Source organism: Gopherus evgoodei, chromosome 9, assembly GCF_007399415.2.
Source record: "Gopherus evgoodei ecotype Sinaloan lineage chromosome 9, rGopEvg1_v1.p, whole genome shotgun sequence".
Lineage (NCBI taxonomy): Eukaryota > Metazoa > Chordata > Testudines > Testudinidae > Gopherus > Gopherus evgoodei.
Window position 1 is genome coordinate 7,620,328 of NC_044330.1, and position 70,165 is coordinate 7,690,492.

At 50.6% G+C, this 70,165-nt stretch overlaps 3 protein-coding genes across 4 annotated transcripts in view; all 3 read right to left on the reverse strand.

Annotated features, from left to right (window-relative positions):
- Window positions 1–610: 610 nt before the first annotated feature.
- EIF4E2 (eukaryotic translation initiation factor 4E family member 2) lies at window positions 611–24,746 on the reverse strand. Of its 2 annotated transcripts, XM_030574868.1 has the most exons (8): window positions 24,639–24,746; window positions 22,994–23,108; window positions 22,106–22,240; window positions 19,435–19,539; window positions 17,015–17,167; window positions 16,701–16,837; window positions 3,900–3,978; window positions 611–1,084 (listed from the first exon to the last, which is right to left on the reverse strand). In XM_030574868.1, the coding sequence occupies exons 1-7, from the start codon at window positions 24,656–24,658 to the stop codon at window positions 3,933–3,935; spliced, it is 711 nt and encodes a 236-aa protein (XP_030430728.1). In that variant the 5' UTR covers window positions 24,659–24,746; the 3' UTR covers window positions 611–1,084; window positions 3,900–3,932. The 2 variants fall into 2 exon arrangements, with proteins under 2 accessions (XP_030430728.1, XP_030430729.1); XM_030574869.1 differs by lacking the exon at window positions 3,900–3,978 and having other exon boundaries at window positions 24,639–24,745.
- Window positions 24,747–27,993: 3,247 nt separating this feature from the next.
- LOC115657903 (cytochrome P450 2J2-like) lies at window positions 27,994–52,706 on the reverse strand. The gene is made up of 9 exons (XM_030576250.1): window positions 52,313–52,706; window positions 51,025–51,187; window positions 50,000–50,149; window positions 47,308–47,468; window positions 44,065–44,241; window positions 43,401–43,542; window positions 37,236–37,423; window positions 36,458–36,599; window positions 27,994–28,241 (listed from the first exon to the last, which is right to left on the reverse strand). Exons 1-9 carry the CDS (start codon window positions 52,481–52,483, stop codon window positions 28,063–28,065), a joined length of 1,473 nt encoding a protein of 490 aa, XP_030432110.1. The 5' UTR covers window positions 52,484–52,706; the 3' UTR covers window positions 27,994–28,062.
- Window positions 52,707–61,654: 8,948 nt separating this feature from the next.
- Window positions 61,655–70,165, reverse strand: part of LOC115657334 (cytochrome P450 2J6-like) — a 13,932-nt gene continuing 5,421 nt past the window's right edge. The window contains exons 5-9 of the mRNA XM_030575038.1: window positions 69,846–70,022; window positions 67,476–67,617; window positions 64,109–64,296; window positions 62,606–62,747; window positions 61,655–61,833 (exon numbers count right to left, since the gene is read on the reverse strand). Of these exons, the coding sequence (XP_030430898.1) occupies window positions 61,655–61,833; window positions 62,606–62,747; window positions 64,109–64,296; window positions 67,476–67,617; window positions 69,846–70,022 (828 nt within the window). The remainder of the gene's footprint in view (window positions 61,834–62,605; window positions 62,748–64,108; window positions 64,297–67,475; window positions 67,618–69,845; window positions 70,023–70,165) is intronic.

Below are 70,165 nucleotides of genomic sequence, written 5' to 3' on the forward strand. Positions count from 1 at the left end.
AGCCACCGGCTAACGCTGGAAGGCAGCTCCAGGCTGGGCTGCCCTCAGCGCCAGGGCAGGAACTCAGCTGCTGCTCCTCCAGCCCATCCTCACTGGCTGCGAGATGGCGCTCTTCCCCAATCTCATCCCTACGGTAACCATCACCACATTTGATCTTTCCACCTCGGATGTCCTGCAGACAACCGGAGTCAAGGCCGTTAAGGCCTCAGAAGCTCCTCCTTCCCCTCACTTAAGGGACAGCTAATGGACATGGCTGATGCTGGCACAGGCAGCAGCGCTTGCAGGAGCCTGACTGGGTGGCAGGAGCCTAGACCCATCCCAGGCATTTTTATAACTCACCAATCTAGGGTACAGAGCCTGTGTTTTTACAGGCAAACGCCTCAGGCTGCAGTGAGTGCAATGAATACTGTGAGGTTACGCAGGGCTGCACTCCACACTCCAGAGGAGCAGACGGCAAAGCGGGCCCTTTGTTGGGACAGTTCCTGTGTGGTTGATGGGGACGGGGAAGGAGGCAGGCTGGCCACCTCTCTGGGGTGAAAGGGCAGAGGAGGAGATGCCAAGCTAGACAATCGCCACCCCAGCTATTCTGAAACAAACCAAGCCAGAGAGATTGAAAGAAACAGAGACCCAATAATTTATTGGCAGAGCTGAAAGGGGGCATTTGCAAACCAATGGGTCATCTCTCCTGGCCACAGAGACTCATTAATACTGGTACCCCTCAGCACAACAGCATGGGAATCAAATATCCTCTACACAGGGTATGGAAAGAGCAAAAAAAGTGCTGAAGGAGGCCCTGGGAGGGCACCCTGCTAACTGAAAAGTCGGCCTCCTATCCTGCCCTTGAAAAGAGTTTTGTGTCACGAGGTCAGCCTCTCATTAGTCACCGACGCAGAAGGGCTTTGAATGACATCCTTCCTCCGGGGTTGAGTGCAAAAGGGTGGTGCAGTCAATCCAGCCTGCGCGGCCCTCCAGAAATGGCAGGGCACGGATGGAGACCTCTCAGGGGGTTCACATCAAGAGAGGAATTTACCGCCAGCTTTGTTCTCACAATGTGATTTTGGTGTTTCGAAAGCTTGAATTATCCCTGGAAGAGAGGCGGAGGGAACGAGAAGTTAATACATTGGTAAGTACACAGCCCCAGGTACAGACACAGAGCCTGACCAGTCCCACCACACTCAAGGCAACAAGCAACAACCCACATGATTCAAGTTCACCTCCCAAATCCCCCTAGTTAACTGCTAAACATCCACACTTCACCCAAACAGCATCTCTGCTTTATCCCAAGCTGCTACCGATCGCTAGCCTACTTAGATTGAAAATGAGAAGATCCTGGTTTCATCCTTATCCATTCAGAAACAGACAGGATATTACTGCGAGTAACGGGTGCCTATGATCTGGCACAACCTGCCTGGCAGATTTCAGGACTGGACTAAGCTGGCTCATTGCAGGGTCTCTTTCCCATACATCTATTCTGCTCTCAAACGAGGGACAAGTCATTTTGTTTGGCATCTGTGCTCTTAGCTCTCCTGCCTTTAGCCCCTCACCCAGGGGTCCCTCTGTAAAGGGACTGGCAAGAAGGTTAGGCACCAAACGTGCCCACCGTAAAAATCCCATACGCTGGAAGGGAAGTTCTCAGAGTTCAAACACAAAGGGGTCAATCTCACAGCCCTTACTTGTGGGACTAGTATCACTCCCGTTGCTGTTGCTGCAGGATCAGCTCGTCTGTGTATGCTCAGGGCACATGATCTGGTCACTGATAACGTGAACCGTTAGCCTCTGCGTTGGTGCTTTCTGATAGCCTTCCAGCAGCGGCAACACAAGAGCCTACTAAAGGGGGGCTGACGGTGATGAACACATCATAATTTCAGGTTTCCAGAGGGTCTTTTCAGACAGGAGTGAAGTTCGATGGAAGGGAGGGACACCTGTTGAGAAGGTGGGTTCTGTAACCGCATGGCAATGGCCAGAGTTCCCACAACAGTAGCAGGGCACAGGGGCATTGAGAACAGACCTTTGGGGCATCTGAAATAGCTGGCACCAAAGCTGTGCACTGAGACACCCTAGCATGCATCATAGCAGGCCAGCAGAGCTCCCAGGAAACCCTGCTGGGGAATGCAGGCAGCCCAAAGGTGTGGAGGTATACTGTAGAACTGTGAAATGTTTCTTCAATCTCTGAGCTGCCAAGGAGCCATGTGGTGGCTGTGACACAGAACATGCTGGGATAGCCCAGTGGGGCAGGCTGGTGCGTCTATGGGCAACCTGAAAGTAGTGAACATAAAGGTGATTGCATGCTGAATGCCCTCCTGCTATTTGGGGCATTAAGTACGTTTTCTGGCTATTACTTAGAGACATGCTGGGAGGTCACTGTCAGAGGAAGAGTGGCAACCATTCTACTCCTGAGTGCACCAATGGCAAAATCGGGCTGCATGGCTATTTGGGAAAGCGGATCTAGATCCTTCTTGAATCCAGAGTTAATTTACCACTGTGCAATTTCCCAGGCTGCAGCGTAGCCCATGGCAAAGCATCTAACTCAAAAGCAGGTTTCGGTGGGACTCTTCGTGCTGGGTTTGCTCTTGTTCAGTGGGGGTTCTGGTGGAGTATTGCTGTTTCACTTTCTTTCCTCATCCCCCGGTATTATATGGTCCCTAATATGTTTCTCTGTGGGCTACGCTATCTTTGTTCTTGCCACTACTCTCCTCTGGCCTCCTCAGGCAACTCAATGCAATTAAGAAAGTTAAATCAACATTCCCCACGTAGTCAAATGCACTTGGCACATTCACCATCTTCTCAGGCTGGTACTTCACAACCTGTGCTGGCAGCTTTTTATTCTGGAAGGTCGTTTGAATGTCTTCTAATAATAAAACGTTACTACGTGCTGATGCAGCACTTCACAAGCATCATCTCATTAACTCTCCCCAACAGTCAATCCTGCGAGGTAGTTAGAAAGAGCGCTCTTCATTTGTGCCCAAGGCCACAGAGTTTATCCCAGCAATGATTGTCCAAGGCCACAGAATGAGATGGTGATAGCATGGGGATTACCAACGAACTCCGGAAGCCAGTCTGAGTTGCAGCTGTCACATATGCGGCTTTGTGGGATTTAGGAGCTTGCAATGCATCCCCTTTGGGGAGGTTAGTCAGCACCCCATTGGGATATGCTGCAAGAGGAGGGACTGCTCGACAGCAATCCAGCTTGTCTATAGCATCATGACAATGGAAGATGCCTCTAGTCACTAGGCAGCACTCTTCCCCCTTAACAGTAAGGCACCCGCAATCCCGTAAGTGGACCAGGGTGTGAAAATGATCTTGGCCATAAAATGGACAACTGTACCTAGCTATTTTTTCTGCGCAGGGTTGCCATTAACAGAGGGGCCATGGGCAGTCTCATCTAGTTAGCCACAGCGTGTACTATTTTTAAATATATTATCTACTGCACATCCTTCATGGACAAGCCTTTATTGACAGCCTAGCTATTCTGCCCAGGAGCAAGGACTTGCCTGCCAAGCTGGAGGCGCCATTATCAATGTGCATTACATGTACGCTCTTAGTGTCTGACTATAACTCCACTTCCTAACAGCCAACTCTAGACAATACAAACAAGCCGAAGCCATACCTCTCAGCCTACTCGGCAACGGGACACAGCTACCCTGCAAACAGGGGATGCGTTAGCTAAATGGCTGGCAGCATCCCGGCTGCAAACGTCAAGCAAGCAGTTTGTCCCAGGGTGAGATTATTAGTGCCTTTTGATTCAGAGGTTAGTTTGGACTTTAGCAAGTCAGCCAATTGCGATGGGACTGATTCCAGGCGCGAGGTATTCAGGTCTGCTGAGCGCTGTCCCCACGTGAAGGTGGGCACGGCTGAGAGGTATGCCATAAAGTCATGTAAGAAGAAAGATGAGGCCCTACCCTGGGTGTGACAGAGAGAGGGGGAGCGTTCGATCAGCGACCACTGCTGTTCACCAGGCCATGAAACTCCTCCCAGGCCCTGGTAAGCCAGAGGGGAAATAAAAAAAAAGAAAAGAAAAAAAAAAAGCACTTCAGATCAAAGGGTTCTTAACTTTTAAGGAGTGCAGAGACATTGAGTGGCGTTTGAAAGGCCATTCTGAGAGCAAGGCAACATTCTCGCCAGGGCCTAGAGGACAGATGCATCCTTAAAACACAGCCAGACATCTGACAGCAGGAGGTAGCTTTAAAGTTCTGCGCAGACATGAAGCTTTCTGATTGGCTGCCGGTGACATCATAGTACGTTAATACCCACCAGATACAAGGTGGGACCCTCGACCTGTTTTTAAACTAGAATTACCATTTTCGAGTCCAAATAAAATAACCCAGGATTGTGTATTTCGGGAGGATCATCATGTTCCTCGACTGGTTACATTCGCCCAGTCTGTGGCCTCTCTCCAACACATACCGGGCTCGCTGTAATCCCCCAGAAATACTCTGCTTTTCATGCCGTACGACTTAGATATTACACCAGGCTGCAGATTCCTATTGTTCTTAGAGAGACAGCCTCATTTCCTATCATCAGCCTGCACTGTTAATGACGCCCACGCTAAAAAACGACAGCTATTTGCAATGAAAATGTTTTCAGATAAGTTACAGGGATCGGTTTCTCATTCCATTCCCTGGCGGAGGGTCTGTTATGGACAAAGTTAGCAGACTGAAAAATTACTGTCTGTTTTACAGAGACAGCATACTGAAGGGTCTCCCAGGGAAAAGATGCTGAGGTGAACAGGAGCATAACTGTTCTCCGAGATCAGACACATCAAGGAGCTCTGTTTCTCAGTGCCCCGAATACTGAGCTGATTGCTACAATACCTGCCATTTCACTCAATGCAAGGGGGCATAGGGAGATTAAAGACAACCTGTTTCACTTGTAAAATCCGATTCCGTTCCATGATTCTGCCTCTAGTGCTGATTTTCAGACAAAGCCACACATGTACCAGCAACCTAAGAGTTCACTTATTCTGCAGTGAGTTTATGACAGTTCAATCCTTCCTCCCCCACAAGAGTTGTGATAACAGAGTGTTCTGTGTTATCACCAGACCCTGGGAGTCTCCCAATGCATTTATATGATCGGTGCCTAAACGCCAGGCTGTAAGCTCCTGGGGGCATTAACTGCCTTAACAGTGTGGTCTAGTGCTAGGCACCCATCAGCTCTTCAGCAATAAAATCTTCAGGCTGCATTTTCAACTGCTCTTGCCTGGTGAAAGTACTGCCCAAAGCCCTGGCCAGGACTCACCAGGAAGGGTTCATCCCAGATATTCTTCTGGCTGTGTTTGATGGCTGCACACTCTGCCATGAGATTTCCCCCTCTCCCCCCATTTCTAGTAACTTTCTCTTGGGGAACTGGCCCAATACAAACAATTTTCCCCCACACCCCTTACCTCTTGGAGTTTGAGACATTGATAGCTCCTAAAAAGAAAAAAGCATTCCCCCTTCCTGAAAGTTACACAGCTCTATCCGTCCTCTGACAACAACCACAGCAGTGGTGAAAGGTTAACAGTCCTTGAGGCTAATGTCCTCGCATGGCAGGAGTAGCAAGGTCTCCCCCATCAATGAGCCTCAGGCCTGGCACGCAGTGACCACGCTTCTGGGAAAAAGGGGAACTCAGCCTCCGTGGCCCATTCGGCCAGTGCCCTCTTTGGAGACTGCTGACGGTGCCCGTTTCGGTACGTCTACACTGCAGTAATGAACCAGCAGCACCAGGCCAGCTGGCTTGGCTGTGGGGCTAAAAGCAGCAGTGCAGGCGTTCAGGCTCAGGCTGGAGCCTGGGTACTGGGACCCTTCCACCTCAAGGGGTCTCAGAGCCCGGGCTCCAGCCCAAGAATCTACACTGCAAATTTATAGGCCCGCTGCCTGAGCTCTGCGAGCCTGGATCTGCTGACCTGGGCCAGCCACGGGTTTTTCATTGCAGCGTGGACATGCCCTTAGCTCTAGCTGTGACAGGAGTTAATTAAGGAGGCCGTTGTCTAGCGCTGACTTGTTTTCTAGCCGTTCTCTTCTCTCCTCCCGACTGTCTCCCAGAACTCCCTTTGTTCGGCTGGGTGGGTGAGTGACTGACGTGGTTCCCTGGGATGACAATGCTGGAGAGAAAGACTCCACTGCCTGATGTTAAATGAGCACAACTGGAGTCCAACCTTTGATCCGAAGGCTCACAAACAAAGGCAACGCGAGGGTCAGCGCTGCCGAACGTATCGCAGCGAGCACCGTCTGGACGAGGCAGCACGTTAACCGTTTCTGCTGACACCTGGCGGGGGGGGGGGGGGGTGCAGACGCTACTTTCAGTCCAAAACCAAAAGCAAACGGGGTCTCTCCCTGTGGCCATTTCCACACAGATTCACAGCTCCATTTGGACAGGCATGGCAGCTGCTGCTCAGGAGGCCCCTGTGCTAAGGGCTTATCACAGGCAAGGCAACAGCATGAAAAGGAGACATGTAAATTACCACAGAGGAAAAAAGCCTACTCCCACCTCTGAGGGGACCACGTGCCATGGATGGGCCCCTCCCAAGAATCTCCTTGGCCCCTGAAATCTTCCCTCCTCACATACACCCAGGGAGCACCTTCCTTCAGGACTGTGCGGCCTGGGGATCTTTCAGAGCCGGGACCACAGAGAACACTGCCTGGGCTGAGCATGGCACCAGGATCTGCAGAACCCACACGTTAATCTGAATTCAGACGTAGTTATCAAAAAGGTGACAAAAATGGGCCCTTCTGACACAGCATAGCAGCTTCGTGGGCCTCCCTGGCTCCCACCTGAAAACTGCCCACAACCCACGTCTACCCGTAAGCCTTCCTTTGCACCTCCCAGCCTGGATATTTCCACCCCACAAGCTCTCTCCCGACTGCCCCCTTCTCCTGACATTACTCCAACATGCTTGGGAACACGTTCCTTACCCAGTGAACCGCTGTCTCCTTCAAATGAGCAAATTCTAAGACACCTTGACAACAGCATCCATGCCACACTGTTACCTCCCGAGTCCCGCTCACAGCTTTACAGGCCAAGGATTTGAAGTGATAAAATGCTACGCATATTATAGCGCTATTAGCATTGAAGAGATCTGCTGCCTTTACTGATAATCCCATCTCTCTAGTTTTGTTCGCCCTGACACACCCCTGCAGCCGGGGCAGAGGGAGCTGCCATCTAGTTTGTGTCATGCATCGTCAAGGTTGCCCATTAAATTCTGTTTGCAGAATCTTTATGGCCTGTGGCAGGGCCAGAGGCAGACAGTGCAACGGTGTAGGGATATTTTTATTTATAGGCATTTTTATGCCTCTCACCATGGTATCTGAGCAGCACACAAACATTACATGAATGTATCCTTAACAGTTGGGATTACCACCATTTTACAGGTGGCAAAATGGAAGCACTTGAAATTAAGTGACATGCCCAATATCACCCAATAAGTTTGTAGCAGAGATGGGGACAGAGCCCACATCTTCTAAGATGGCTTCTTGCTCTAGTTAGACCAGTATTTGATTTTTCAGGTCTCAGGTGACATTTGCAGCCCTGGCAACCAGGGACGAAGCAATCTTTTGAAATGAACATCTCTGAGCTGGGCTCACAGAAAAGAAATTTGGAAAAGCTCCATTTTAGTCACTTTTCTGATGACAACGACAACCCACCGACAGAAGGGAACCTTTCAGAATTCCCCACACCCCTGACGTGCACTGTGATGCTAAAGAACGGACCCTAGAGGCATTCCCGCCATTTCAAAACCCAGCGTTAAGAAAGTGATCTTTAAACTTGCAGAATCTACTGGCTGCAATTGGAGGATGGAGGGATAACTGCCCTGAGCCATTGCTGCAGAGACTCAAGAGAACAGGAAGCAATCTGCAGACCTGGACTGTCGCTGCTCCCACTGTTCTATTCCTAGGCCTGATGAGAATAAGCGCAGAGCAATGCATACATTGGACATGTGACCAGACTAAGGCATGTGTCAGTCAAGTGAGGATTTCTATGGGTTCCCTTCCACAGACCCTCCGCAAAAGCTTTTGCATAATGGTAGGAACAGGGCTAGAAATTAGAGGCCCTGGGGGCAGGTCACATTCAGGGCAGTGTAAGGAGACAATCGTTGGAGTGGCTGCAGCGTTCAGCAATTTCATTTCCCAGCGTGCTCTCGAGAAATTGTGAGCAGATGGAAATGGGCATCCCAGTGGGTCAAATGAGCTGTAGAATTAGCTGTACTCTGATGTGGTAGCAAAGGAGACACCCCCCCCAAACACTAAGCCCACGGACTTGCTGTTTCACTTTCCCTTAGAATCAGTTACCGCTAGGATTTCCTGGCCAAACAGGGCTAAACTCTGTGGGGATTTCACTTTCCAGCAGTCTCCAGTGGATCCGAGATCTCATTCCCTATGTGCGTGTCCTGGCGAGCTCTACGTAGCCGCTTAATTCATCTCCCTACACCGCAGAACCCTCCGTCTGTTCCCTTCTGTATCTGCTCATCATCTAGCTAACCTCAGACCTTTTCTTTTCTCCAAGTGTCTGCCGTGAACCAGACCTGATGCCAGCACTAATGAGATCAGCCCTTCTTCCAATTTACTCGTAGTCCCATTATTGATCAGTGCTGGCCCTGAAGGGAAGGCAGAGTTTTATACCCTGCTCAGCAACCACTGCAACAGCAGCCATCTACAAACAACAGAAAAGCCACCCTGCTTTTGTTTTCAGAAAAGCCGCCCTGCTTAAAGCTCTGACAGGACACTCCAGAGTCACTTTAACTAAACTATTTCCAGCCCAGCTGGCTCCGTAGAAGTCTGCCGTGCTGCCACTCAGGGAATATGTTCCTCTCTCTTGGGAAGCTGACTGCGTGGGGTTGGTGGGAGCAGCCACCCAAACACACAACAGGAGTTGGAAAGAAGGATGGGGGGAAAACCACATGGGTCAGTGAAGGAATCCCGCTAAAGCCACACACGAATGTCCCCCAACTACAGCAGCCAGTTCTCCCCAAATGCACCACTGGCCCCAACAAGCGCCAGGTTCACCCGCTCCCAGTGGCAATATCTGCAGAGGTTTACGCCAGATGCTATTGTGCCGGTGGCCAGTCCCTCCCTTGCAAAATGGCACAGCCTCCGTTCCAACAGGTAACGGGAAGGGTGCAACGTTCATAGCAAGGAAGTACCAAGTGAAGGGCATCACTGTCAAGAATCCACTTTTATTCCCAAGCTGTGCCAGGCACAGGGTTAATGGGCTGGGGTGGTGTCAAGTCCTGGGGTGACAGGAGCAGGTAACGGAATTTCCCTAGACTCTCCCAGCATTAGAAGTGGGGTTCTGAAGAACAGCTAAAGGAAGAGCTCTTGGGGAACAATAAATGACCCTCTCACCAACCATTGAAACACAACAGCTAATGCAATGCCTCACGCATTTTGAAAGAGGCCAGCACTGATGTCTGTGGTACCGCAGGTCCCCTGGACGTACGCAATATTGCAAGCGACTGGATTAGCTCTTGTAATGATATAGAAGTGAATGGACCCTGCTACTTGCTGGGATTTAGGACGTTTGTCAAAATCATACGCATGAGAACAAAGGGACACAGGAAAATGACTCCGAAAGCTCCACTTATCTAGCTAAAGACACGCCCAGAGCCCGGGAAGAATGGCCTGCAGAACAGCCTCTCTGAATAACTGGGGACAACAGATACTTTTCTAACCCAGCTTGGCAGCATCAGCACTTTCAGCAGCAAAGGGGCTCATCCCCTCTGAGCACCTGGAAGAATTGGCCTGTATAAAATAAATTTAACGTGTACATTTCATGTCACACAAGTAATACGTAAATCCTGCACCACAGGGCCCAGAAACCACAGTGAGGGACACGCTGGAGATTTCTAGAGATGTTCGTTGGCAATGTGTCAAAAGCTAATAGAAGGCAATGCCCTACGCGCACACACACAAAAATCAAGACTTTCTTTTATTTATTTTTGTGAGGACTGACTGTCTTCTCCCTACGCGCCCCCCAGCTGAGATGCCAATCAAACTGTGCACATGAGCGGAGCTCCGGTGGAGAGATGCACTCCATACAAACAGAACCATGAGAAACCACTTGGAAAGGAGGCCCTGACACAATCTCCAGCAGGGCAGGTCCATTAGGGCCTTTCATAAAACACAGCCACAGCGTGTGAGATTAGAGTGCTGGCTAGAAAGCCCCCCATGAGCCATAAATCAGATGGTACATCTGCAGCACAAGCCGAGTGTAGCCATGTACTTGGACAGGGCTTGACAGACAGGGAAGGTAACGAGGGTGAGATTTTCTGGAAGATGACAGCAGGTTTGCAAGCGATTTTTTTATTAGCAAAAGGACTCTGCTAATGCAAAATCAGCTCAGCCAAATACAGTCTGACTGCAGCCAGCGCTGTGAGACACTAACAGAGTTGTTAATCTGTCAAAGACTGCGCCCAACCGAGAGTTTAACTGCAGCAGTTAAAGTGGTTGTTAGCAGCAACTACACACTAATGCAAGCGGCATGAAAGCAAGACACAACAGGCCAGATTCTGCTCTCAGTTACGCAGGTGTAACCAAAGTAACTTCAGTGAGGAATAGTTTGGATTTACACCGTGGAAATGAGATCAGAATCTGGCCAGTGAAACAATCCTATTAAAGGACGAGCTGGGACCATTTTGGAAACACACTGCAGCAGACTTGAACTAGCTAACAGCAATCAGTTCTTGTTCTCCCTTGGATAAGTCAATGAATAGCCTGGCTCTGCTTCAGAGAGGCTGCAAGCACGCTTCCTGCCTTCTTAAGTGCACCAGAATGAGCAGGAGACAAGCCAATTTAGCCCCTTTTAAGAATCATTCCCAGCTGTAATGTGAGCTAGTCAACATCACGCCCTGTTTAAGTGAATCTGTTCCTCAAACACCTGTTATTCCCAGACACTGGCATCCTGGATGGATGTCAGCAGAACAAATGCAACAAATGACATCCAGAGAGAAGGGGCCATGAGCAAAGGGGCGGAGCCCGACGGCCTCCAGGCAATGCAATGCATTCCCATTTCCGAGGGCAGCAAAGGGTAGGAATGCTGAGGAAGGAGCACACTGAGTCTCCAGGGAAAAGCCGGGACAGCTACACTGGAAGCACCCCTTGGTAAACCCGCTCTCCCTCACCAAGGCAGCCAAGCTGCCTCCAGCCACAATAGCCAGATTGCTGGCTCAGAGCAGGGGCTTTCTGTACAGAGCCATGGAGGAAGGTAGGGGGAAGAGGAGGGAAAGCAACTGAGCAATTTCGACAGTCCCCTCGCCCACAGCGGGGCCCGCAACCTTAGCTTGAAGGCTATGCCGTCTCTGAACAAAGATCAGACGCAACACAGCCAAATGCGGGTCTGCAGAAGCCCTCTGAGATCTCCTCATGAAACAGGCATGACAGAAATTTTGCTCTCCACAAGCATGTAACAGAAGCATGTGCAGGAGAAGTTGTGCTTCACAGCGAGACGGCTCACAGAGCCCAATGAAAGATTCAGTCAATAAAACAAGCCAGATCTTTTAGAAACAGATTTATGTTAATAAGAAACACCTCCCCCCCGACCCACTTCCCCAATACACCAGTAGTCACCTAAGGAAGAGAGGTTCTCTGGCAAAGAAACGTTTTGACAAAACATTTGACATGAATACAATTTGAGTAGCTGACCCACAGTCTAATTATGCAGCAACTGTGGCTTCCATGATGTAGACGCTTGTCCCACTAAGAACTAGGCTGACCTCACCAGCCATTGTGACTACTGCTCTGTGGTGTTTAAATTGGACAGATGGCTTGCCAAGACCTGGGAAGTTTTAGACATGAAAACAGGGTTAGACTGGGCGGGGGGAAAATCACAACTACTTGGGCCCTTGGTTACAAGCTGGACTAGGAAACCCTCTACTCCATGGAATTTTTCTCTTTATTAATTTCTTTGTGCATATGTAAACTCTGAAACATTCGTAGTTTAACCCATGCGACCTAATTAATGTCTGGTTTATAATAAACTTCAATGAAAAAAGTTTAATGTTATTTACTTATGACTAGTACCCAAATATGCAGCAACTCTTTGACACTTTGAGAAATAAAAGTCATGCCGAATGGCCTAGCATGGCAAATTATAATGAGCTCGTGTGACGAACTGGGAAAGTTCTTAATGTTTTCTCTGAGAACTGTGTTGGTGCCTCAGTGTCCCCATGGCAATTCTTAAGTATCTGGCAGAGCAAAGGGCCAGTGCACCTAAATGCCTGACACTGTGTCTTCTAGCAACTGATGCCCTGGGCCCCTCCTCTGCAAAGGTGCCAGCTGAAGGTGTTGGAGACAAAGGGATCAGGTGACCTCCTGGCCCGGGAAAGGGGCTGAGGAGAGAGGAGGGGCTGGGAGGGGTTGTTAGTCTGGAGCTGGCTGGGGTCAAGGGTGGAGGGCAGACCTGGGGGTCTGGCTCACTGCCCCCCAGAATGGACCCAGCCGAGGGGTCCAGTTCTCTGTATCTACAAGCTCTGTTTTAGACCTTGTTCCTGTCATCGAATAAACCTCTGTTTTACTGGCTGGCTAAGAGTCACGTCTGACTGCAAAGTGGGGGTGCAGGACCCTGTGGCTCCCCCAGGACCCTGCTGGGGTGGACTCGCTGTGGGAAGCGCACGGAGGGGCAGAGGATGCTGAATGCTCCAAGGAGAGACCCAGGAGGAGAAGACGTGTGAGCTTCTTGCCCTGAACAAGTCTGCTCCAAGGGAGAGGAGGCTCCCCAAAGTCCTGACTGGCTTGGTGGGGAGCAGTTCCAGAGCATCGCCCAGTGACTCCGTGACAACTGGTGGTAGCGGTGGGATGTACTGCACCCCGTGAATGGCGCTGCTTGCAGTAAGTGACTGGGGAGCAGTAAAACAAAGGAGGGATAATGAGGACCAGGCGTGCTGAAGGCTCAGAGAGGGACGGTTTCAGGGGGCAGTTAACCTCTGGGAGTGTGTGACCAGCGAGAAGGACTGTTGAAGTAACAGGGTCCCCCTGAGGACTGCAGTGAGCAGTCTCAGGGGCGGAGGAGCTTGCCGCTCGACCCTGGGAGAGAGAAGGATTTTGCAGTAGCAGGGTTCCCCTGGGGATTGCAGGAGCAGTCCCAGGGGCGGAGGAGTCTGCAGCTCGACTCTGGCAAAGAGGTGGTGACCACAAGAAGGGCTGGCACACCAGGGGTTCTTCCTGGAAACCATGGGGGAGCCAAGAGCACACAGGCCTGTGAGTCCAGAGCCACTTGGGAACGGTGAAGTGATGGCCTATCACCATCTCCTTGAGAAGGACATTGTGATCCTGTGCACAAAGAGAGGGTTACGCATGAGGAAATTCACCAAGGCACAGTTAATCGTGCAGTTGAAGGAGAAGCACCGCTCTGAGGAGCAGATTCCTGGCCCAGATGGGGCTACAAGAGGATCTGAGAGCAGCTGGAGCATCAGCCAGGCATCCCCGGGAGTCTGGTCCCCAATCAGACGAGGGTCTTCACGATTGGGTTCCCCATCAGGAGATTGGAGACGGATGGGATGGGAGCAGAGCCCGAGAGAGCGAGAGGACCGTGAGAGAAAGCAAGAGGCTGAGGAAAAGCTGCAGGAGAAGCAGCAGCAGCGTGGACTGGTGATGGTGGAGCAGAGAGACATAGGGGGCTGCCCAGGGGTCAGTGGGGAAACACGCCTGCAGGGGCGAGACCCTGGGACAGAGAGAACTGTGGTGGTGCAGCCCCAGATGATGAGGGACTGTGGGACCTGGGTAAAGGTCCCTGGGGTGAAGCCCCTCACCCTGCCTATGGCCCAGATCCCTGTGCAGACCCAGAAGGGGTCGGGCTGGCTGGTGGTTGGGGTTCTCCAGGATATCGGCTGGGAGGCCCTGTTGGGGGGTGACTGTCTCCCCATGGGACAGGATCCAGGCCCCGCTCCTATAACGGCCGAGGGTTTGAATTCAAATCCAGGGAACCAATTGGCTAGGATTGAAATGGTCAGTGAAAATGCAAATAACCTGGCTGGCAGGGGGGGAGGGGCTGCTGGGCTCAGGATACCTGCCTACCTGTAACCAGCCCCCTGGGGCTGAGTGGGAGGGAGAGATGCTCCCCGCCCCCCTGCACACCAGAGAAGGGGCTCACGCTGGCTCTGATGCTGTGACCAGAGCAGAGAGCTCGCTGCCTGCCCCCACTGGGACAGCAAGGGCAGCGCTGAGCACGGGGGGAGCTGAGACCCCAGCTGAGTGGGGGGACACCCGGGCAGGGCAGGTCAGCTGCCAAACAGGTTTGCCTGGTCCAGACATGCTGCTGGGAAGTGATTACACAGCAGGGAGGGAGCTACCAGGGACAGGGCTCAGGGGGGCTGTGACCCCAGGCCCAGCCAGCGAGAGGGAGCAGGTCCCACTCCCTGCCCCAGCTGCTGAATCCCAGACTGAGCTGCAGAGGGATCCCTCCTTGGAGAAGCTGAGGGAACTTGCTGGCCACAGCGCTGCAAACCCCCTTGGGGAAGACTGCAGGGACAGAGTCCTGCAGGAGGAGGGATTCCTGTACCGGAAATGGGCTCCCCAAGGGGAAGTAGAACTGGGGGGAATCGGGAGGCAGCTGGTGGTGCCCCAGGAATCCACAAGGTTCTTCCCATTTGAGCTGCTGGATGGGAGGAGAGTGAGGGGACCCCTGGACCTGAAGGGGGAGGATTGGATGGAGAAGGGGGAAGACCTCCTGGGGGATCTCTTCCCTGAGGTGGGAGACAATCTCCCCATCAGGTGTTCGCCATTCAGTGTCACTGGGAAAGCAGCCCAGAACCTGGAGAGAGAGGTCAGGGACATGCTGGCTTTAAATGGGATCCAGCCATTTTACAGACCATGGGCCTCACCCGTGGGGCTGATCCCCAAGCAAGACAGGATGATCTGGTTTTATGGGGGCTATCAGAAGCTTAAAGCCATCACAGTGTCCGATGTCGACCCCATGCCTAGGCCTGGGGAGATTCTAGACAAGCTGAGAGGGATGGAGAACTTGGCCCTGGCAGACACTGATAACATGTGCATCTTTAGCCAGACCTGGGAGGAACAGGTGTCCCAGGTGAAGAGGGGGCTGGGCTGCCTCAAGGAGGTGGGACTGACGGTAAAAGCTGGAAAGTGCAAGGGGGGACGGCAGAGGTGTTGTGTCTGGGCCACAAAGTGGGAAGCGGCTGCCCACGCCCAGAGCTAGCAAAGGCCAAGATGGGGGCTCTTAACCAAGGGAGCCCAAATCACAGACCAGAGGGCTGGGAAAAAACCCAATCCCAGCTTGAACCCCAGGGGTATTGGGGTGGCAAAGGGTGTGGGCTGCATAAACCTTCCCACATGCAGCCTGCAAGTGCCATCAAGCACACCCGACCTAAGGGAGGGCGTAAGACTGGACTGTCCTGGTGTAACTCACACCGAGGAATGGGAGAGATGCTGGGGCATCCATAGGAACGTTGGTGGGTTCGAACTTCCCCAGGTCACTGGCTGGAGTGACCTCGCTCAGTTCGGTCTCGAAGGGGGGAGAGATGTGACGAACTGGGAATGTTCTTAATGTTTTCTCTGAGAACTGTGTTGGTGCCTCAGTGTCCCCATGGCAATTCTTAAGTATCTGGCAGAGCAAAGGGCCAGTGCACCTAAATGCCTGACACTCTGACAGCAACTGATGGCCTGGGCCCCTCCTCTGCAAGGTGCCAGCTGAAGGTGTTGGAGACAAAGGGATCAGGTGACCTCCTGGCCCGGGAAAGGGGCTGAGGAGAGAGGAGGGGCTGTTAGTCTGGAGCTGGCTGGGGTCAAGGGTGGAGGGCAGACCTGGGGGTCTGGCTCACTGCCCCCCAGAATGGACCCAGCCGAGGGGACCAGTTCTCTGTATCTACAAGCTCTGTTTTAGACCTTGTTCCTGTCATCGAATAAACCTCTGTTTTACTGGCTGGCTAAGAGTCACGTCTGACTGCAAAGTGGGGGTGCAGGACCCTGTGGCTCCCCCAGGACCCTGCTGGGGTGGACTCGCTGTGGGAAGCGCACGGAGGGGCAGAGGATGCTGAATGCTCCAAGGAGAGACCGAGGAGGTGAAGCCGTGTGAGCTTCTTGCCCTGAACAAGTCTGCTCCAAGGGAGAGGAGGCTCCCCAAAGTCCTGACTGGCTTGGTGGGGAGCAGTTCCAGAGCATCGCCCGGTGACTCCGTGACAGCTCGGTTACAATACAACTGTCCTCTCTACGTACCATGATCCTCTAGTCTTGTTACAAAGCCTCGGTTACCAAGGGTTGGGCCGATTTACTATAAGGATTTATGATGATTAGAAATCAGTTGTACAGCACTGTAAATGTACACAGTGCTTTCCCAAGAACATTTACTAACTCAGTGATTCTACAAATCCCAGTTCGCTTTGGTATTTTATTCTCCAGAATTCCTACTCATTCAAAGGATCTGTTCCCCACCGCAATCTTGTTCCTTAATTGAAAAAGCCCCTTCCTATGATGGGTAGCTCATTCCCGGATGAAGACGAGGACGGGTCCCTAAGAAAGAGCCCAGAATTGCAGGCTACAGGCAAATCAAGGGATTTACTATTAAGATCATAGATCCCCAATAACAGTATGGCAGTGACAGACTTTTGGCTTTCAGAGGCCACTAATGCAACAGTTGCTGTTTACAGTATTGTTAACAGATAACCTCCCCAATGCATTAGCACGTGTAACCACTTTTCTCTGCACCTGGGTCCTACAGAAAACTGCTCCGACACACATGCAACAGGCAGTGCTCCCTCCCCCTGCCCCTGCACGTACTTGATGCTGTCAGTGTGCGTTTTGTATTCCATGATGGTGTTCGGAGGTAGGTTAAGCACTCGGCGTAACGTGTCGCGTATCCGAGCTGTTGTGGCCTGGTCACTAGCAGTCTTGTTCCATATGGAGATAATATCCTCCTACAGAACAACAACAACAAGGGAGTGTAAACAGATGGGAGTTTGTGCGCTCCAGCCAGAACCCGTGCCTGACAGTCCGCAGGGCAGTTTACATCGAACTGGACAGAGACGACCGCCCCGCAGATTCCACCCCCCAAGTCAGCACACATGCCCAACGTAGGCCCAATAGCAGCTTACCTGGAACCGGACAGAGACAACTGCCCCACAGATCTCTTCCCCCACCATAAACTGTTCTCCCAACATCGCCAGAATGAGATTCTCCCAGCAGCGGGATGCTAAGCCCTTGCGCAGACGGATAATCCATTTGCCACCATTTTTGTTGGCATCGTCCTGGGAAGAAGGGTGAGACACTGATTCATTTTCTCCCAGCTATTTCGCTGCTAAAACAACAAGCTCACAAATGAACAAATATCAATCACATGGGATCAAGAGGGACAGAATGAAGGAATGTTCAAACTAAAGCACTGTCAAGTTTAGCGACGAAGCAGGCGTGACAAGGGTATTCTGAATGCCAGGCAACATTTGAGACAATGACTCTCCCCAGAGATTCTGCAGATCTTCCCTCTATTCACTACTTGGGCTCTGGTTGACTCTAAACGAGGACAAATTGATACATCATATAACCATGATCCAGTGGTCTGCACATGGAACTAGGGGATAGGAATGCCTGACTTCTACTCCTATCTCTAACACTGATTCCCCCGCTAGAATTAGGCAAGTCACCCCAATCTGTGATTCAGCTTTCCCAGCTGTAAAATGAGAATAGTACTTAATTACGTCACAGGGATGTTAAGGGAACTTATGTTTGTAAACTCCTACTTATAGGCAGAGGAAGAACTGCAGACAATAGGTTATTTCTGCAAGTTACTAGAGAGACCTGTTAAAAATACAGGTTCCCTCACTCAGACTATCCAGTACTGGAAGGAGCCTCAGTAAGATGGGAGACGTTACAGTCCTAGTCCTGATAACTGATGGTGCTATCACAGACACAGGCTGAAGATTTCAGTGCAGAAGGTGGCAAGAACAGCTACATGTAAGGAGGAAAAACAAAATCAACACAAATCCCAGGAATGTGGCAAATTACCGACAGGAGGCAAATTGCCTTTAGAGCAAATGTTCAGGACTGGGAGAACAGAACATCCCTTTCAGAAATGAACTGTCTGGGATTCAGTTCTTAGCAGGGAGTTTAGTTTAACCCCGTGAAGACCTTTCCACACTGACTAAGCAAAAAGGAGCAGATGTGATTGCTGAAATAATCAGAAGAATTTAGGAGGTTTTCAGGGCCAGCATGAACAGTGGCTGGAGTGGAGGGACTAGGCCTTGTAGTTGAAAGTTAGAGTCAGTTTTCTTTCAGGTCGAGTGCACCTCAGTTCAGTGAGCTGTTTAATTTCCCTTTGTCAGCTGAGCAGCTCAATCTCCCAGCACAGTAAATAACCACGAACATTACGATTGAGGCTTCTGATATCCAGGAAGATGGCAGAGTAGGGTCAGGTAATGGATTAGCATCGCACGGAGAGGGGGCAGGGAGTGGCATTTTATATATGACCATGCAAGAACAGGGGATTAGGATTAATATAGGAAGGAGAAAAAGCACAAGGAAACTAGTGGAGGAGAGAAGGGTCATAGTGAGCTCCAAGTTATTCCCCTCTCAATACATGAACCAAGTGAGTACCCGAAATTAAAAGAACCATTTTAAGATGGATCAGAAGAGATGCTTTTAAAAAGTTTAAATACTGACACGTGGAAACTTCTACTGCAGGATCTTATCAAAGCATCTAGGTTACAGGGTCCAAAAAGGATAGACATTTATATTAGAATAGTATTTGGAGCAACATGGGCTATAAACCCCCATGCTTCAGGGTGTATACTAATTGCCATTTGGGGTCAGAAATCATTTCTTCAGAGCAGAGTAGCACAGTGAGGTGCTTCATAGCAAGGCATAAAATTCTCAGACTGCAGCCTCCTACTGGGCATTGTTAGGGGCAGGTGAGCAAACTAGTTGGTCTGGTGTGGAAACTTCCGTGCAGAGCTACTGTCTGACTACTGCACAGAAACAAGCTGAACTCCAAGAGAAAGACGACAACAGGAAATCAGATCCAAGCTTCCCAACCCATCCCCAGATTCTATATCACGATTCTGTTTATTCTCAGTGCCTGAGCTTTCGCACACTTACACACGAGGAGAGAAGTTGGTCTCCTACATTCAGGCTGCAGAACAAGGAGCAGTTGTCATAAAAACAGCACACAGTAACTTAGCCAAGTTCCCTTGGGCCACAGGTTCTGGAGTCTCTCTGGAATCTGCCATCTTGGACTGGAGACAGCTGATCACCAGAGGCAATTTTTCTTAGTCTCAGGGAGAGCACCAGCTCTCATTGCTCCTGAATGCCCCTCCTCTGCAGACAGGGCAAGGGCCTCATTAGCTGTGTCAGTAGCTGCTATGTGAGAGGAGACAGGGCTCTGCAGGAGGACAAACGTAACTGTAGCCGGAATGGCAGGCCTGGCTTGCCATTTAATGCTAGGAGACCAGTCACTGCAGAAAACGCTCTGCCAGAAAAGACCCGTTAACAATCCAAGGCAGACACCCGAGCGCCAACTCACCTCCCACATGGGTTTGATTCCCTCTTTGAAGAGATGGAAGTCGCTATGGCCTGTCAGATCCCCAGGACGTACCATGTGACTGTAAAACCTCCAGAACTGCTCCACCTGTAACACCACATGCACGAAACAGTCAGAGACAAGTCATCCAATCAGCCTTCCAACACTTTAGAAGCGGGGCTTCACAATGTCAGGACTCAGGCCTTCGGGAGCAGATGTACAACCTTCACGTCTGGCTTGAGCCTCTCTCTCTCCAGCGAGGCAGCTCTGTGCTGCTTCCCTGTCAGACTGCATACGAGGACAGTAGCCTTCAGGACATTCAGAAACAGAGCAGTGGCACTGACAGGGCTTGTGCAGGTGTTTCCAGGAGTGGTTATGGCTGTGTGACTGGCACACAGTCCAATTATTAGCATCTGATCTATTGTGAGCGCAGATCAGCAGTTACAACAAATAATTCAGGAAAGCGTCTGAGTAAAGAGAACCCGAAGGGGATGAAGGCTGCTCTGGAGGACAACGACAACCAAGGAACGGTTTGGGTTTTACCGTAGGTGTTTGCAGGACAATGCACATGCTGGTGCTGGTTTAGGATTTTAAACCATCTTTTAAACTGCTTAATCATACTTTCCTAAATGCTTTATTCTGGTTCTTTGAGCGGTTTTGGATGACAGAGGGTTTTCTCCTTAAATAAAGCATGTTGCAGGATCTGGTCCTACCACTGAATTCAATAGTAAAGCTCCCCAACTTGGCTCAATGGTGCAGGATAAGGCTCAGCTAGAAGATAAGGATGGATTTGTTTTCATACAAAAAGCCATCATTTGCATTTTAAAGGATTCTGTCCAATAATGAGCTAATTAAAAGTTCTCGTAGGGCTGCCAAAAGAGTTGAAAACAGCAATGCCACAAAGACTAGGAGAAAACCTGATAGTATGGCCACCAAGTTAAGCCCAGGAATTATACTCAAAACTTCTGTACTTATCTTTCAGGGGAAAAAATCCCTTTCAAGAGCTGAACTCATTGTGGTTCCAAGAAATGAGGGGGAAAAAAATCTTGTTGAATATAGTCTGTCATTAAAATACAGTGTGTAGACAAAACTGTATGATATGCCCTCTAGTGGCTAATTTTGTATTTGCAAACGCCTAGTTGTTTTTAGCCAAAACTACACAGTAGGCTTATGCTCAAAATGATTCTTTTCCCTAAACCCATTCTCTCTCCCCCTTGAAACCTAGCACAGAAAACTGTTACCCACCTGTCAACAAATCTTTTTCTTAAGCTAGTATAACCTATCCCACATGAAAGTGGGGCATTTCCAGTCTACAGTGGTGAATCAATAAGTTTCTCCTTGCTCTTTATTGTAGCTAAAGCGAAAGATTCACAGGTTCTTAGTTCCTTTAATAAAAAAAAAAAGTCAGTGTGAGGGGAAAGTGTTTTGTTTTTTAAACTAAAGTGGTCTGACAGCTACAGTCAATCTCACCACGTGCAGAACAGTCATGCTAGTTTCTCACTCTTTGGACCTGTTTCCTTTCTCCACAGCTGGGATAGCAGATAAGCGAATTTCACTGATGAGTCTCGGGGTCAACCCATGACCAACCTTCTCCCCATTCCTGCCCCCAACGCATGGAATGATATGAGCCAGATGTCTGGACAGGCACACGTGACACCTCAGTGCGTTAAACACGTATAGACTAATTGACTTATTTCAACAACCTGCCTTCAAAGCTGTGTGACAGGGATAGAATATTTTAACAATTCAAATGGTCCAGTAGAGAGTTCAGAAGTGGACTGGATTAACACACTGAAAGGGACCCTGGGAAAATTCATGGAGCAACAAGGTTACTTATCTTGTTCCCTCTGCAGTCCTGATCATCCTGAAGAGTGTTTCTGAAACTATTCAGAAGTGAAGACAGTGACTAGGTCTGAATTTAGGGTTACTTGCCTGGATGGTGACATTGTATTTCTGTTTCTGCAAGATTTGGCAGTGATTTCTATAGGTGCTTCCCATGTCTCCTGGCTTTATAATAGTATTTCAGAGGGCCAGTGCCACCCAGCTTTGCTTTTCAGTCCTCAACTCCGTGGACAGACAAGGAACCACCCCGTCAACAGATACAGGCCCAGCAGCTATTTACATGTGGAAAACAGACAAACGTCTGCTCCATGTATATTATTCATGAAGGGGATGCATGTAGATGGGAATCTACAACATTATTGCCAGAAGCAGCAGACAGAAAAGCTTTTGGTTTATGCTTCATACGTCAGTTACAGCCATTCAATACTTCTAAATATAGGAAAAATCACTTCCTCCCTTATTCACCTGCCAAGTTCTGAGCCTGACTTGCTGTGTATCTACTGCCATACATAAAGGAGAATGGAAATGCTTCTTACTTGCCATTACTTACAAGCTCAGGGAGTTCTGTTTCCACTGCTACTATTAGCAAAGGCACCAATCCCTAGAACAGGACAGGCAGTGCCGCCTCCTGGTCTCTTTTAGGGCTGTCGTCTGTTGTGAGTGAGCCAGAATCTGAGACTCAGATTATGGCAGATGATCCGCTCTCCTTTACGTCTGGTGGTAGGTATATAAACGTGGTACACACATGCAGACACGTAGCCACAGAGGAAAGCTACGTGGAGAAGCTGCATCGGGTTTAGTCAATAAAGTGCAACAATGGGAATGTACTCACTGAGGCGAAGGTGCCAATCTGTTTGATGTTCTGTTCATAGCTCTGAGAGCTGGTGGGTCTCCCAGGTGTTCGTCTGGAGTACCAGAAAGTATAATTATACTGCAGGGGGTGCTCGGCCGGCCCTGGGACAACAGCCTGGGGAACAGAGAAGCTCATTTATTTTCCCATATTTCTCTCAAGAGGAAATTGAACAAGCTACATTCACAGCATTAGCTGCCCACACATTGCTGCCATCAATGTAAGATGAACAGGTTAACCTCATTTTCCTAGAAAAATCTCATCTTACTTTAATAGCTTGACACAGACCATTAGTCTGGCAGCAATTGACTATAATTCAGATAGGATATTAGAAATCCACAGCGCATTTGTTCCCCAAGCTGGTAGGCCTGGGTGTGCTAAAGAGGCTGCAGCTCAGTCCCAGGAGGAACATCTCTCAATAGGAACCCCTCCTGCCAATTTAGGAGCAACATTAAACTCTGCATAAATTCCCTTTAGTCCTTGGCAGCAAAGAAATGCAAACTGCTTAAAAAGCATAAAGCTGATCGGGTAAAGTGACGGGTAATTCCCCTCCACCCCAAGGTTTCCAAAAATCCGTTGGGGGAAACAGTCCAGCTTTGCTCTCGTCTCCATATGGAGCACAAATTGCTAGGCAAAGATCGCTGGCTGCACTAGCAGAGGATATTCAAGCATGGCTCACGTACCTATAACCCAAAGTCTATTTACCCAACAGCTTACAAGGTTCCCCACCACAGTGCTAACCCAGCACTAAGCCAGGACAGTGTTCCTAGATTTACTCCTTACACTGGGACAGACTGACCTCATGCAGATGCCAGTATTTCACACTCAATATTAGCTCTTGGTGATGGCAGTGGGGCATCAAGAACTCACCTTCCTCTTGGTGCTACTCTGGGGTTTGTCACGATCATTTTTTTCCTTCTCACCATCTTTCTGTGTGCTGTTCTCTTCGTTCTGGTCATGGTCCCCGCTGTCATCATCTTTCAAACTGGCAAAGGCAAGGGGAAAAGAATGAGCTTTGCATCTCATGGCTGAGGTGCCATCCTACAAAAATGAGACTTGTATGACTTGACCTCTCCCCTGAGACACAAACTGCTGGCACAACAGAGCCTACACTAGATGTCTACTGACAACAGATTCTTACAGGGAGAACCACATGAGAGCGCTCACGTGCCCTACCCCTGTCACGGACCACTTGGCCAACAGGAACCCCAAGCTCAAGCACATCGACTCTTAAAAACCAGATTAATTTTTAGGCCAAATACAGGTTTTCTTCATAGATTGAGATCTGCTTGAAATATCATTAAATAGGGAACTACCATCAAAGATATTTATAGCACACCTACCACTACAGGACCTATGCACCAACTAATACTGACAACCATCAGCTAGGGAAGGGAAAAGAGGCTGAGTCCCTCAAGGTACATCTACACCACAAGTGACACATGGCACAGCCGCAGCTACGCTGCTGTAGCACAGATACTTACTTCAGCAACGGAAGATGCTTTTCCAATTGCTGTAGTGAATCCACTCAAGAGACAGTAGCAAGGTCAACAGAAGAATTATTCTGTCAAGCTAGCAACGTCTACACTGGAGGTCAGGTCGGCTTAACTACATCTCCCAGTGAGGTGAATTACTTACACACACACACACACCCCCCAAGCATCACAGCGAGGTTGTCCTATGCTTTAGGTATAGGCCAGGCCTAAGGGGAGTTAGTGAGTTGAACCCCAGTGAGAATCTTGCACCAAACAGGTCTCCCAGGGCCAGAGGAGCGGATGCTGTGGATGCTCTGGGGCTGGAGCACTCACAGGAAATAGAACAGCGGGTGCTCAGCACCCACCAGCAGCCCCACCGATCAGCTCGTCTCCCTCCCGCCCACTCTTCAGTGTAATTCAGGAGGCGCTGTGGAGGGCAAAGCGAGGGGGGGGGCCTCTGGGGAAAGGCAGAGCGGGGTGCGTGTGGGACCCTGGGGGGAAGGGTGGCGTGGGGGCAGGGCCTGGCGCAGAGCGGGGGTCGAGCACCCCCCGGGGACACGCCCAAGTCGGTGCCTGAGCTCCGCGCTCTCCGTTCACCGCGACAGGCCTGAGGTAACGCTGGGAAAACAGGACCGGGCCAATGACCGGACCTCACACGGCCCCCGCCCGGAGCTGGCTACTGGCCCCGGCTGACAGGCCCCTGAGGCCCGAGGGCGGCTACCCCGCCAGCCATTGAAGGCTCGCGTGGGCCGAGTCCATGTGCGGGCCTGGCCCCAGCGCCGGCTGGGGGCTCCCCGCGGGGGGGGGAGGGGCTGGGAACGGGGCCAGGCCGCCAGCCCCGGCCCTGCGCGGGCGGGATGTGTCACTCGGAGCCCCCGAGCCGGCCGGGAAGTGAGCGGGGCAAAGGGGAGGGAGCCCGGCCCGTTCCGGTGACTCATCGCGACTCGCCGCTGGCCAGGCCGGGCCCAGGGCTCCCCGACAGCGGGGGGGGGGGCTGCAGCGCCGGGCCGGCGGGGGGGGGGAGGGCGCCTCAGACTCACGCGTCAAATTTGTTGTTCATCCTCGCTCGCCGCCTCCGCCCGTCTCTCGGCAACTTCCGCTCCGTCCCGTCACCCTTCCGCCACTTCCGGGAGCGGCGGAACTCCACGGCGCGGGCGCAGGTTTCCGCCCGGCGCAATGAAAAAGCGCGCGCCGGCCTCGCGAGACCAGGGCGAGCGCCACAGCCAGGGGGCGGGGGTAGCCAAGTCTCCATCTTGAGTGTGGCGGAAGTCAGCGGGCGGGGCCGGCCCTGTAAAGGCTCCTGCCGCGGGCGTTGGGACCGAGCCCAGGCACAGGGGGTCAGAGCGCTGATCCGCCCCTCCCGGGACCCCTCCGTCTGTGGCCAGCACCAACCCCCCCCACCTTGGGCCTCTGTCCCCCCGGCCAGCACCTGCCCCCACCCACCTCCGCGCCCCTCGGTCCGGCCCCAGCAGGGCGTTTCCCGCTGCAGCGGGCGCGGGGCCCTGCTGGGACGGTAGCTCCGGGGGTGGCCGGGCCCCCCTCGTGTGACCGGGAGCCCGGGCGTGGTTCTCCGTCGCCGAGGGTGACCAGACAGCAAATGTGAAAAGTCGGGGGGGGGGGGTAATAGGAGCCTGTATAAGAAAACGGCCCAAACATCGTGACTGTCCCTATAAACTCGGGTTCTTGTCACCCTCCCATCACCCCAACCCCTGCCCGTTGTGCGGCGCCAGGGAGACCCTGCTACACGTAGGCCAGGAGTGCGCCGCGGTGTAGCCCGGCTCCTGGCTCCTCCTGCGGCGGCTGTGACCGCACTTCCCCCCCCACCTCTTCGTCTACGCACACCCCGGCTGCGGTGCTGCAAAGCTGAGATCTCCCTGTCGGCCTCCTCCTGGAGTCGGCTCGGGTGGCCGTTTTCCAGTCAAGGAGCGGGAGGCTCTTCGTGACTGAGGAGATGCTGCTGTTCCTTACTCATGTGCGGCTGGTGTCCACTGACTCCTTCACGGGGCAGTGGCTGCTGTCCAGGGGTCTCTGCTCAGGGTCCCTGATTATGACATTTTGAACCTTTCATCCTCACTCCTGGCTTCTCCCCCTGGAACTGTTGCCTTCTGGGCCCTGTGGCCCATTGGCAGCAGGTATCATAGGCCGGGGGAGGCTGTGCCTCCCAAATCAGCCTGGCATGGCCCTCTCCATGCTCCACCCCCAGACCCCTCCTGCAGTTCCTCCTTGGCCCAGGCTGGCTGAGGCTCGGCGCGCTGGCCCTGCTGCCAGGACTCAGGGTGGCTGGCGCTGGAGCCAGGGCTGCCCTGCCTACCGTGTGCTTAGAGCGCTGGAACCCTGCCAGCTGGCTCCGCAGTGCTCCAGGCCTAGAGACACTCGAGCTGGGGGTGCTGGGACCTCACCGCCCACCTGGTGCTTCGGGGCTGGAGGCACTCAGGCGGCCTGGGACCATGGTGGGGGTGCTCTGGGCTCCTGCTGGGGGCTAGCCTTCCCCCAATGGCCGGTTCACAAGCCGCCCGTACTGTGGCCCCTCCTGAGATTGAGAGGTTGGGTCATTTATTCTAGCTGTGTACTTAGGCCCACTGTCCCAAGATGCAAATAGACCTGTTACCTGGCCGCAGTAATGGCCCCAGGCCGTTGAACTGGTGCGGCTGCACCTGGGTCAGATGCTGTGTACCCTTCCTGCCCCTGAGGGCTGGCATTGAAACAGCCAGACTCAAGTGCTCAGAAACCAGAACCTGCCCCTACAGAACCAGGCAGCAATCAGACCATGTGGTTGCAATCTCTCTTCACCTCTCAGCCATGGGAGCCCTTCATGGGAGTTGAGTTCAACACCACAAAATATCAGGCCACTTATTTAGGTGCTTAAATTTCTACTCCTAGGAAGCAAATGCTTGTTGCATCAAGGTTTATGCTGACCCCATGTCAGGAGGCTGAAAGTCGGGTTTGCAAGCCTGAGGTTTGCATTTTTGTTTCCATAAAAACTAAATGCAACTCCCCTGTTTGGTTTCTCTGTTGTAGGTTAACAACTGCTAATTGGATGAGTTCATAAAAACGTACAGCAGATCGGCTTTGCTGATGGAAGTTGGAGTAGTAGTGACCGACGCTAACTTTTACTGCTTGATAATGGAGATTGTGCCAGTCAAGGCTTGGGCACATGCCCTGTTCTCCTCACCCCATTACAGTGGTAGGGGAAGGGCAGCTGACGAAGACTGTGCCTGCCAGTATCATGCCTATGGAGATTCCCTCTCAGCAGGGGGAATTCTCCAGCCAACCCCTTGCATGGCACTTAGGGCCTAGATAACTCAGCCTGGATAACAAGGGTCATATGTTCCTCTTTTCCCTTCCGGTTCTTGCCTCCTGTCCTCTCCACTTCTGCCCTTCTCTCCAACTTCAGGTCAGCTGTCACCTGGCAGCTGCGAGGGATCGAACTCCCTGTCTTTAACGCCTCCTGTCCTCAGAGCTTCTCCTTGCCAGGGTTCTCACCCGAGTGCCCCCGGGAGGCCATCTGCCTTCGCATCACCTCCAAGCTCTGTTTCCAGGCTCTCTCTGGGCTGGCTCCCCAGCTCCAGTACTGGCCTTCCCGAGGCATCTGTTCTGCAGACTGTGGCTCAGGGCCCCTTCACAGACATCTCTCTGTCATTCCTCCCATCAGACTGAGCTCTTGCCCCTTTTATGGGGCCCAGGTATCAGGGCGGCTCCAGGCACCAGCACGCCAAGCGCGTGCCTGGGGCGGCAAGCCACTGGGGCGCTCTGCCGGTCGCCACGAGGGCGGCAGGCAGATTGCCTTTGGCGGCATGCCTGCGGAGGATCTGCTGGTCCCATGGCTTTGGCGGACGTCCCGCAGGCGTGATGCTGAATCCACGGGACCGGGGACCTCCTGCGGGCAAGCCGCTGAAGGCAGCCTGCCTGCCATGCTTGGGGCGGCAAAATACCTAGAGCCGCCCCTGCCAGGTATCCACTAAGTTATCACCTGATGCCTTTCCCAGCACCTCTCACTGAGAAGCAGCTAATTAATCAGGGTGCAGGTGTAATCAATGTGACTAACTACCTTTTAACCTTTTCCAGCCCATGATGGGGTTTCACCCCCCACACACCCGCTACTCTAATCTCATAATTAGGAGATTTTTAAAAACTCTACCATCCTTGCATTACAATAGACCAGGGGTCCCCTATGTGCTGCCCACGTCCTGGCCAGCGGTCGAGCATCCGCCAAAATGCTGCCGAAATTCGAAATGCTCGACCGCCGCCATAGTCCTTCGTCTGGTGCCCGCTAGACGAAAAGGTTGAGGACCACTGCAATAGACTAACCCTCTCTCAATCCTCCTTCCCAGAAGTCAGATTCCTGGTCAGCCAGAAATAATGCCAGGTGCCATAATTCTGTGATTTATAGTTTATTTATGGAAATTCACCATGAGAAGCACCCCTGCCTATTGGGTTTCCTGGTGGTCTGTGACGTGCTGCTTCCTAGCGAGGAACAGCACAGATCTTATAGTGATGAGGTTGCAACAGGCCCCCGAAAATACGCTGAGTGTTAATTTCAGTCACTCCCTCTGGCAGCCTGAAGGTGAACGCCCTCAGCAGGTTGGTGAAGAAGATGAAGAGCTCAGTCCTTGCCAGGTGCTCCCCCAAACACACACGGTGCCCTAACGGGGGACAGGTGACAAGCAGTTAGTGCGTTAAGAAAAAAACCAATGTTTCCTTTATATTGCTTGTGAAACTCAAAAAATGACTGCATGAGAAATTTTAGACTTGGCAGGATTCTAGTCCTCAGTTTACAAGCAAAATCATGTTGTACCTGTGAAGTCAAAGGTCTGAGGCTAGGTCTGCATATGTGCATCAGAGAATTTGCTTTTCTCGGGTAACTAGCATTAGGAATAATTTTTCACATAACTATTCCCAAAGGGATGGAGGGGGTCATTTGCACAGTCCACAAATTTCTTAGAACAGTAGAACTTGGCTAATTTGCACTAATGACTGAGAGATCCATTGTTTATTAATGAATTTCGCAAATTGATAAGCAAGCAAACACTTAAAATCTATCACAAAATTGATTTAGGCAACTTCAATTCAATTTTCATGTCTATACAAAATGCAACAAACCCAGCTGGATTCAAGACTGAGCTTGATAAGTTTATGGAGAGGATGGTATGACAGGACCGCCTACAATGGCCTGGGACCCATCAATGACTGCCTGTAGCAAAAATCTCCAACAGCTGGAGATGGGACACTAGAGTGGGAGGACACAGAGAATTCTTTCCCAGGTGTCTGGCTGGTGGGTCTTGCCCACTTGCTTAGAGTCTAACTGGTCACCAGATTTGGGATCTGGAAGAAATTTCCCTCCAGATCAAATTGGCAGAGATACTGGGGGGTTTCACCCTCCTCTGCAGAATGGAGCATTGTTCACCTCCAGGTTTAAACTGGAGCACATGTGAATTTTCTATAACTTGACGACTTCAAACCAAGATTTGAGGATGTTAGTAACTCAGCCAAAGGTTAGGGGTCTGTGACGAAGTTGGACTGTTCTTAATGTTTCCCCTAATCCTATGTGGGTGCCTCAGTTTCCCCCTATGCATTTCTTAAGTTTCTAGGTGGGGGGATAAAGGCCAGTGTGCATAAATCACTGACCCTCTGTCTCCTAGCAAAAAATGGCCAGGCCCTCCCCCCTGCAGGGGGATGCTAAAGGTGTGGGAGAAAAGACGGTTACTCACCTTTGTAACTGTTGTTCTTCGAGATGTGTTGCTCATATCCATTCCAGTTAGGTGTACGCGCCGCGCGTGCACATTCGTCGGAAAACTTTTACCCTAGCAACTCAGTGGGCCGGCAGGTCGCCCCCTAGAGTGGCGCCACCATGGCGCTCCATATATACTCCTGCCGGCCCACCCGCTCCTCAGTTCCTTCTTGCCGGCTACTCCGACAGTGGGGAAGGAGGGCGGGTGTGGAATGGATATGAGCAACACATCTCGAAGAACAACAGTTACAAAGGTGAGTAACCGTCTTTTCTTCTTCGAGTGATTGCTCATATCCATTCCAGTTAGGTGAATCCCAAGCCTTACAAAGGCGGTGGGGTCGGAGTGAAATGTGGCAGAATAAAACTGCCGAGCCAGAGGCTACAGCCTCTCTTGAACCAGGGCATACTGCGAAGCAAAGGTAAGGACCGAGGACCAATGGAGCTTCGCGACAGGTCTCGTGGGTAGAAACACGAGCCAGCAAGGCGGCAGATGAAGCCTGAGCCCTGGTAGAATGCACGGTGATGTGGCTTGGGGAAATATGAGCCAAATCATAACAAGTGGGGATGTCCGCCATCACCCAAGATGAGATCCTCTGAGAGGAAAACAAGCAAGCCCTCCCTTTGGCCCGCTACCGGGGCAGAGCTGGGGCACCTTAGGAAATGATTCTGTCAGCACAACTAATGCGAGCACTCCACAGATGTCCAAGGAGTGCAACGGTTATGCCCATTGCGTTGAGCTGTGGGTAACATAAAAGGCCAAAACACCTTAGGGAGGAAAGCCGGGTGCGGTCATAACTGCACCTTGTCTTTGTGGAACCTTCGTAAGAGCTCTGATCTCAGAGACCCGTCTGGCCAAGACTAGGTTGAGGCCCCAGGGCGGGGCTGGGCGGCGCACCCGAGGGTGCAAGCGCTCCAAGCCCTTGAGGGACCTCGAACCCATAGTGGGACACTGAACGTCCATCTTAGCCTGCTGGAAGGTAGGGATGGCTGCTGAGAGTATCCTCAGCGATGATACCGCCAGATCCTGCCGCTGAAGGCCAGAGGCAGGCCAAATAGAGGGGATCGAGACCTCAGCAGGAGCAAGATCGAGCGTACTGCAGCTGTAAAGGAAACGCTTCCACCTGGCTCGGTACGTTGACCAGGCGGAAGGCTGCCTGTCACCCCGACTCAGGTACGTGAGGCGAAGAGGCTGCAGGTCCAAGTGACGAAGCCTGTCATTGCCCTGAGTGATGAGGTCTGGGCTGACAGGCCGAGCAACGTGGTATGTCAGTGCTGCCTGGACCACTCTGGAGTGATCATGATGATGATGCACGCTCCGCCCCTGCGGAATTTGAGCAGGACGTAACGAACCAGTGGGAACAGCGGGAAGGCATAATGCAGTTGGCCGTTCCACGGCATCAGGAATGCGACCAAGGTCGATTCCGAGGAGAGACCTTGGAAGGAGCAGAACATCTGGCATTTCCTGCACTCGCGGTGAGCGAACAGGTCTGTGCGAGGAACCATTTCCACTTCCGGAAAGCGGGACGCCTCACATGGGGCAGAGTGATGACTCGTAAGACAGGAAAGACCTGCTGAGTCAAAGAGATAAGACGTTCCGAACGCCTGGGAGAAAGGACGTCGCCAGCTCCATCGAGTGGGCCATGCAAAAGACCCGGAAATGGATGGCCTCCTGACAAAAAAGGGGGGAGGACTATGTCCCCCCTGAATGCTTATGAAGCACCTGGCCATTGTGTTGGCTGTAAACACCGAGATACAACGGCCTCGCAGCTGCCGATGGAACCCCTGGCATGCCAGGCGGACTACTCTCATTCTTGGGGCATTAATGAGGAATGCCAGCTCCCTAGAAGACCGAAGGCCTTAAGCTCGGAGGTGACCATGAGCACTCGAGCAGAGAGATGATGCGTCCGCCGTCAGGGGCAGTGAGGGCTGGGGCGGATGAAACCGCATCCTGTCCACACCAAGGAGGGAGTTAGCCACCACTCTAGGGAGCCTAAGGCGTTCGAGGGAACGGTGACTACCATGACCATTGGCTCCCTGTCCAAGCGGTACGCCGAGGTGGGCCGGACTTGGAGAGGACGGAGGCGGAGCTTGGCGCGTTTGGTTACAAACTTGCGGGCAACCATGGACCCAGGAGACTGAGACAAGAACGAGCTGAGGTCGTTGGGAAAGCCTTCAGACCTCAGATGATTGATGCCATCGCCTAAAACCGCAGTTGCGATAAGCAGGCTCCGGCTAGGTAGGAGACCAAGATAGCCCCTAGGAAGCCCAACCTCTGCGTGGGAACCAGAGCGGATTGCTCTATTAGTAATCATCAGGCCTTGATCTGTGAATAAGACCGTGACGATGCCCACGGGCTGAGTGGTTTGTGTGTCAGAGTCTCCTCGGATAAGCGAATCGTCCCAATACGGAAAAACGCATATCCGACATAGCTACGGTAGGCGGCGACTATGGCCGTAAACCGGGAGTATTCACCGCTGGCTATAAAGCGGAGGCATCTCCCATGCGGAGGGAAGATGGCATTGCAAAAGTACGCGTCCTTCCTATCCAGGGCGGCATAGTAGCCCCCCGGAGGCAAGGATGGAATAATGGTTCCCAGGGATACCATGCAGAACTTCAACCTTATCCCAAACCGGTTGAGTCCATGCAGGACCAGGAAGGTCTGACCTGTGGTCGAGTGGGGGACTAGGGCATAACGGGAGTAAAACCCCTAGCCCCTTTCGTCCGCTGAAGGGGGACAGGGCTGGAGCAATTTTAAGGTGGTACCTATGCTCCATCGTGCGCAGGACCCAGCGACCTAAAAGTAACTGGGGCCATGCCAGGAGAAAGCGGGATCAGGATCCCGTCCTGCGACTGGTACACCGCCCTCCGGTGAACCTTGGAAGGTCCGTCTTTGGTCCCAGTGGTAATTGCGAGGGACCTCGACTTTGGCTTTTTAGGGGGCCTGACGTTTGTCTGCGACCACCTTGGCCTTGCCGTTTTCCAGAGTTCTGCCTCTGGCTAGGCACAGAGTATGGCGGCTGGGGCCATAAAGGCCTGCGTTTGGTCGCAGGCGTATACATGCTGAGACGCATTAGGACCCTATTGTCCAGCAGGCTTCGCAGTCTGGGGCTGTCTCTGCCGCGAAGATGCCTTTACCAACAAAGGGTAAATTCTTTCCCCCGTCCTCCAAGACGGCAGCGAACTCTAGGTGGGAGGTTCGAGGGAGAAACTCCTCCACCCAGGTGCTATAATTATCGCAGCTAAGCAAGGCTTGTTGCTTTGCTACCCAGAGGTGCAGGGCCCCTGCAGAGTACACCTTGCATTCGCCAAGGCTCTTTCCGCTTCGGGGCTGGCGCCCGCTGGCCATGATATCAGGATCGTGGTCCTGAGCATAAAATCCGCGCATATGGGGTGACACGGATGCGTGTCCGGACGGCCATGGAGGTACTAAAAGAGGGCACGGGCCGAGTCCCTGACTCACTCGGACCTTGCCCAACTCGGCACCGGGGACCGGCATCGGGAGGCGTATCGGTACCTGGAACGAGATCCAGACCCGCAACCAGAACGGTGTCGGGAGGTCGACCGAGATCTCGAGGCTCGGAGAAGAGCTACAGGAGTCAAGGTACCTGCCCCGGTGCCAGATGTCGGAACGGTGCCGATAGCGGGTCGGCGAACGGGATACCGACCGGTGCAGTGAGTGTGACCAGTACCGAGGAAAACAGTACCGGGACTGCCAGTGGTGTCCGGCGTGCCGACAGGACTTGGAGCGTCTGCGGGACCGTGATCATAGACGGTGCCGCTCTGCTGTACTGACAGGGGACAGTCCCTTGAAGAGACTGTATTACCCGTACCGGCGGTGCCCGGGTCAGGCAGCACTGACTCCGTCATGGCACTGAGAGCCCTCGCCGTTGGTAACATCTCCGGCGCGCAGGGAACAGCAGGCTCAACCACAGTGCGTACTGGGGAGCTGTCAGGCACCGGATTCGACGGCCCTCGTGGGGCCGGGATCCATGGTACCGAGGTCATCAGAGCTTCGGTAGGTGCCGGTGCCGGGAGAACTGAGTTAGATAAGCCGTCTGGCTGGGGTGCCGTCAGCACTGAAGCAGCGGGAGTAATACGCTCAACCACGGCGCGTGCCGGGGAGCCGTCGGGCACCGGATTCTACGGCCCTTGCGGGACCGGGATCGACGGTGCCGAAGCAGGTGTCGGTGCCGGGCGATCCGACTTAGACTAGCCCTCTGGCCGCGGTGCCGTGGGCACGGAAGCAGCCGGAGAAGTAGCTCGACCACGGCGCGTGCCGGGGAGCCGTCAGGCACCGGATACTATGGCCCTTGCGGGACCGGGATCGACGGTGCCGACGTCATCGGTGCCGCAGCAGGTGTCGGTGCCGGGCGATCCGACGTAGACGAGCTCTCTGGCTGCGGTGCCATTGGCACGGAAGCAGCCGGAGCAATACGCTCAACCACGGCACGTGCCGGGGAGCCGTCAGGCACCGGATTCTACGGCCCGTGTGGGACCGGGATCGACGGTGCCGACGCCATCGGTGCCGCAGCAGGTGTCGGTGCCGGGCGATCCGACGTAGACGAGCCCTCAGGCTGCGGTGCCGTTGGCACGGAAGCAGCCGGAGCAAAACGCTCAACCACGGCGCGTGCCGGGGAGCCGTCAGGCACCGGATTCTACGGCCCGTGTGGGACCGGGATCGACGGTGCCGACGCCATCGGTGCCGCAGTAGGTGTCGGTGCCGGGCGATCCGACGTAGACGAGCCCTCTGGCTGCGGTGCCGCTGGCACGGAAGCAGCAGGAGCAATACGCTCAACCACGGCGCGTGCCGGGGAGCCGTCAGGCACCGGATTCCACGGCCCTTGTGGGACCGGGATCGACGGTGACGACGTCATCGGTGCCGTAGCAGGCGTCGGCGCCGGGCGATCCGACTAGACGAGCTCTCTGGCTGCGGTGCCGCTGGCACGGAAGCAGCAGGAGCAATACGCTCAACCACGGCGCGTGCCGGGGAGCCGTCAGGCACCGGATTCTACGGCCCTTATGGGACCGGGATCGACGGTGACGACGTCATCGGTGCCGTAGTAGGTGTCAGCGCCGGGCGATCCGACTAGACGAGCTCTCTGGCTGCGGTGCCGCTGGCACGGAAGCAGCAGGAGCAATACGCTCAACCACGGCGCGTGCCGGGGAGCCGTCAGGCACCGGATTCTACGGCCCTCGTGGGACCGGGATCGACGGTGCCGACGTCGTCGGCGCCGGGCGAGCCATCTTAGACGAGCTGTCTAGCTGTGGTGCAGCTGGCACAGAAGCAGCAGGAGCAGTAAGCTCTACCACGGCGCGAGCCGGGGAGCTGCCAGGCACCGGATTCCCTGGTCCTGGGGGACTGGAATCGACGGAGCCGAAGTCATCGGTGCCTCTGCAGGCCGGATAACGCAACTGAGGCGAGCTCTCTGGCTGCGATGCAGGTGGCACGGAAGTAGCGGGAGCAGGAGGCTCAACCACGGCGCGTGCCGGGGAGCCGCCAGGCACCAGCAGGAATCGTAGACTCTCTCGACCTCGGAAGAAGGGAACGGTGCCGAGTCGACATCGGTGCCGGCGACGGTCGGTGCCGGAAGGCCTTGGTGGTACCGGCGGGGTCCGGTGCCGAGGAGGCGCTTCTGCCCGCCGCTTGAACATCGCTCCGCGCCCAAGGTGGAGGGGCAAGTGAAAGTCCCGCACCTTTTTGTTCTCGGCTTAAAAGCCTTGCAAATGGGGCACTTATCTGTCAAGTGTGATTCTTCAAACAGGAGTCATGTAGATCTCTCTTCGGCCGCGGCTTCTGGTAAGCCGGGCCCCTTTTGAAAATCCGGTGAGCCATGCATGGCTCCGGCACTGGGCTCATGGAAGGGGCTACTTCCTGAACCCCGCTAACTAAACTAACCATGTTAGCAAGGAAAACACGTATAACCATACAAATATATATATATAAAAGTGTTATAACTGCATAATTATATACGAGAAAACGAGTAGCTAGGGAAGTGGAGGTCAGCTAAGCCGCGCTCCACTGTTCCAACGACCGACACAGGCGGTAAGAAGGAACTGAGGAGCGGGTGGGCCGGCAGGAGTATATATGGAGCGCCATGGTGGCGCCACTCTAGGGGGCGACCTGCCGGCCCACTGAGTTGCTAGGGTAAAAGTTTTCCGACGAATGTGCACGCGCGGCGCGTACACCTAACTGGAATGGATATGAGCAATCACTCGAAGAAGAACAAAGAGATCAAGTGACCTCCTGGCCCAGGAAAGAGACAAAGCCAGAGGAGGAGGGGCTGGAGGGGGTTTGGGCAGTTTAGGGCTGGGTGGGGATGAGGAATGAGGGCAGAATATGGGGGTCTGCCTCACTGGGCCCCAGAATGGACCCGGCTGTAGGTTCTCTGTACCTACAAGCTCTGTTTTAGACCCTGTTCCTGTCATCGAATAAATCTCTGTTTTACTGGCTGGCTGAGAGTCACGTCTGACTGCGAAGTGGGGGTGCAGGACCCTGTTGCTTCCCCAGGACCCCGATGGGGGGGGGCTCACTGTGGGAAGCGCACGGAGGGGCAGAGGATGCTGAATGCTCCAAGGTCAGACCCAGGAAGGTGAAGCGTGTGAGCTTCTTGCTCTGCAGACAGTCTGCTCCAAGGGAGAGGAGGCTCCCCAAAGTCCTGCCTGGCTTGGTGGGGAGCAGTTCCAGGGCATCGCCCGGGGACTCCGTGACAGGGTCTATTACAGCAGTGGGTGGGTGAAGTTCTATGGCCTGTGATGTGCAAGTCAGACTAGATGATCGAGATAGTCCCTTCTGGCCTTCAAGTCTATGAATGGCACTTGCCATTAAAAGTCAACATTTGAATTTTGAAGTGTAGGGGAAAAACTGTGGTATCTCGGATGCCATAGTCTAGCGGTAAATGTCATTTTAATGGTGGCCAGCGTGCTGTGATTTTTGTACAAATAATGAAATCATGTAGTAGAAGAATTCCACAGCATTCTGCAAATACACTTTCGCTGGGAAGCGAGATGGGTTTGCCATTCTAAATGCAAATTATAAAGCGTGCAGATTAGCAAGGTTTAACTGTAAATCCCCACAAATTCTGCATTCACAATCTACCCCATGAAAAACTGTTTAGCTGTCAGTGAATTTACCTGCTGAGAATGGTAAGAACGCTTCTCTGCTCATGAAGTTTCCATTCTTATCCAAGAAGTGAGCTGGGTTGAACTGGCGAGGTGTCTCCCACTGCTCAGGGTCAGACAAGACAGAACATATATTTGGCAAGATGACAGTGCCCTGCAAGGAAGAAGCATCTGACTTAGTTCTTATCCTCACTCCCTCAGAGAGCTGGTTAAAGAGACGGTTTTCAGGTGTCATGTAGTGCAGTGCATGGCATGTCCCCCGGGGAGAGATCTGTCTCATTGGAGTAAACTGGGAGACTATTGGAGGGTATGTTTTTATTTCTGTTCATCATTTCTGAGCCACCCGCTGGCAGGATGGAGCCCGAAAGAAGCAGCAGTTTCCCAGGATTCTCCCACTTTAACGCTGTTTCCTTAATGGAAGAAAAATGTTAACGTTTCATATTTTAAATGCATCAGTTTTACCAAGTAAGATTTCTATGTCGAAGTGGCAAAGCCAGTGAGAGGTTTTAAGGGGCTGATAGAGCATGTGCAAATTAGGGGCAGTGTGACATATCAGGAAAGAGACACAGCACCTGATCATACACTGCCTTGCACATTTTTTCACGTGATTGGCACGCGTGCAAAGTGGCTGTACTGTGCTGTCTCACTTTGCCCTAGTGCTGATGGCTTCAGAAGGTGCAAGGAGAAACAGGCATGTTATGTACTTGGAAACAGGAATGAGTTGTATTCCTAGTACATTTGACCCCTTTGATGGGAGAGGAGGGCAGAAGCATGGATAACGTCTCTGTACCTTTGGGACAGGTAACCCCAAGAGTGTTGTGTCCTTCACGCATTGTCTGGGGACTCCGACCGGGGCAATGCAATTGTACCGCTGGACCTCATGAATCACGGCATTGGTGTAGGGCAGGTTCTTCCGATCTTCGTAACAGATTAATTGGGAAGGACCCAACACAGCAGCCAGCTCCTTCTGGACCTTCTCTGAGGAGACACATTCAGCTTGATGCAAATGGAAGGACACGTATTTGGGCAGTGAGTGCGTGCCCAGGGATGTACGCATATTCTGGGTCTCTGTCACTTCCTGGCAGGATTCCCTTTAGACTGAAGGAGGAATTACTCCTTTCATGCTGGTTAAGTGCAGTGGGCGATGGGAAGCCAAGCCAAGGGAATCAGCTTCGCTGGTTATTTCTACATCTTTATCTCTAAGGGGGACCTGTGCTTTCCCAGCAGACTCACAGATGCCAGTTGAAACTCGGTATCAGGGCCAAATTCAGCCCTGGAGCACAGCTTTCCCTTTCTTTGCTGTGAGAGGCAAGGTGCAGCAGGAGCATCTCAAAGTGCAGGGAAAGTTTCTTCTCACTTCATTCCACAGACAAAACTCCTGTTTGTCTGATGCTCCCAGGGGCTGCCTAGCAGCCTGATGGAAATCCTCACCCCCAGCACAGGAAGCCCTGCTGGCTCAGGGAGATGGAACTGGTACCCGTTGGGGGGGAATTGAGCTCAAATAGACCCAGCTATTCAGGAGTTACCCAGGCACAGAACAATGGCAGATTAATAATTTTACAGCAGGCCTAGTATATTTTTCACAGTTGCTTAACCTGAAAGTGGCCAGATAGCCTGAGCACAAACCTTCCAAGGCAAAAGGAAACCACCTTCAGGGACTGGAGTAAGCCTAGAAAATGTTAACACATGGAAAAAACATGATTGGTGAGCAGCAAAGTGGTTCTCCCTAGGGCAGCAGGCTCGTACCTTTATATATGATCCTGGGTGCAGCTGCCCTGTTTCCAGGCATCACTGTTTTGTGAGGGCAACTGGGTGTGACTCTCTATGCCAATGAGTAAAGGGGGTTACAAGACTATCCTGATCCTGGGTTGTACATTCTGGTTCCCCAAAGACCAGGGCCCGTGCCCCCGCTGAAGCCCTCACCCCCCTGCACCTCAACCCTCTGTCCCAGCCCTGAGGCCCCTCCTGCACCCTGAACCCCCCCATCCCCAGCCCCACCTCAGAGCCCTCACCCCCCCTCTGCACTCCAACCTTTTGCCCCAGCCCTGAGCCCCCTCCCACACTTTGAACCCCTCAGCCTCGCCATGCATCACCTCCATATCAGTGCACGTAACAAAATTCATTTCACATGTGCATGAGAAATGGGAAAAATTAGAGGGAACATCAGTCATGGGAGGTCTGAAAAGCCAGGGTCATGCTGGTCAACCTATCGCTGTGGAATGTCTGTGCACATACTGAGGCCATGTCTACACTGGAAACATAAGTAGCGTAGGCACTGACGTAATTTGGTCAATGTAAGCTGCCTTCTGATGACCTAACTCTGTACTGTAGACCAAACGTGTGTGTGCTGAAAATATGGTCCTAAAGTCTGTATCAAGGCAGAGCTGATAAATAGGTGAATACACACCTTTTGTCGGGCACCAAACCTGTCTCTCTAAGCAGGGCCATCCTTAGGCATAGGCAACATAGGCAGCTGCGTAGGGCACCTGAAAATTTGGGGCACCACTGGGTCTTAGTGTCCACCCTCTTGTTTTCCTATCCCTGTTTTGACCCTTCCTGCAGGCTCCCACAGATGGCTGCTCTAGCCTGGTGAGTCTTCCTTGGGAGGGAATCTAGTAGTTAAAAGTGAAAAAACCTCCAGCCTGCCAGACCTATTAGCACAACATTGAAACTGTTAAAGAGACATTCAAGGGGTAATAAAGCCATTTAACAGGCATTTGCCAACCCCAAGGTATATACTGACAGGTTTCAGAGTGGTAGTCCTGTTAATCTGTATCAGCAAAAACAAGGACGAGTCCTTGTATCACCTCAAAGACTAACAAATTATTTGGGCATAAGCTTTCGTGGACTAGAACCCATTTCATCAGATGTCCATCAAAGCTTATGCCCAAATAAATTTTTATACTGTCAGTTTCTGACTTTACTGACAAAAACAGTTGTGCATTAATATAATATTTACACAGAACATGTCAGTCTACAGGACCTTAGTTTAAAATTTGCTTTAAAAATATTTCATTAGTGAGCTGGTGAAGATTATAAAATCACATTTCTAAAAAATGCTTGCATAGAGTTTTAGATGCACAATCATCTTTAGCCTTAAATGTGTGGATCTTCACACATAGTTTTTTAAATAAATCCTTCAAAAGACCTCCCTTATCTAAAATACACATTTTAATTACTATAGTTAAAAAAAAAAGTGCTTCCAAGTCTTCCTGTCCATCCCTTCACCACCTCTCCCTCCACTCCCCACTGAAGAGAGCCCTTAAAGGGACAACAGTCCTTCCCTTCCAGATAGCTGGACAAAGAGTTCCCTTTCTTTACTTCTGACTATCCGACAAACTAGTTTTAAAAGAACCCTCCAGCAAAATCAGTACCTTAGTAAGACAAAATCCTTGTTATACCTAAAATCTTTGGAAACATTTTTTTAAAGTTGGTGAAATTTCATAACCATGTCTCTTGTTATGGAGATCACACAAAGTAAATTACTGTTCCCTTTTTCTAAAAGCAATGAACATTGTTATGAACACACTAAATCTCTCTGATTAATTTAAAAGAATGTCTTTGTTTCAGTGAGTTAAATATGTAGTAATCTGGAATGCTGTCTTAAGATTTGAGTACATTTAAAATATAAATTCAACTTAGAAATACTGATGAAGAAAATGTAAAACAGAGAAGAGCTGCATCATGCATTCCATTATATGTAATGTTGTATTCAGCAGGACAGCTGACTCACCCTTACTATGAAGTTTTTGCAAATAAATCTCTGAAAACTTCAGGGCATATCAAAAAACCTGTGACTGACATTTTTTATTCCCAAATTTTAGTGCTTTTAATTAGGTACTTTCTTCATGTCCATTCTGCATGAGGGAGAGTGCATGGAAGTCTCTGCGGGGAACTGTGACTCTCCGCCACCATGAGGCAGGCTGGGCATCTCATTATTCTTTGCTGTCAAGTCCCTCCTCCCTCTCCCCCACCAGGCTGTGAGCTTGGGCTGCCATCCGGCATAGGGGCACCAGTTTAATAATACTGCCTAGGGCCCCATAAATCCTAAGGACGGCCCTGTCTCTAAGCCAGTGATCCCCAAACTTTTGAGGGTCACACTCTGCAACACATGTCTATGCCCCACCTGTGGCGCCGGGGCTGGGAAGGGGACTGTGGATCCCGGGGCAGGGGAGGATGCAGACAGGAGTAAGAGGGCAGAGGCTGCGGCCGCAGCTGGGGGCAGGTCTGGGGCAGGGAGAAGGGCTGGAGCTGGGAACGGCGCTGTGGCCGGGCACGTGGCTGGGAGCTGGAACAGGAGACGGAGCAGAGCTGGGAGTGGAGTGGGGCTGGGTGGCGCTGCATCCCCTCCCCCTGTAGGTGGTGGCCTGGACCCTTCCGCACTCCCCTGAGGGGCATGCTCCACAGTTTGAAAACCTCTGCTCCATGCATTGTAAGCCAACACAACAGAAGTCTCATTTATATACGAAGTCAATGGGGGGGATGTGAAATCAACAGGAAGGCAGCACAGTGGAGAATAAGCTAGGATGGGTTATCGTGACCCTAAGAACAGACAATGAGTGGGGGATATAAGGAGAAGGCAAGGAAGACACCCTTTTAGTCTCCACCTAGGAAGTAATGGGTCAGTGCATTTACATTTCTAAAAACAGGATCGCAACCAACCTTGGCTGAAATGCTGCAAAAGACCTTTGGGGTGAGAGAAACATCTTCAGCCAGAAGTTTAGCCTGGTAAGCTAAATTTAGTCTCTAGAAAGTGTGTTCTGATGTTGTTTTGTATGCAACCCTCTTGTGTCCATTACCCGTACTCGCGCTCTCTTGAACCTCGAATCTTTGCTAATACCCTCATCGTTGTTTTCACTAGAAATGCAGCTCAGTGCTGTGGTGTGATACAAGGAGCAGATCCTGAGTTGAATCGAACAAGCTGGTGCGTATGTTGTGTCTTTGGGGACAGCAGCCCTGGTATTTCCGAGTGTTCAGTGGATAAGGGGCTGGACGCTACAGGGGAACACTTCAGATGGGCTCCGGCAGTGGGGTGCACCACTAGTTAGCCTGCAGGGCAAAGGAAGGGCTGGTCTACCCCAGAGGAGGTTGTTGGGATGGCTAACAGGCCGGTGGGGTCAGGTATCTGACACTCAGCTAAGTACAATCAAGCCCATCTCTTTCTGGAGGCAGGAGGATAACAAGGAAACTCATAGTGCTGGGTACCCCGAGAACTGTCACATGGTGATGTAGGAGAACCATGCCCACGAGGGTGGGCTCCAGAGCGTGTGTACCTGCCATCGCAGACCCAAGGCTGCAGACCCACTCAGTCGGAAGGCACACACCTTCAGTACTGGGGGACGTGTGTTGAGAAGGTAAGTTCTTCATGGCACTTCCCACCAGCATCGCCTCAGTCTGGCCTGGATTCAGCTCCAGCCAGCTGTTCTCCAGCCAGATGCTGATTTCAGCATGGTGCCCTGAGAGATCTGGGTCATGGTGTTGTTTATATTTGATACAACACAAAGGGCAGAGGGGGAAGGCTGAAGAGAGCTCTGCTTAATGCCTCTTGGAGGAAAAACACAAAAAGCCCTTTGTTCATGAACTTGGCAAGGGCAACTGAGTTTTAGGTGTGGATGGTAACACTGCAACCCACATGGGTAAGTGTTCTGTAGTAACACACATTAAGTTCTGGTAATGAGACCTGCCTACCATACCATCTCTGCTACTAGACCGTTGCTGAGACGTGAGGAGGGGCTGTTGAGCTCACACAGCACAAAGTGGTCCTACAAAGTGTTTCTACATTGAACCCTAAGCCCAGGTCTGCAGGGTCTAGACTTGTGGACTTGGTGTTTCTAAACACTTGAGCGTCCACACTACATTGTAAACCTGGGTTTACAAGTGCTGGAGCTAGGCTCATGGCTACGCTAATGCATCCAGGCTGCACTATGCAGACCTTCTGACGGGTCTGTGGCTTGAGCTGCCGCAACCCCAGGAAACGACAGGGCTTGGACCTGGGTTACAACAGGACTCAAGCTCTGACATTCCCCCAGCCATGTCCTAGGACCTGGGCCCTGAGTTGGACTGATTTGTGTATGGGCAGAAGCGGAATTTGGGTCAAACCTGAGTCAGAACCCAGGCTTAGTGGGCAGTGTAAACAGACTCACAGTGACTGGAGGTGGCCAGTGGAAAATTCCACCTGTGTAGGGCAACTTAGCACTAGGCAGATAGCTGACCGAGACGGCAGAGCCACTGCCCCTTCCAGACACCACCTCAATCTCAGCATCTGGAGAGGGAAGGGAGCAGATCAGGGGCAGGGTGAAGGCAGGACAGGGAAAGGAAGAAGTATGGACAAGCGCAGCTCTACTAAGCCTGATTTTCTGCTGATGGGAGGTCTCTGAGTTGTTCCTGTGAAGTTCTAACTTGCACCCCAGGTAGACTGGGTGGCTGATGATCAGAGAGCACTAATCAGGTCCCTGCAGACTGCAGTCCCTCCTCTCCGCTGAACCTGAGCTCTGCTTGAGTGGGGTGGAAATCCCGCCCCAGTGCATTTCGAGTGTGAATGATGAGGTTTGTGGCTTAGCAAAGAGCGAATCACGAAGGTTCTGCTGTGGAAAGAAAACTTCCCATTGGTGAGATCTGTTAGCTCGTGGCCAGTGTCCCAAGTGAAGTGATGGAAGTCCCATTGCCTGAGACGTTTAAAGCAGCTGGACTAACAATCCCGCAGCAGGGCTGGATTGTGGAAGTGGGTGGCCTAGGTATCTCTGTGAGGCTTTTCCACTTCTAATGTCTACCATTCGATGATTGTAGGGCCAGAAATCTTACCACTTTGCTGGCTGCAGCACAGCTGATTCAGCAGCCGCCAATGGTCAGTTTTAGAACGAACATTTGTCTAATAAAAGCAGGCAGAACCAGGTAATTTTCCACATGCATGCAGACTCGCATCCACGGTGTGTGTCCCCGTCTCCCTCTGCCTTACCTTGGACGTCGGGATGAAGCACCAGGCTGATCAGTGCCCAGAGCAGGGTCGTGGCTGTGCTCTCTGTGCCTGCTATGAAGAAGTCCAGAATAGTCTGAATCAGGTTACCTTCATCAAACGTAGCCGTGGGGTCGTCTTTGCACTGCAGGGGACCAAGGGATAAATTAGGGCATGGGGGCAGGACAGTCAGCGTGATAAATAGCAGAACTTGCTCACTCTTTTGACTCCCTGCCATTTGCAAGGTCTTTTTAGTATTTTTGATTTCAGAAAAATCACAAAACATATATGTTTGTTCTGATGCCCTCCGGGTTCTTGTTTTTGTTACTTCCTGTCACCTCCTTCAATTCCAATTCGGCTCTGTGCTGCTTTGCAACGCCCTTCTGAGACACCGTTTGGCCTGTGCCCTTTGGACAAAGGATCCCTCTTCCTTATAGCTGGATTTCTAGGAGGTTGATGAGCTGCAGCTGATCCTGAGCTGTCATTTAATCTCTGCCTGCCCAGACTGGAGCCCTATAGATTTCTGACTCTGCCACTCTCCCACCTATCCACACACCTGATCCCATCACAAGCTGCTGCTTTTCCGCTTTATTCTGCAGAGGTTTGCGCTAGAAGGGTTAAATGGAGTCACAGAGGAGTAATAGTCACATATGGCTCAGAAACATACTTTGACCATCTGTGCCAGGTAGAAGTCAATGAAATCCTGTGGCTCATCTGGTACCCCACTCTCCTCATGGCGTCTGATCTCTTCCTTTGCAAAACGATACAGAAACCCCTGGCAGGACTGCACCTTCTTGTGAGGTCCTGGGAGGTGGTCCATGAGCCAGGGGAAAGAATCGTACAGCTGTAGGAGAGACACAAAGAAGCTGCTTTTCTTTCTTTGCAATTAACACATTTCTGGTGGAACTCTCCAAAGATGAAAATGCCCAGTGTGGGGAATTTTGCTATTGGATTAATTGCTTTGAAGGACACATTTTCAGCCTCATGTATGGGGCTTCAGCCTAGATGCTGATGGTTAAAATTCTTTAGAGAGCTAGCCCTAGTGTCCAGAAAGGAGAGCCATTTGGATATAGACAAACAAAAAGAGAGAGAGACTCCAGGTTCCCCTTGTGATGTCTGCTTCTTCTGGGCTTAGAATCAAAGAACAGACAAAGAGTAAAGGTCTATTGAGCTAAAGAATTCAAAGATTCAGTGTTTTTGACACTGTATCACAGATATCAGAGGAGTAGCCATGTTAGTCTGTATCCACAAAAACAACAAGGAGTCCAGTGGTACCTTAAAGGCTAACAAATTTATTTGGGCATAAGCTTTCATGGGTAAAAAACCCACATCTTCAGATGCATCCCTGGGAATGGTTGGGTCATTACACTAATTGAATCCATGTTAAGTATCCTCACACCTTCTATGGGCCATCTTGATTATCACTTCAAAAGTTTTTTTTCTCCCGCTGCTGATAGCTCATCTCAATTCATTGACCTCTTACGGTTGGTATGGCTACTTCCACCTTTTCATGTTCTGTCTATGTATAAATATCTTCTTGCTGTATGTACCATTCTATGCATCCGATGAAGCGGGCTGTAGCCCAGGAAAGCTTATGCCCAAATAAATTTGTTAGTCTCTAAGGTGCCACAAATACTCCTGTTCTTTTTGTGGATATAGACTAACACAGCTGCCACTCTGAAACCTGTAATTAAAGACGGTATCATAATGCATATGCACAAGGGGACCAAATTAAGATTGCATGGACAACCTTAATGGTGGCATCTCCTAACTTTGGCGTGCTTGACAGTGCAAACTTAACATGCTTTTAAAATAGGAGGGGTTTTTGGGTGTAATTATTATTTAAAGGGTATACTGTGGCAGCACTTAGAAGCCAGGGCCTTGGAATGGCAGGAGCTGTACAAATGTATAGAAAGCGACGGTCCTTGCCCCAAAAGATCTTACAATCTAAAAGACAACAGGTGAAGGAGACAAACTAGTTGGCCAGGGTCATAATAGAGGAGAGAGGGTAACAAAAACAACGGGAAGTGCACAATTCGGAGCCAGGCAGGAGCAGGTAGGTAGCCAATGGAAGGACATAAAGATGGGTGTGGCAGAGCAAGAAACCCAAGAAGAGGATCTTAGCAATGGTATTGTGAAAAGACTTGAAGGAAACAAGGTTATAGGCATCAAGTCTGGAGAGGAAGAGATAGCAGCAGCCAGGGCATGATCAGGGCTTGGACAAGAGATTTGGCGGCGTGAGCAGAGAGGAAAGGATTGTGAACATGCCATGCAGGAAGAAGCAGCGAGATTCAGACATCACCTGGATGGGAGAGACAAAAGAGAGGGCTGAAGAAAGACTGCGCCAAGATTGTCGGTTTGAGCAACAGGTCAGATGGTGGTGCTATCTCTACGGAGAGCGATGGGCATTGGGGGACGATCAGGAGCTCAGTTTTGGCCATGCTACATTTCATTTGTCAGCTGGACCTCCACGAGGAGATGTCAGAGACGCAACTCTGCCCCTCCTTACTTCTCTGCTCTTGTCTCTTATGTCTCCCCACTCCCCAGCTCGCCACCCTGCCCAGGACTGCAGCTGTGACCCTCCAGTGGCTTCTTTCTCCCACACTTTCTTCCATGCTGTCCCTTGCACATGGACCTTTCTCCCCGAACATCAGACTGATATATTCTCCTCCTTTAAATCCCCCCAGTTCTGGGATGCCTAGAAGAAATCAGCCAGCTAACATGGGGTAGGGACAGAAAACAGAATCATAGAAGATTAGGGTTAGAAGAGACCTCAGGAGGTCGTCTAGTCCAACCCCAACTAAAACAACCCCCTCCCCCATTATTTCTTAGGGATTTGTAACCAGCATGTTGTGCACATTCCAGAAACTCCCCCAGGAGTATACGAAGACTAGTTCCCCTTAGCCTGACTCCCTATATCCTATTTTTTCTCCCACTCACCCACTGCATCACGTTTCAAATTAAATGGCAAGTTCTTTGGGGCAGGGACTGTGTACGTGGGCAGTACAACCACCACAACAAAAATAAGGTGCCAATGACATTGAGAAGGGTTTGGTATTCATGGCATCTTCAGAAAGCCAATGGTATGAGAGTGGACAATCCCCAGGTACGTAGGTATGGTAGCACCCTTGGGCATTTTGAGCTAGCCAGGTTTGCTAGGTGGCTTTACTGTACCCTGGATTGAGACTTGGGGGGAGACTTTGTGTAACTCAGACACTTGGGAAATATTTTCAGATCGAATAAGACAATCGACGAGGGGGACGGACAGGTCTTTTTGAATCTGAATTTCTCTCATTTTAAGATGGGGGTTTTGGTGAGTTTCTGGGATCCAACATCCGGACATTATTAAATGTCAGCATAGCAAATTCCAGTGTCATGATACTGCATGGGTAACAGAGCATGGCCACCACCCACTCTGCTTTTGCTACTGGGTCAGTCGCATGTTAGCACAACATTTCGTTTTACCCTCATTAAGCCATGTTTAAAGCTACGATTCTCTCCCAGAGCTCACAGATTCAGTGATTTTAAGAGATGTCTGCAAAAACACCGTTTTGTGCACCATTGTTGCCAGGGCTGGAGTAAGGGGACAGCAACCAGGGCAGTCACCTGTGGCCTCACAAAGCTAAGTTATGGGCCTCCCCACCCGGGGCCGGAGCCCGAGCCCCGACACCTGTAACTTAGCTTTCTGGAGCGCCCTGTGGCATAGGGTAATGGCCTTGCTTGCTACCCCCCTAATGCCAGCCCTGTGTACATTCCCTATGTATTGTTTATTGCCTGTGTCCGGGACGTGATTTTTAATAAAAATATCCGGGCCAAAATCATAACCTTCGTCATATCTAGTTTAGTTGGTAAGCTCTGGGAGGCAGATACCACATCTTCTGTTTAGGGAGGGGGGGCAAAAGAAACTCACTCTCCTGCTGTCGGTGCCTGAGGATCTGAGCAAAAAGGCAGTGGCTATAAGTAGCTGCTGGAAGGTCTCATCGTCGGCGGAGAAGCGATGTCCCAAAACCACAGCACAAATGACATTTGAAAGTGCTTGTCTGAAGGAGACACTAGGGTCCAAGGGCTGTCCTGCAAACACAGTTATTAACATGAATGTTGCCTGCCGCTGCGTCTCCCCATGCTGGGACAAGACCCACGTCCTGGAGCCTGGGGAAGGAGCCTGGGATCCATCTAGCAAGTCTTTTCAGTTGTAAACGTTTCTGAGCCTGTGATTCTGGTATTCAGCATCATTCACTAACAAACATTTAAAAGAAGAAATCAAAGACAACTCAAGCTGGTCACAGGCCAACTCGCTGAGGAAGGTTCAGTGTGTTAAAGGGACCCTGCCCATCTCTGCAGCTGTCTAGGTGGTAGCAGAACATCACTGGAAGCTTTATGAAGTGAGCCGAGCTCCTGGCCAGCAATGCCCCTCACATGCCTGCAGGTTCTCCCGTCCCAGGCTGAGACAGAGAGAGAGAGAGAGAGAGATCACTGGGCACGTCGCTGACAGCTGCTTTTTCCTTCCAGCCCCAGAATCCCTCTAAACTCACTGGGCCAGATTCTCTTCAGTGGCCGAGGTCTGCTTGGTGCAGCAGATAGGAGTGGGGAGGGGCATCAGGAAGCTGGTTACAGCTCCCGGATTCTCTGCTTGGCTCTTTGTCTAAAAATTACTCCAGCAGGGCAAAGTTAGCAGAGCTATGGGATACCTTGACTATATGTGGATCCATTGCCTGTGTCACCCAGTTGCTATGCTCTCTCCCCTGATCATTACAGTCACTGGCATCTATTTTACATTCACTTCTAGGACCCCTTTCACTCCAGTTACAGAGCCGGTAATGGTACCAACACAGCATGGGGTCTTATGTGTTGATGATCTCACTCAGCAGGGGGCTAAGGCTTTGGAGCTACTTCTGTCCTAAATTACAGTCCATGGAACCTGAGTGACTTCACTCATGTTGCACAGGGTGTGACAGCAGGGTGGAATTGGGGCCTATGGAATTGATCCTAGAGAGAGCAGGGGCTTTGCAAAACTGAGGCCCAGATGAAGGCTAGCTGGCTGACTCTTAACCCAGACAAGATCCTGGAACGATGATTAAATACTATGGTGACAGGGGTACATTCAGGAGCAGCGCCAGGGTTTTTGGCGCCCTAGGCAGGGGTCCTTCCACGCTCCCGGTTGGCAGCGGCAATTCTGCAGCAGGGGGGTCCTTCCACGCTCCCGGTCTTCAGGGCACTTCAATGGTGGGTCCCGGAGCAAGTGAAGGACCCGCCGCAGAATGGCCGCCGAAGATCCGGAGCGCGGAAGGACCCCCCACCGCCAAATTGCCGCCGAGAGCCGCAAAATGCCACCTTCCCAAATCCTGGCGCCCTAGACGACTGCCTAGGTCGCCTAAATAGAAGCGTTGGCCCTGGGTGCATTTGAAATTCAATGGATTAACTACGTAGACATGCTGGATGATTGGGAGAAACAGCTAGAGGGGACGGTGGAATTGATATCTGCCCCTTTGATGATGCACTCGAGGGATGACTTAGCCAGAAGGGTACCCAGAAGTCACCTACTACACGACAGGCCCAACAAAGAAAGTAACAGAACGCCACAAGCTGTCACCTATAGCCCCCAACGAAAAACCTCTCCAGTGCAACATCAAGGATCTACAACCTACCCTGAAGGACAATCCATCACTCTCACAGACCTTGGGAGACAGGCCAGTCCTCGCTTACAGACAACCCCCCAACCTGAAGCAAATACTCACCAGCAACTACACACCACACAACAAAACACCAACCCAGGAACCAAACCCTGCAACAAACCCGTTGCCAACTCTGTTCACATATGTATTCAAGGGACACCATCATAGGACCTAACTACATCAGCCATCAGGGGCTCGTTCATCTGCACATCTACCAATGTGATATATGCTATCATGTGCCACCAATGCCCCTCTGCCATGTACATTGGCCAAACCAAACAGTCTCTACGCAAAAGAATAAATGGACACAAATCTGACATCAGTAATGATAACGTTCAAAAACCAGGAGGAGAACACTTCAATCTCTCTGGTCTCTCAATAACAGATCTAAAAGTGGCAATTCTTCAACAAAAAAGCCTTCAAAAACAGACTCCAACGTGAAACTGCAGAACTGGAATTAATTTGCAAACTGGACACCATTAAATTAGGCCTGAATAAAGACTGGGAGTGGTTGGGTCATTACAAAACCTAAACCTAATTTCCCCAGTACTAATTTCCCCCTACTGTTACTCATATCTTCTTGTAAACTGTTTGAAACGAAACTCTCATAACCACTACAAAAGTTATTTTTCCTCCCTGGGTTTCCTGCTGTTAATCGAATTGTCTCGTTAGACTGACCTCACGCTTGGTAAGGCAACTCTCATCTTTTCATGTGTTTATACCTGCTCCTGTATTTTCCACTCCATGCCTCTGAAGAAGTGGGTTTTAGCCCACAAAAGCTTATGCCCGAATAAATTTGTTAGTGTCTAAGGTGCCCCAAGGGCTCCTCGTTGTTTTTGCTGATACAGACTAACACGGCTACACCTAGGAAACCTATGAAAATTAGGTTATGGTAAGTGAAAAGCCCCAGATATGCTGGGAGTGATGTACCTCTCTCATTTACTAAGTATTCCACCAGGTGATGGGCCTCCTCTTGGATTCGATGCTCCAGGCCTTTCCTGCCCAGCCCCAGGTTCCGCAGGGTCATCAGCCCGAAGCGTCTCTGCTGCTTCCAGGTGTGACCACTTGTCAAAAGAATACCTGAGGTCATTGAGAATCGGTTATTTATATAAAGCAAAATCATTCACCTAGTCAGAGTTCAACTTAAAATATATTTTCTAACATGACAGAGAAATCCAGAAGAACGAGCACTTTGTTAGCTGCTTCATCTGGGCCTCAGACATGGACAGATTGTGACTACTCCAGAAAACTCCCATATTTGGAGGGTTTTGTTGCTTTTTTTTAGGTGAAACAGAAAGCGGGGCTTCAAACACGCAGGATACAGTTTTCATAATTCACACATCACCTGAAAATATGAGGATAATTTCACAGCTGGGGATGCGCACAGAGATGTGGGGAGTTACTGCCCAGGAGATGTGGGGTGAGGTCTGTTTCAGTGCAGGGTGTGGATAAAAGAACATTGATGGTTTTGTTTGAATGACAGCGCAAGAGTATGAGTTGAAGCCCAGCAGGTAGGAAGATCTTGCCCAGGTTTCAAAAGCCTTCACGCTGTGTAAATGACCCAAAATTAGTGTTATGTCAAAGGCATGTCCAGTGGGACACTGAGTGATGTTCATGTGCCGAGCTGAAAGCCTGCTGACAATAGCGACGTTCACAGGACAGAACTAATGATCCTCAAAGTTATTTAGATGCCTAACTCCCATTGATTTTGAAGCTCTGGGCCCAAGACACTATGAATGGTTCAAACAATCTCCTTAACACTCTGGATTTTACCCTTCAGTCCCATTCAGTGGCTGCCCGCCCCATTACTCATCACCAGACCAGCTATTCATGTAGCTACTTTTGCAGTCTGGAGATGCAGCTCCATGGGGAGAGGGCTGTGGAATAATGGAACAGCCACACTTACAGTGGGCTCCCCAGTTTTTTGCATGGTGTCTGTGGAAAAAGAACATTACCCTTTTCATTGTTCTTTTCACTGAAGAAAGGGATTGTTGGCCGGCCAGAAACATCTTCAGGGTTGGTGGTCAGACCGTCTTTCACTGCTTGGAATCCATGCAATACAATCACAGGGCTCTCTCCCAACCACAAAGTGAAGATGTTCCCATGAATCTGTGCCAACTAGAGACATGATCAGTGTCAGCAAAGCATGTCTGAAAAATGGCATACAACAAATTGTGACCCAAGAACCTCTTAATGTCAACTGGTAAGGGTGCTACGCGAATGTCTTGATTCTGGTATGCACAAGCACTGACTTTCATTTTTCTGGTTGGGTGCTCCACCCCTGCTCTACCCCGAGGCCCTGCCCCAACCTGCCCCTTCACCCAAGGCCCCACCCTCGCTCCGCCTCTTCCTGCCCCTGCTCCTGCTCCCTCCCCAGCGCCTCCTGGCCACCACCAAACAGCTGATTGGAGGAGGGCTGTTGCACAACTGATCTGTGGGTGGCTGGTGAGCACCCACTATTTTTTTTTCTGAGGGAGCTCCAGTCCTGGAGTACCCACGGAGTTGGCACCTATGCTGATAGGTACATTGTGGTACATGTCTAAATGTAGATTTAGGAGCTCAACTTTAGACTCCCAGGATTGAAAAGTTTGGCCTTAGGTTTTACATCTTGTGTGATCATTTCCCCTTCTGTGAAAGTCGCTCTCTTCACGTGAGATGATTTTCTTTTGGCAAGTCCAATATGCGCAGTTGCCATTAAAGCTTACGCTCAGCAGGGTTCATGTCACAGTCACACTTTCCCTGCTAACTGGAAATGAAATTTATGACCCTGAATTATTTGCACATGCCCAGACTCTGGATAAAATTTCCTGAGCATGATATATTAATAACTGAGAAAATGGCTGAAAATTATTTATCCAATTGAGGTTTAAAACTCCACACCAAACACCTCTCATCAGAGGGCTCCAGGTGCCTGTCACATAAATGAAAAACACAATAGCAAAGGAGTGTTACAAACCAAAAATCAACAGACGTTTCCTCTCTCGCATCTTGACGAGCAGCAATCCTCAGTTAGCCGAGCTAACACAGTCTGAAAGCCCTGCCCAGTTGCACGGATGGGCTTTGCTGTGTCCCCAGAAGATCAACAAACTTGGGCAGATGTCAGACCAAGACAGGAGCCCATCCCAAAGGCTGAGGCCTATCAGGCAATGGTCTATGAGCCTCCCCTGCCTCTGCTGAGCTCAGCTGCTGCCTGGGGAGAGTCTGAGAAGCAAGTTACTTAAGTATATGAAACTAAATAATTACCTTCTCGAGAGCCTCAGGGTGAAGTTTAAATCCCAACAGCCACCAGTTCCCGATGAAGGGGAGGGGAGTTGGTCCAGGGGGAAGCCGCCTGCCTGCCCATTGCAGCTTCAGAAACTGCACAATCAAGAGAAACGCAACCAGAGCCACAAAAAGCTCACTGATCCCCCACATCCTCTTGCTGCTGCATTTATCGTCTGGCTCTGGAGCTAGCAGACTGAGCTCTCACTTTGCTGGAATCTTAACAGCTCCCAGAGAGCTTTCAACCCTCCTACGAGCCCCTCTTCCTGTTTTGTTTCTCTTCCTTCAGACCCACCATCACACTAGAGCCTGGAGATATGCCAGGCTCCAGTTAATCTGAGCAGACCTTTAGACCATCTCACCAGCCAAACCACTCCCACCAGGCCTTAACCTTTGAGTTCCCAGTCACAGCCGCCTCCTCTTCTCTGAAAAGTGGAGTGGATTGGAGCGAGAGCTCTGTGAAAATTCCGTGTCAAGCTATTCTAAACCTTGATTGCACAATAGTTAACTCAAGGCATGAGATTTTGTTTGCCAAATGCACAGGTCTCCCCGAAATCATTGGGTTCTGATTTTAAAAACCCTGCAAAGCTTCTGAGCTGGGAGTTCTCTCTGGCTGCGGCAAGACATGCGTTCTGGGCTGCTGGGTGCTTTGTTAGGGTTGTATTCCCCGGCTGCACTAGAAACAGCCACGAATTACATTCCGAGCAGAGATGTTAGGGTTTGAATTGTACAGGCTTCAGTTAAGTTAGGAAAAGACAGTCTGAAATGAGGGGAAACTATTTTCCAAAATGCTTCCTGTACCACTGTTAGAGAAGTTTCATCATATCCAGCACCCCACATTCTGGGTCTCCCCTCCCTAATTAAAGACCCGCTAACTGTATAGGCCCTGAACCTGCCAGATAATCCCTACCCCTAAGCAGAGCCCTCAGGATCTCACTGTGGCTCCCTGCAGGCAGGGCCGGCTCTGGCTTTTTTGCCTCCCCAAGCAAAAAAAACAAAAAAAACAAAAACCTGCAAGGCGGCTGGAACCAGGGTGCAGGGGGACTCCCTGCACTGCAGATGTGCCCCAGGTAGCAGGGGGCAGGGAGAGGGAGGAGAGAGAGAAGGAGGGTGGCCAGGGCTTCAGTGGGGCGCTCCCCAGGCAGCCTCGACCACCCGTCGCCTGCCGGGAGGGCTCCGCGCCACTCCGGTCAGTGGGGAGGGAAGGACGCGGGTTGCCCTGCCAAGTTTGCTGCAGGGTGCTCCCCTCCTCTGCGCCACCGCCCCCTACAGGGCTGCCGGAGCAGCAAACAAAAAAAAACAAAAAAAAAAAGCGGCCGTGCTGCCCTAGGATTGGGCGGAAGCCGCCCCATAGAATCTGCCGCCCCAAGCATGAGCTTGCTCGGCTGGTGCCTGGAGCCGGCCCTGCCTGCAGGCACCGTCTATAGGAGGGCAAACTAAGCAAAGGGCAAAACAGATTTCCCTGGCCAGGGCTTCTCTTTCTCAGGTTCTTTTTTACCAGTGCCACTCTCAGTCCTTCCACTGCCCTAAAACACAGCTGTAATTGGCACACGTATGGGGGATACTGGGGCTCGTTAGGGGTGATTCTTTTACACTCACCTTCCCCCATCTCAGCGGAAGAATTCTGTAGTCTCAGGATTCATTATGCAGCGTCCAACCCAAGGCCACTGCATTCAAACCCCAAATCCAGGTCTTATTAATGCCAACCAGTCACTGTGAAGAGGGAAACAGCACCCAGCTGCCTAGCGTGCGACCTTCACAGGGAACGCAACAAACCAAGCGTCTCAAGCCTCGCTCGGAATCCTTATAAACAGTTAGAGAGTTAAACTAGCAGCGTCCTTTCACCTGGCTGGTTATGCTGGTGCTCTCGCCCCTTTGCTCTCATCTCTCCACAGGACTCCAGGCTGCTGCAAGTTCAGAGCTGGCCAGGATGAAAGAGTCACAACCTTTCCTGACAGGGCCTATGAGCCTCGCAGCACCGTTCCTGACACCCTGAGCCTCGCACTGCCACAGGCCAAGCCCAAGGCCACCAGGCATCTGTGTGATGAGCTGAGGAGGGACCCGAAGAAGGAGCCATGCCCACCGGTCCCTGCCAGCATCTTCCTGGTGTTGGTAAATTGTATAGTCAATTGCTTGACCACACTTTGGTTTGCTGTGAAATACAGTAGAACCTCAGTTACAAACCCCAGAATTACTAACTGCCAAGCGTCCACACACCTCATGTGGAACTAGACGTACACAATCAGGCAGCAGTTGATTGCCATACACCAATGATTACAAAAGATCTAGGTTACTTCCAGCCCTAAGAGACCCGTCCCTTACCCCTGGTCAATGTGTACCTCAGCTCTCATGCCAAAGAGAAGGCTTGGAGCCAATCCTGTAGTGAACTAACTAAGGCTGTATTAACCTGGAGAAAGAAATGAGAGAGTTATTTCCAGGTTAAAGCAGCCGAGTTACAGTCTGTGGTTCCAAAAGGTGGCAGAGCTGCAGCAATCTTTCAGCACTGAATGTCTTCTGGGGCTCCCCCAGGCCACGCAGCACAGGGAGCTCTTGCTTATGCTTAGGAAACTTTGTCCCTCAGAGTCCAAACAGCAGAGAAAAATCCCGTTGCTCCTTGTCAGGGATTGTTACCCCCACAACCCCAGAGTCCAAACTGTTGACATGAGTTCAGGTCTCTCCAGCCTGGAGGGAATTAGGAATGCAGACAACACAGCCTCTGTCCTTTGGTGCCACACAGTGCCCCAAATCAATGCCTCATTTGCCTTCAGTGGGCCAGCGAGTACGCAGGACAAGCACTTTACCTGAGTCAATGCTGCTTTTCCCATTTGCTGAGTTACAGTTACAGAGGTTTATGGTGCAAACGCTCACTATAACTTTATACCATGGGCTACAGCGGTTAGAAGTGAGTACAGTACGTGCCATTTCCTACAAGCATTCATAAAGCTAAACATATTCTTATCCCCTTATATCTATTTTGATAGGGCTCACACACAGACGAGCCAGGCTGGTTTCCGGCTATGAGGCTTGGGCATGAGCTGGTACCTGGTCTGCCAGCATCACAGTTGGATTGGGTAGACAGAAGCTCTAGAGGTTGGAAGAGCAAGTGGCTGTAGGGGCCGAGGAGCCAGGAGAGGGGTGATGCTCAGGGCAGCAGAGAAAGGAAGGAGCCAGGCAGAAGATAGGGATCACCAGGGCTGAGAAGCAGAGATGGGGGGAATCAGAAACTCTGGAATAGGAAGGGCTTGAGGTGGAGGGTGGGAGGGGATGGGTACCTGCCGGGGCTGGGGACAGTAAGCAAAGGATGCTCAGAGCAAAGGGAGGGGATGGAACTAAGGGGCCATTGGGTCAGTGAGACCGAAGGGAGAGGAGGGAAAAGATCAGGGGGGCAGGAGCTCCAGCAACCCATGAGCAGAGCAGGGTGAGCTGGAGCGAAGGGCTCAGAGCAGCAGGTACCTGCAGAGGCCAGGGAGGGGTGAGTGAGCAAGTGGCTGCTGGGAATAGGGGGGAGGCATATGCAGCCACTAGCTCCGGAATCACGTGAGTGACGTGCAGGAGCTGTTGGCATCGTTGCTGCTCCGGGCTCTCCAGTCACACCCTAGGCTTGTGACCCAGGGTCACTCAGCTAGGCACTAGGGCTCAACTGACCCCCACCCCAAAAAGCCATGTGGGTTTGAGGGAACAAGCAATAAAAGGGAGGAGCCAGCCCTGGGGTCCAGAGAGGCTCCAGCCAGCAGGAACGGGAACAGAAGCAGGTTCTGCAGCAGGGCCTCTTGGGTCCAGATTATGCCACCACATTTCTTTGCCCACTGAATGCCAGACGCCACTTTTTTTTGCTCACATGGAGTGTTCAAAACTCACACGCCAGGGCCCCAATATCATGAGTGGCTCAAAAATCACATTTATAAAAATATTAAAGGTGGATCTCTGCTGGTTTGCCCTCTGGCCTGAGTTTCAAGCTTTTCCCACAGCCATGAAGGCGAGAACTTCCTTCTTATTTGAGAAGAAAGCTAAGGTTTTCATGTCACCCTGTGACAGGCAGATGGGGCTTTAGGAAAACGACCAAGTACCATGAGACTTGGGATCAAATCGTGAGAATTGGTGACACAGCTTCTCCCCTGAGCTCATGCACTGTTTGCTCCAATCCCCCCCTCCTCTCCTCCACAGCCGCTTCACCTCAGCCTCACTCCAGCTGTCCCCCATGCTCCCTGAGCTCCCTCTTCTCCACGGCTCCAGCTCCCTTCTATGGCTCACGGAGAAGTTGGTGCAAAATGGCTAGAGTGTGAATTTAAAGCACAGTAGCTTTTCTGAACCATTTGGTCACTCTTATTCGGCAGTGAATGCCTTTGTGCCGGCTTTGGAAATGGATTAACCTAAACTGCACAAAGACACTTTTAGAGTGGAATCAGAGCGTCCACTTGGGGAGCCAGCGAGGAATCGATTCAGCAATAGCTATTCCGCATTGGCTATTCCAGGCTTCTTCCCTATGTTGACACGTCCTAATTTTCATGCACACGCACTGGGGGTGAGATGGGGTAGTTCAAACAGACCAAAGAAACGCACTAGAGTCTTTAAAAAAAACCTCAGGATTTTTGATCTCACGGTGGGCAGTACTGGGAACCCCCTCTACATTGTCTGGACCCATCCACCAGTCCAGTGAAGAGGACACTCACGCAGGTGTGCAAATCAGCAGGTCCAGAGGGTGTTTGCTTGGCTTGTAAACCAAGCCAAGCCAGACTTGCATGCACCCCAGGTGAAGACTGGCATGCTGGATGTGCATGAGGCCATGTGGTTCAGAAGATATAGACAGTACTTTACTGTGGTTCTGGGAACATCCTTCAGATCATGACATGTTTCTCTCTGATAGCTAGAAATCTGTCTTGGGGTAGATATGCCGTGGCTGAAATGGAGTCAAGAACCACCCATCTAAATGGAATTCTTTGGGCAGGATGCAAAACTGATTTTCTTTGTTTATTTTTAAGCCTAAGTAATATAACATGGACAGCATCTGCTGCAAGTTCCACGATAGGTGTAGTTCTGACTTGCGCTGGACAAGCCAGACATCCAGGCAAGAGAAAACATGGATGCCGTTGCTTCTGAGGTATGCTGCCACCATGGCCGTGCTCTCTGTGAACGCTCTGGGGGCAGACAAGCAGGAAACGGAGGGACAGGGTACTGGTAATGGGAGCCATTTATTCTGCATCTCAAATACTTCCCGTAACTCAGGTGAACAGCAATATGGAAGTAACCATCCTGAAGGTCAAGGGCAGCCCACGTATCTCCTTTGTTCAAAGCAGGAATAATAGGCGAAAGGGAAACCCATCCTGAAAAGTATTCTCTTCATGAAAGCATGTAGTGTTCTCAGCTCCAGCATGGGCTGAAGATCACCTGTTTTGCTTGGAGTTGGAGGAAATATGTTTGGCGCCAGGCCCACAAAAAGTTAATCCAGCCCTGGCTGTGAGCAAAGTTCTTCTACAGCACCCAGAGACTGCACTTCTTGCAGTGACACGGCTTCCCAGGCATAGTCTCTCCACTAGGGGTCCTTGTTACCCAATGAGTGCCCTAATCCTCAACAAAGGTTATAATCCTACCTGGTACCGGTTCGTGGAATTCATAACTTGACACAGATATATCCCCAAGCTGTCACATCTCTCCCCAGTATCAAAGATGAACAGAGCAGGGTACTCCTCAAGCACCCGAGGGAAATTCCCACACCTGCTCACAAGATGGGACAGCTGATATCATGCTTGCACTCCCTTTAACATGAGTCACCTCCATATCACAATCTTGGGGCACCAGACTTCATTTGAGCAATTTGGCATTAGACCCCTGGGAAACTTGCTGCTCCCAGATCTCACGACAAATGCAAATATCACCTGGGTATGTCAAGGCAACTCCCCCATCCCATCTATCAATAAAGTAACATCCCAGTAACCTAACTGTCGTACAGCATTCACAAAACATTACCAAACAGTTCCAAATGCATCACAGATCTTCCCCCTTCAAAGTGGTCAGGCACACTTGGAAAGTTTTCCCGCACCCTCGTATACCCTTAGTGCTCCCAAACCTGCCACTACAGGAAAAAGGTAAAAGAAAAACTTGTTTGTTATTGACAAATAATTTGTAATGAAGACGTTTTTACTAATATACACTAGCTAGCATATATATACACATTATGCTAACAATACTACCCGCAATATATATTTGAAGCATTTAAGTATGCATATTATTAAGCCCAAGAATCGCAGCTACAAAACCCAGATTGGCCTGTGCCTTTGTTATAATCCCCTATATTTATGCTAAGTATCCCATAACACCTGGCATTAGCTGAAGCAAACCTTGGCTTGAGCAGATAGATAGGAAATTTGTCAGTGTCAGGACATACGGCTATTTCTTCATGGCAACCGGAAAGGAGTTGTTCACACAAACTTAGGAGGTGCTTCCATGTCCCTTAGTATCTGGTGCGCAAAGCAAAGCTAAGGGGGGGTCATGACTGGAATGCATGGGTTCAAAAGATAAGGGGGGGGGTACCCCATAGTACCAGAAACAAAGAAAGGAGAAAGCCGATTAATTAAATCCAGTTTCAATGGTATATACGGTACTTTCTTCTGGTAAACAAGTAGGGTATAAAAGGATGGCTTCAGAGGTTTAACTCTGTGGGGCACACCTTCTGCAGAAGGTGAATGTCCCACTGCTGCATGGGGCTGCTCTTCTGAGACTAGTACGTATAGAACCTTTTCCCTGTCCTATATTAATTGAGATGACTGACATGGGTTATTTGGTCTCTTGAGTACATTTCATAACAAAATAATGAAGCAAAGTGTGGACAAGCAATTGACTGTACAATTTATCAACACTTCTGTTTGTGAGTTGTCTGAGAATGGACTGTGATTTTCTTGGATTTATTTGTTATTCATAATTAATTGCTTAATACTTTGCGAATAAGATCTTGGTCAGTGGATCCTTCACAAGCCCTTTGGGGCGTATAATTGATATAAAAAGCTCACTTTGAGTGGCCATACAGGTGTGGCAAAGTGGGAATGTTCTTAATGTTTTGTCTGAATACTCGGTGTGCCTCAGTTTCCCCTATGTGTTACTCAAGTTTCTAGTTCAAGTATCTAGGTCTAGATCTAGCTCAGTGGGCAAACTTTTTGGCCCAAGGGCCACATCGGGGTTGCAAAACAGTATGGAGGGCCAGGTAGGAAGGATTGTGCCTCCCCAAACAGCCTGGCCCCCCATCCGCCACCTCCCACTTCCCAGCCCCTGACTGCCCCCCTCAATGTCTTCTCCATCCAACCCCCACCCCCGACTACCCCCTGGAGTCTCCTGCCCCTTATCCAATCCCCCTGCCCCTCCCCCCCTACCATGCTGCTCAGAGCGGCAGGACTGGCAGCCATGCCACCTGGGCCAAGCCAGCCATGCTCCTCACATGGCGGCTTGGCTGCAAGGGAGGAAAGAGAGCAAGGGAGGGACCGGGGACTAGCCTCTCTAGCTGGGAGTTCAAGGGCCGGGCAGGACAGTCCCATGGGCCGGTTCTGGCCTGCAGGCCGTAGTTTGTCCACCTCTGATCTAGATGGTGGGACAAGGGTGTGTGATCCTTGCAGAGAGGGCAGATGTGATCGACACTTTGTATCCTGGCAACTAATTGTCGGGCCCGCTCCTCCCTACATGGGGGCTCTGGGGCTGGAGCACCCACAGGGAAGAATTTGCAGGTGCTTGGCCCCCACCGGCAGCCAAGCTCCCCATGCCTCCACTTTGCCTCCCCCTCAACAAGTGTGCCACATCCTCACTCCTCCCCCTCCCTCCCAGCACTTCCCACCCCTCTGCCCCTTAAAATCTGTTTGGTGGCACTTAGGACTTTCCCGGAGGGTGGGGGAGGAGTGGGGATGCGGGGCGCTCAGGGGAGGAGGTGGAGAAGGGGCGGGGACTTGGGAGAAGGGGTGTAATGGGTGCAAGGCAATGGTGGTGCAATGGGAAGAGGTGGGGACGGGGATGGGGGTCGAGCACCCTCCGGGCAGAGGGGAAGTTGGCGCCTATGCCTTCCTCTGCAGGAATCAGCCCTGGGTGTTGGAGAACAAAGTGAGGTGCAGGTCAGGTGACCTGTTTACCCAGGGAACAGACAAAGGAAGGAGGCAGAGCAGCTGGTCGTGACTGCACCTGGCTCCTAGTTAGGGACTCGGGGGGAGAGCCCAAGGCTCTGGATTCCCCAGCCCCAGATGGACTTTGCTGTAACTTCCTGTCTTCCAGGCTAACAAGATCTGTTCCCGTCGACTAATAAACCCTTGTTTTACAAGGCTGGCTGGGAGTCACTGCTGACTGTGAAGCTGGGCTGCGTGGCCCCTTTGGGCGGGCTCACTGCAGGAAGCTCACAGTGCGAACAAGGGTGCTGAATGCTCTGAGGTCAGACCCAGGAAGCGCTGAATCCCAGGAGGCTTCTTGCCCTGGCGAGAGTATGAGCGAACACACTCAGCAGCACTAGAGTCCTGCCTGACTTCAGGAGACAATAGGGTACATGGTATGTCTCGGATCACTGATTCAATAAGGGTTAACTTTTAGGATCAGGTTTCCCCTGCCAATACCTGTGATTATGAATGTGAAATTCACTCTCAGTGGACACTCTGCAACACTTATCGAAAACTATCCTGCTTTGTCATCCTTGCCAGTCAACTTATTCACTACATCATCTGTGAAAAGCAACCACCAAAAGATGCAAAACCAGCTAAAGCAGATTCATGAAAAATTCAAAGGAGCATTCCTGGAAAACTGCTTGCATTAGAACCCATGTACATAACGAACTGTGGTGAGAGGGAAAGGTTTTCGATGGCAGCGTTACCAGTTCAGAGATGACTCTCAGTTGTGTGTGGTCATTGCATAAGACACAAACAGGGCAGCAGATCAGACGTCACAGCCTGGGGCAGAGGTTAGAGCTGTGGATAAGAACTTGCTAAATAAAGCTAAACCTGGTAACAGATAGGTAACATGTTCCTTCTTTCCCCTCCTTTCTCTCTGCTGCTGCCACAACTCCAACTTCAGTGCAACACATCGAACACACCCCTGGTCCACCCAACTAAAGCCTGACTCTGTAATTCCTTGTTTTACATTTTCTCTCTCTGCAATGTATTAAGGAGAAAGCCTGGACACAGACCAATAATGAAGTGGCAACGTCTTGCACTTTAATTTCCCAAGGTGACAGATCGAGAAATTGACTCCACTGGCCTGAGCTGACACTGTCGTCAAAGCTGGGAGTCGAAAGCGGGGAAGCGGTACAAGGTGGAAATTCACAAAGGCACGCGTGCCTGCCTCCCGCACTTTGTGGGGTGCTGCAGCCTAGCGAGGAATAGCACAGATCTTATAGGGATGAGGCTGCAATGTACCCCCCAGCACAAACTCGGTGCTGATTTCCTTCACTCCCTCCGGCAACCTGAATGTGAACGCCCGCAGCAGGTTGGTGAAAAAGATGAAGAGCTCAGTCCTTGCCAGCTGCTCCCCCAAACACACACGGTGCCCTGCAAGAACAAAGGGACAGTGATTGAGTTCGGGGGGGAAGTCATTTGGAAATATGAATTAAGGTTGGATTGAATGTATTCCAATCCCTGTGTATCCAATCTGGTCAAAAATGGCAAAATCCTACTTCTCACTGGTGGAAGAAAAATACCATCTGTTTAAAGTGAAGTCATTAGTACTAAGAAGTACTTAAGGTAGGGTTACCAGACAGCAAATGTGAAAAATCGGGATGGAGGTGGGGGGGTAATAGGTGCCTATATAAGAAAAAAGCCCTGAATATAAAATCGGGACATCTGGTCACCCTAATTTAAGGATAGGTCTGTGCACATGCGGCTCAATATATTCTGTCCTCTGAAACTGAAACAGCTGTTGAGTAACAACGTAGGAACAGGAGATAAGGTCGTTTTCCACCTAACTGTTACTATACGGTTGAGGATCATATTTATTGCCTTCTGATTTCTAAATGCAGTAGAATTATACTAATATGTATTAATGATTGGGAGATCCAACGCATAATAATTATTTTTGCTAATTAGTATCACAAAATATTCCTTCCTTTGTTTTGACAATTCTCATTTTAGTATTAATAAGAACATAAAAAATGGTCATATTAGGTCAGATCAATGGTCCATCTAGAATTCTGTAATTCAATCTTTGCTGAGAAATGGGGTATAAATTACAAGGTCTGAAGGTCAACAAGGTTCCACTTCTAATCCATTAATTCACCCCTCACAATCGAACCCGCTAAGAAGCTTTTCCTGTCAGTGCTCTTACCTGCTGAGAATGGTAAGAAAGCTTCTTTCTTCACAAAATTTCCATCCTGATCCAGGAAGTGATTTGGGTTGAACTGCCGAGGTGTCTCCCATTGTTCTGGGTCGAGCAAGGCAGAGGTTAAGTTTGGGAGAATAATGGTGCCCTGCAAGGGAAAATTTGACTCAGTTTGGTGTCTTGCTGTCAGAGAGGTGGGTAAGTACAGACAGTTTTCATTTATTACCTTGCGTGGAAGGTCACCTAGAGCAAACCCTACATCCTCAGGAATAAATTCAGAGTGCAGTGGACAGTTGTGACGAAATGGGAATGTTCTTAATGTTTTCTCTAAGTGCTGTGTGAGTGCCTCAGTTTCCCCTATGTATTTCTCAAGTGTCTAGGGGTATGTGATTGTTGCAGAGCCCTAAGGGGCCAGTGTGATGCTGTCTGCACAGAGAATGGCTGATACCCTGTCTTCTGGCAACTGATGGCCTGGGCCCCTCCTTTGTAAAGGTGCCAAACTGAAGGTGTCGGAGAACAAAGAGATTAGGTGACCTCTTGGCTGGGGAAAGAGACAAAGGGAGAGGAGGGGCTGGAAAGTTTTCAGTTTGGAACTGGCTGGGAAAATGGAGGGGAGCCCAGACGGGGCTCTGGCCTCCCTGGGGCTCCCCAAGCTGGACCTGACTGAGGGAATCCTGTTGTCTGTACCCGCAAGACCTGTCTTGGACTGTGTTCCTGTCTTCTACTGGCCGGCTGAGAGTCATGGTGAATCTCAGGAAGCCGGGGGTGCAGGATGTTGTCCCCCCCAAACTCCATGACAACAATACATTTCTATATGTCCTTCTGCATCTAATGATAGCGGTCATGTTGCTAGACACACCAGCAACAAAGAGCCCAGTGCAAAAGTCTTATATCCAGAATCCTCCCTGCTTTAATATTGACTCCTCAATGGAAGCAAAAAGAGGAATGTTTAGCATTTTTAAACAATTGCTTTAAATTGACAAAGTTATATTATTCTGATGTTAACGGCAAGACACTGACAAGAGTTCAATGGACTGATAACAGAATTTGAAAAACGAGGCCATTCAGTGTGAGATTTAAAAATGGAGAAGAGATACAAGGTCCAAACCTTCTTTCTGGCCAAGAAACAGACCAGGTAGGATGTAGGAGGGGGAAGTAAAGGCGGCTTGAAGTCACCTTTGAGCTTCCCCTGTTCTTGGCTCTGCCCAGAGTGTACTGTTGCCAAGGCCCCTAAGGGACATACTGGCACCTGAGAATAGCCAGAGCACAGCAGGCTTCAAGAGGGGTCGCCCTGAGCTCTTTGCCGATTCTGTAATGTTTGAGGAATTCCCTAGAATTGGGGATATTTCCCAGTGGCCTCGTCCATCAGCTGTATTATTTAGGTATTGGAAGAAAGTGAAAGAGCTGCAGAGCAAAAGAGACTCAGGTCCACTGGTTATGTGTTGGATTCCTGGTACATTGGCCCTCTGATGGAAGGAGGGGCTATAAAGATAGAGACTGGCTCTGTACCTTCTCAACGGGAAAGCCCTGCAGCATTGTGTCTTTTACACATTCTCTGGGAACTCCCACTGCAATGATGCTGCTGCGGCGCTGAATCTCATGGATCACGGCATTGGTGTAGGGCAGGTTCTTCCGATCCTCGTAGCAGATTAATCGAGAGGGACCCAGCACAGTGTCCAGCTCCTTCTGGACTCTCTCTGAAGAGAAACATTAAGGACACACATCTTGGACTGTACGCGTGTGTGTATCCTGGATAAGGTGGGCAGACGGCAAGCGTGAAAAATCAGGACACTTTTTTTTCAGGGTGGGGGGTGGGTACAGTTGCCTATATAAGACAAAGCCCCTGATATTGGGACGGTCCCAATAATATCAGGTAGGGTGATCAGATGTCCCAATTTTATGGGGACAGTCCTGATTTGGGAGGCTTTTTCTTATATAGGCATCTATTATCCCCCACCCCGGTCCCAATTTTTCACACTTGCTATCTGGTTACCCTAATATCAGGACATCGGGTCACCTTGATCCTGGAGCCTTTTCTTTTCCCTGCTGGAATCTGATTTGAATCTTTCCTTTATTGCTGGGTTAACGTCAGTGAGAGGGTAAAGCCCTGCCAGCAGGACAAGCGTAGCAAGTAACGGCTGCATCTCAGTACCTGGGAGAGATTATCAGCACATTCCACAGAGACCCAGACAACAGATGACTGAAACTCAGTGTCCTGACCAAATTCCGCCCTGGTGAGGAGCTTTTCCCTTTCTTTTCTCTGACAGGAAGACTGATGATGGGGGCAGCACCCTCAGTAAACACTCGTGGCCATGAGTGCACTGTGCAGCAGACTGAACTAGATGACTTGGAGGTCCCTTGCAGTCCCATTCTATGGTGTCTGCTTCTGAGGCAGCCAGGAACCAGGCTGCTCCATAGGGAAAGCTTTCTCTAGCTTCATTTCACAGGTTAGATGCCTGTTTCTATGCCGTGCCCAGGACCTGTCCAATACAGTTTATTTCAGGTCCTGAGAGAACAACAGAGTTTTATCTGAGGTGGGATCAGCTGGCAGGGCCAGCTTTAGGAAGTGCAGGGCCCAATTCGAACAGTTTTGACGGGGCCCCGGCAGGGATGACTAAAAAAAAACCACATGTAAAAAAACACATGAGGCTTGTACTCACTGGGCAGTGCTCCGAGTCTTCAGCGGCTCTTCGGCGGTGGGTCCTTCACTTGCTCCAGGTCTTCGGCAGCACTGAAGGACCCGCCACCGGAGTGCTGCCGAAGACCCAGAGCGCCGCCAGGTGAGTAAAAGTTTAAAAGGCACCTCTAGGCAGGGAAGGGATTCTCAGTGGGCGGGGGGTCCTCTTAGGCGCGGGGCCCGATTCGGGGGAATTGGTAGAATAGGCCTAAAGCCGGCTCTGTCAGCTGGGAGTGCAGCTTAGCAGAGCAGGAGTTCAAAGTGTGCAGAGCAATTAAGACGTTATCTTAGCTGGAAACAGGAGCCCTCTAGTGCTAGAAGAGTGCAGTGACATTCACAGATGTCAGCAAGTAACGAAGCATGCTTGCGAGATGAAAGCAATAGCTGGGAAAGCAACAGCTGGGATTTAGAATGGCAGCCAGAGGATTCAAGGCCCCCCTTCTGGCCAATGCATCCGTATGATGTTCCTGTTTATAAATGAAAGAAAAGAGGGCTTCACAGCATCGCCCCTTGGCTTGAGCAGATAGCCAATGTGCAGGGCTTCACTGATCCTTTCCATTAGGAGGAGAACTCGAATATGCAAATAGGGCATTTCTTGGGTGCAATCCTGTGGATTTGCAAAGCATGTACACCAAGTCCTGTTTCCCTGAACACTGTAGGCTCAAACCAGAGGCAGTTTCCCTTGCTCATAATTTCCAAGCTTGCCTTCCCTGCCAGCACTTTGCACTCTTCCTTTGCATCCCCTCCAGGCCGTGCTTTTATCACTGCTCTCCGATTTCTCCTGGCTTTTCTCCCTGCTTTCTGCTTCTGACAAATGCTCACAGCCACAAGCCAACCAATGCACCAACCTCCACATTTTCAATCAGTTCCCAGGAATCCCCTCTTATTCTCCCAAAATTAATTCTTGCTCCGTCCTGCCATGTGACCAGTGCTTTGGGCAGTGACTTTTCTGGTTTCCACTATCTGACTCCATAAAGGAGCTTAATGTGCTTCTTTCAGTTAGCCAAAAGGAAGAGCAGCTGGCACACCCAGCAGGCTCAGCAAGGTCTGTGATTGCCTATAGATCAAAGCTACCCTCGCTGGCAGCTACCAACACCCTCCAGCATAACCGTGTGTCTGAAATGCAAGTTGGTTTTCCATCCTGGAGGCAGAGATGACCTGTGCCTGCCAATAGTGGGGGGCGAGGGGGGAGGAGTGAGGGCAGCCGGCTTCAGCAGTGTTAGTTACTGAGCATGCTCAGTACAAGCCAAGCAGCGAATCTGACAGAGCGGGCATGTGACCCCGCATCCCCCCACCCACGCGTAGCCTCTGCCTAGAAGAGAAGATGGAAGAGCCTGAGCCACACTAACTGAGAGACACACTCGGGAAGCACCATCTGCATGTGCTGTAAGGGACAACAGCATTCAGTGAATTGAAAGTCCTGCATTTGCGCAATCACAAAGACAACTTCACCAGCTAGCAACTCTGAAGGCACTTCCCTGGCCGGGGCACGTTCCTCACTGAGGACTATGACTACAATAGCGTGTTCCTCTAAAGGACGCCTCCACGCCGGCATTACCCTGTTCCTGGCAGTACTAACACAGGACTTGTGGCCCAGAAGGACACTGAGAATTAGAGACTGTGTTGCAAGGCATGCTGGGAAGGAGGCAGCATATATAGGTACCTCCCTTCCTTCATAACAGAAAGAGGGTGCAATGATTACTGACTGTCTCGTTAAAGGATCTTGAGAGAACCTGTGTATAGAGTCAGATGGCTGGAGGAGGAACCCAAGGAGGGAAAAAACGTTTAGATACTTGTGACTCAGGGAACCGCTGGGAAGAAGAAACCCTGAGTGTGTGAAGTTTGTTTGGGTGCGTGGGACTTTGTGATTTATTTGGACGTCTGAGTTTATCTGAATCAAGCAACAGTATCTTGTGGAAAGGTGATAAAGCTTGGCTTGAGAACCAGACACAAACTGTGGAAAAACCCCATATCTCTAAGACACAAGGGAGGCAGTGACCGGGGGTCAGAAATCGAAGACGCGTGACTCAAAGCTCAGTCCAGGCATCTGCTTTTATATCAGGGACCCATCTTGGAGCTGCAGCCACCAACTGCCAGTTTTAGACTTACAATCACCTAACAACATTGTGCAGAAGTGGTGACTTTCTACATATTGCACGATCTTATCTATGGTGCATGTACCTTCCTCAACCCCCTCACCTTGGATGTCTGGGTAAGCCACCATATTAAGCACTGCCCAGCGCATGGTGGTAGTTGTGGTTTCTGTGCCTGCCAAGAAAAGTTCGAAAATAGTCTGGACCAGGTTGTCTTCATCAAAGGTCGAATGAGGGTCAGCTTTGCTCTGCAGGTGACAATCAGAGGTTTGAGATTAGGGTACAAAGATAGGACAATCTGGGTAATAGCGAGTGTCACTCTGTACTGTTTTAATGCCCAGCAATGTGCAGTATATATAACTTTACAAAACAAAAAAAGTCTGTATTTTTAAAAGAACACTGGGAAACAGGAATGAGGATTCCATCCCTCCATGCTCCTTTATCATTTCCACTACAATGTCCTGTCACTCAAGCTTTGCTCCCGGTTCAGGATTGGACCCAGTGTTAGTGCAATATTCAGAGGACCTGGTAAGAGCAAAGTGGGTGAGAAACTACAGCACCAGCAGCTGAACTCTCCCTCCCAGCTGGACCAAATACAGCATGAAGAGCTTTGAAATCTGACAGCATGGCTGTAGCAAGAGGTGTAGAAAAGTTCCTTTGCTTCCACCATACGAGTTGCCAAAACCTGTTCCTCTGAACTGTTCTGTGTGATAGACAGTCCTGGGTGGTTCAGTTGGATTGTTTGCACCTGTTGGCAGAATCTCATAGTGCCAGGATTTGTCTAGTTATTTTGCAGTTAACATTGTTCAAACTGAGAAGTTGTTAGTGCTCAACAAGACAAATGCAGCATCTCCTCTACTTGACTTGAATTCAGAGAAGCTCATGAAGTTCGTGAAGTGCTGGGGGATATTTGTGCTCTGACCAGCGAGTTGTACCTATCTTTCTTGAGTGGTAAAAGGGAGGGAGGAGGAAGTGGGGGCATAGTTGGACGTGACTGTCGGTGCCTCCCAGAGGGAAACATTCTGTTTGAGGCCTGACACACTGATCAATTAGAAAATGGTTCCAAGTTGGGGTAGATAGTAAGGCCTCCTGGGTGCTGTGGTAATAATAAAAAAGTAGATCTGGCCAAAGAAAATGTTTTTCCAGATAGTAATTTTGCTGACAAATGCATCTTTTGGGGCACCAAAACTATTTGTGAATTCAGGTCGAATTTGGTGAATAGTTTCAGCCAAAGAAAGAAAAAGGAAAAAAAAAAGACAAGAAAATGAAGGATAGTCTAAATATTTTGACTTTTTGTTTTGAAAACTAGTTACATTAATTTTTAAGGGTGCAAAACATCCCAAAACTAAATGAAAAACTGAAAAATAAACCTATTTTGTGTTGAATAAAATGTTTCATTCAACCCCCAAATAATTTTTCTTTCAGGTTTCCATTTCTTTTTCAGCCTGAATGGTTTTTTTTCCCCAGAGTTTTTGGTTTGGCCCCTGAACCAAACAATATCAATTATTCACTCACTTCTGTAAAGTATCAGAGGGGTAGCCATGTTAGTCTGGATCTGTAAAAAGCGGCAAAGAGTCCTGTGGCACCTTATAGACTAACAGATGTATTGGAGCATGAGCTTTCGTGGGTGAATACCCACTTCGTCAGATGCATGTCACCCACGAAAGCTCATGCTTCAATACGTCTGTTAGTCTATAAGGTGCCAAAGGACTCTTTGCCGCTTTTCACTTCTGTAAGGAAGTACAAAACTAAACTTGTTTTAAACTTGTTCTGACAGTTTTTTCTCCATGTGCTAGTAATGCCTGTTTCCAATCCTGTGCAGTGTTGTTGTAGCCAACAACAGTTTCATTTTCAAATAAAAGTTCATGGGGCCCTTTATCAATCATATCAAATATTAGATCCAATGTGTTCCTTGAATCCAAGAGTTTTGTGACTCATTCAGCAAGAACAATGACGTTTGTCTAGTATGATGTATATTTCAAATCCCCATTCTATTTACTGATGTCTCTGAGCACGCACTACAGCATATCTTTCTTCTTACTATTAATTCCATGATATTATTAAGGGTTTAAATTACACTTACTGGACAGTAATTGCTCTTTTCCATCTTTTAAAATCTCCTTACCACCTCCATTTGCCTTTTTGCCATTGCTTTGATATCACCCTAGTCTCCATGGCAATTTGTTTTGGTCGTCATTTCTAAATCGACATTCATATAAAATGAGGGTCTTGGAATTTTTTTTTAAAAATAACCTCTTCACAGGTTGTCTATAAAATCAAAGAACTTAATCCTACTCTCATTGAAGTCAATGACAAAACACCCCATGACTTCTATGTGAGGAGATTAGAACCGTAAAACACATGAAACTTTTCAGAGGGTTCTTTTCCATCTTATCCTGGGGAAGTTTGTGTTTATACCAGAGGACAGCAGTGAAGGCCCGAAAGCACAGTAGTCATGTACAGCACAGACACTTACCTTGTCTATCTGAGCCAGGTAGAAATCAATGAAATCCTGTGGTTCGTCTGGTGACCCACGCTCTTGGTGGCTCCTGACCTCCTTCCTTGCAAAAGACCGGAGAAACTCTTGGCAATAGAATATCTTCTGGTGAGAGCCTGGGAGATGATCCATGAGCCAGGGGAAAACATCATACAGCTGTGAGAAAGGCAAACGTGAGATGTGCTCTCCCGCCAACAAAATAAACCCACCCCCAACGAGAAGCCGTAGCTTTGTTGGTGGAAGAAAGCACTGTCCATACTGGCACTTTTCGTTGGTAAAACTTTTGTCGTTCGGGGGCG

Bases quoted from the DNA above. Each gene is read 5' to 3' on its own strand.
- EIF4E2 (XM_030574868.1), bottom strand. From the start codon at position 24,658: ATGAACAACAAATTTGACGC. The intron at 23,109-24,638 runs GTGAGTCTGAGG...TGCCTTTGCCAG, and splicing joins ATGAACAACAAATTTGACGC to TTTGAAAGATGATGACAGCG. The intron at 17,168-19,434 runs GTGAGTTGGCGC...CCTTCTTCCCAG, and splicing joins GAATCAAACCCATGTGGGAG to GACGATGCCAACAAAAATGG.
- LOC115657903 (XM_030576250.1), bottom strand. From the start codon at position 52,483: ATGTGGGGGATCAGTGAGCTTTTTGTGGCTCTGGTTGCGTTTCTCTTG. The intron at 44,242-47,307 runs GTGAGTTTCTTT...TCTCTCCTACAG, and splicing joins CAGGCACCGACAGCAGGAGA to CTGTACGATTCTTTCCCCTG. The intron at 28,242-36,457 runs GTAAATTCACTG...GTCCCCCGTTAG, and splicing joins GTTCTTACCATTCTCAGCAG to GGCACCGTGTGTGTTTGGGG.